At 27.6% G+C, this 72,089-nt stretch overlaps 4 protein-coding genes across 7 annotated transcripts in view; 3 read left to right on the forward strand and 1 right to left on the reverse strand.

Annotated features, from left to right (window-relative positions):
* The first annotated feature begins 798 nt into the window (after positions 1 to 798).
* LOC132939344 (carbonic anhydrase 2-like) lies at positions 799 to 36,579 on the forward strand. The gene is made up of 6 exons (XM_061006448.1): positions 799 to 1,210; positions 22,466 to 22,534; positions 25,534 to 25,698; positions 32,709 to 32,847; positions 33,546 to 33,879; positions 35,024 to 36,579. Exons 1-6 carry the CDS (start codon positions 1,171 to 1,173, stop codon positions 35,243 to 35,245), a joined length of 969 nt encoding a protein of 322 aa, XP_060862431.1. The 5' UTR covers positions 799 to 1,170; the 3' UTR covers positions 35,246 to 36,579.
* Positions 9,697 to 30,959, reverse strand: LOC132939345 (uncharacterized). The gene is made up of 6 exons (XM_061006449.1): positions 30,239 to 30,959; positions 29,866 to 29,909; positions 29,666 to 29,732; positions 29,313 to 29,443; positions 29,033 to 29,172; positions 9,697 to 9,823 (listed from the first exon to the last, which is right to left on the reverse strand). The coding sequence occupies exons 1-5, from the start codon at positions 30,459 to 30,461 to the stop codon at positions 29,074 to 29,076; spliced, it is 564 nt and encodes a 187-aa protein (XP_060862432.1). The 5' UTR covers positions 30,462 to 30,959; the 3' UTR covers positions 9,697 to 9,823; positions 29,033 to 29,073.
* A 9,649-nt stretch (positions 36,580 to 46,228) lies between the features above and the next one.
* LOC132939612 (ribokinase-like) lies at positions 46,229 to 51,595 on the forward strand. 3 transcript variants are annotated; one of them, XM_061006874.1, is made up of 7 exons: positions 46,229 to 46,670; positions 46,815 to 46,888; positions 48,803 to 48,935; positions 49,025 to 49,148; positions 49,417 to 49,590; positions 50,891 to 51,180; positions 51,255 to 51,595. In XM_061006874.1, the coding sequence occupies exons 2-7, from the start codon at positions 46,842 to 46,844 to the stop codon at positions 51,429 to 51,431; spliced, it is 945 nt and encodes a 314-aa protein (XP_060862857.1). In that variant the 5' UTR covers positions 46,229 to 46,670; positions 46,815 to 46,841; the 3' UTR covers positions 51,432 to 51,595. The 3 variants fall into 3 exon arrangements, with proteins under 3 accessions (XP_060862857.1, XP_060862859.1, XP_060862858.1); XM_061006876.1 differs by having other exon boundaries at positions 49,417 to 49,584; XM_061006875.1 differs by having other exon boundaries at positions 46,229 to 46,655.
* Positions 51,596 to 57,976: 6,381 nt separating this feature from the next.
* Positions 57,977 to 72,089, forward strand: part of LOC132938353 (eukaryotic translation initiation factor 4B) — a 15,012-nt gene continuing 899 nt past the window's right edge. Inside the window, exons 1-11 of one of the 2 annotated variants that reach the window (XM_061005135.1) lie at positions 57,977 to 58,238; positions 62,512 to 62,622; positions 63,303 to 63,484; positions 67,537 to 67,647; positions 67,905 to 68,067; positions 68,512 to 68,997; positions 69,208 to 69,487; positions 70,756 to 70,995; positions 71,067 to 71,398; positions 71,468 to 71,528; positions 71,587 to 71,620. In XM_061005135.1, coding sequence (XP_060861118.1) covers positions 58,232 to 58,238; positions 62,512 to 62,622; positions 63,303 to 63,484; positions 67,537 to 67,647; positions 67,905 to 68,067; positions 68,512 to 68,997; positions 69,208 to 69,487; positions 70,756 to 70,995; positions 71,067 to 71,398; positions 71,468 to 71,528; positions 71,587 to 71,620 — 2,007 coding nt within the window. In that variant the 5' untranslated portion in view covers positions 57,977 to 58,231. Of the gene's footprint in view, positions 58,239 to 62,511; positions 62,623 to 63,302; positions 63,485 to 66,338; positions 66,535 to 67,536; positions 67,648 to 67,904; positions 68,068 to 68,511; positions 68,998 to 69,207; positions 69,488 to 70,755; positions 70,996 to 71,066; positions 71,399 to 71,467; positions 71,529 to 71,586; positions 71,621 to 72,089 lie in introns of those variants that run through there. The other variant, XM_061005136.1, reaches the window with a different exon arrangement.

The following is a 72,089-nucleotide window of genomic DNA, read 5'->3' on the forward strand; positions in this document are numbered from 1 at the left end:
TCATACGAAATTCGTAATTTTTTTATTATTATTAAAATATGTACCTACTATAATGAATTATAATTTTATTTGCTAGTTATATATAACATAATTGTAATATATTATAGTAATCACAATTATTAGGTATGTATTAAATAGTTTATTTGTGAATTTTTTTAATTTTTGGAAATAACATTTTATAATATACTAGCATGACTATAAAACAATAGGTACATTAATATAAATTTTGTAGTAATGTCAATAATTTGAAATGTTTGTATTTATATAGACGCAAGACGCTGTACTAATTTCGTTGGCCACAGCCCACAACTAAGATTTAGAATTTTTCTTGTAACATATGTAACACATAATTAAAGTTGTCTATGTGAAATGAAATGTGCGTGATGAGGTGACATTGATATAAAAAAATTCTGGTGCATGCCTGGTGGGTAAATGTCGCATATAAGTAGTTAGTTATCGAGTATAATATGCGTGCAAAAAAACCGGATTCGTCAGACGGCGTTGGCGGCGACGAGGATGGTAATAATAATTACTAATTAATAATTACAATAACAATGCTCGAAAATACAATAATTATTTAACGCACTGTATTATTTTATGTATATTGGTTACTGTACAGATAACAATAATTATACTTATAAGATATTATAATTTATATTATAGTATTAGGTATTATTATAATAATTATTATTATTGCAATAACGGAGCAACGAGCGCGCGCGCGCCACCGACTCGGACGACCGCCGCCAGGGGGCGCGTGCACGCGAAGACTTGCTCCAGTGCAACGACACGAGTTGGGCTCCCCGGCTCCCGGACTACTTCACACTTCACACTTCACAGACAATCGGCGTCTGCGTTAGCTGCAATACGTCCGTACCGCGTGGTCCGCGTATTATAATATCCGTCACACATAGCATACAATTAATATATTATTATAATATTACAATATCAGTACACAAATACACGACAACGACAATTATATTATCGTCGTTGCACGTCAAGTCGCGCCGAAAAATCAAACAGAACAACCGAAATATAGGAACAATACTGCACCGTGACTTCACAAATCCACCGCATATCGTGTTGTGAAGACAGTATTGTTGTGGTTTTTTAAATCTCCCGAGTCCGATCGTCATAACACGCTCTTCGGCCAGCGACGAGAACATAACAATGCTCGTGGAACTCGCAGCTGCAGTGCTTTGGACCGTCGGTAAGTGAAATGCATAGCATCCTTTACCTTATAACGTGCTGTGTTATATTATTGTAACGCGGACACGACGACCGCGTATACCGCTGCGGTAATCTGCCGGTCGCGGGGCTATACCGCGATTTGAGAAAGTATATATTATTAGCCTAAACATCTGAAATCGTGGGGTGTAGGAACGATATAATATTATTATTTATTATTGGTCATCGTTCGTCGTTACTCGTTACAGCGGCGCGAGAGCGTAAAATAATAACGAGTGTTGTAGTGACTAATGAGCAATAAAATATACGAACGTCTCTCTACGACCTATTCGCCTCAACCCTTTGACGTCGTGTCCTATATTATAATATATTATTGTATTATCGTAAAAACGACGAGCCACCATATAATGTAGCGCGTATACGACAATAAACGTAATAAATAATAATAATAATAATAAAATACTTGTTGCACGCCATGTACACATAGGTATGAGCGGGGTCACCAACTAGGCGGCAGATGCGGCGAGTCCCCCCCGATCTCGCTGGAATTCCGTTTGCGGCGGACATGTGTGGTGTGTGTGTGTTTTTTTTGTCCGCAGACGAATCCCGATATGTTATATATTCTCGTATGGGCGAGTAATGACAGACCGCAAAATATATATAATAATAATAATAATAACAATGTCGACCAGCTATTAAATAATATCGTATAATATAATATTATAGTGGTGGGTATCTCCTATATCGTCCTCGCGGATTCTGAGAAAAAATAACCCCAGTAATTTTCATTTTTTAATTTGCGTCACGTTTGATTACAATGATATACCCACACAATATTATAAATATATAATAATAATAGAATCGCGTATTCTTGTGCCACTGTATAACTGCGATATTTGTGGGTACCTAAAATGGCACGCGGCCGTTTCGTAAAAGCATAACGCTTTATAGACACTTGGGTGCCTGCACGGCTGTATTACACCAAAATTAGGGACATATGTATCGAAATGTTACGCACGACAATATCGTTTTAACTTGTAATATTATCGTCACGTCACGGACTCGACAGACGGACGGTTGTCGTAAATAATTACGTTACTCTAATTATTTTTTGTTCCCGTGTCGCGATGTATATAATATTATATTATACGCGTGTATAATTGTATATTATAAGGCATTAGTTTGAGGTGTACAATATTTCGAAAGAAAATCTATTTTTTATGTAACATAATTTCACCGAATTTTGAAAATAATAGGTATTATAGGTACCGGTATGACTATAATTAAGGTCACTTAATATCTAAAATATATATTATATTTGTTATAACGTTAAACATCACATTCTGTGGGTATTGTAATCCTATATTTCAATAATATTGGTGTCTATAGTAATAATATTATTTTTTAATTTAAAAAATACGTTACAGACAAATCGTATTGTGTTACTGTGTTAGGTTCAATGTTGTTGGTAATAATTATAAATAACCACTTTTGTCCATCAAATAACCATCATTAATCTCGTTCTCTAAAGTCTAAGTAAACTAAGTTTTGTCATGAATATAATATAATAGTAATATTTAATATACCTCCATACTTAAAGTGTCGACAGTCGAAGAATTCGTATTTTGGGAAATTAGTAATAATGATTAATTAAAAAAAACTAAATTAAAAAAATACTACAATTTTGCTCACATTACGCGGTATAATATATTAATATATCACCTAATAGTCAATAATATATTATTATATTATATAAATATCAGAAATTTGAAAATATGGTAATAAGGTACCTACACTTTTAAAAGTTAATAATTATGAAAATCAGAATTTGAATAAATATACTAACAAGGGGAAAATGTGGGTGATAATGGTTGAAAATTAATCACCCTGTATATATATATATATACCACGTCTTAATTGTTTAAAAGTTTGGCCCTATGGCTTTTCATTATAGCCACCGGCCACAATATGTGCAGCTATACCTATATACAATGGACGCGCGTATTTTATACATTGTCGGTATAATATATCATTATTTAACATACTTTATGACGTTTCGATTGCTTGAAAACCATATAATTCAAACACTGAGTTTCAATGTTAAAATTAAAATTTAAGGGTTGTCGTTTTTCTATTTGAAAACTTAAAGTGCACATGTGAGGTCAATGCTTTAAACAAAACTCCGAGGATTAGGTACGGCAAATACCTAAACATATAATATATAACTATTCATATTATGCAGACGACTGTATTAAAAAATATTCGATCTCTGAATTCTCTGAAGCTATTATTCAGTAATTTTATTAATACAACTAATTTACTTTTCACCAGGGCTTGGCATAGAAAAAAAATTCCGTTTTATGATGTTATTCAGAATTAAAACGTTACACAAGTTTTGCGTTTATCGTTATTTAGAATTAAAACGTTGTACAAGTTTTGCGTCTATCGTTATTATTTAGAATAGTGTTAATACCTATAAAATGTGTTAATAATAACTAACGCGGACAGGTCATGACCCGGATACGGAATATAATATTATAATCAATTGTCCGTACCTACGCATGAAATAAATATTTCTACCAAACCAATATAACTTTTATATAAATGGATTTTAAATTATTTCATTTTGCGTCCAATGAAATTCTATAAATTACGTTTTGTGCTATTTTTCGTTTAATGACATTCTATCATTTACGTTTTGCGTTATGTTTTGTTTAATGATGTATAATATATTTTGTTTTTCGGTATTTAATTATTTTTGATTATCGCTTTCCGTTATAATTACGTTTACAAATTTCAATAGATTTTTGACAAATATAACGTTTATAATCATAACGTTTGCAAGCCCTGCTCTTCGCAAAACAAATAAATAATCGTTATAGTCATAACTTCCTTTGAGTTTTGATCGTATCAGAACTATCAATATCAAATTCGAACTTTCAATATAAATTAAAAATTAATTCACGAATACACTTGAATTGCATATAAAAATCCCTCAACAATTTTCGTTTACATTTTTTATAATTTTTATTTTTTTCCGGAGATGTCCAATTAATTGTTGTAATTATACATTTTAATAATAATATTATCATTTCTACGTAACCACCTATATACCTATACATATATAGGTAACTAATATGTGTTTTATTTTTATATTTTTTACTAAAAACACCGATAAAATCTAAATATTTAATTTTCCGCCAAATTTCCATCAATGAAAAAAACAATAAGTATAAAATATAAAGACGATGAAATCTATTATTAAATACAAGGTAGGTACAAAATCGTTATTCAGACCACCCGGCGATGCACACATCATACGGTTCTTTAATATTATGGTGTCGTAGTAGAATCTTTTGTAAATAGCTCAATCGTTATAATAATATCTCTATATACATATAAAATATGTGTATTTACATAAAAAATTTAATTTAAATAAATTGGCGTTAAAACCTTAACCTAGTAACGGCAAACGCATCGTTACTACTCATTAAATTCTCAAATTATGTTTACTGAAAAATTACAGCGGTAAATTGGAAAGCAAATCTATAAAACGAATGTTCGTGCAACGGCGTAATATTTGCGAATCATACCTACCTATCTACTGTTTTGTTTTTGCCAATATTTCAATAAATTAAAAACTAAAATATTCGTAATCAGGAAACCAAAATCGTGCGAATCCGGTTACCAGCTGCAGGTAGAAAAAAATCGGTTTTACAAATTCAGAAATTCTGTTGTTTTCCGCCGCGCAGCATTGTGCTCGTCTGTATTGAGCCGTCGTTCATTAATTTCGTTTAGCATGTCGAAAAAAAAGTGCACGGACAAAACACAACAAAACGGATTCATATCATTATTATTATTCCATTTATTCCCACCTATTATTACTAAATAATATCTGCGCGCCGTGCAAGTTATAATATAATATTATAATATATCGTGCACTGCGCCACTGTGGCGGCGGATGTGTTTCGCAACGCGTATTCTGTGTCGGTATAATATTATACACTATAGGTCGGCATAGCGTGTATAGCTCGTAATAATAATATTATTATTATTATTATTGTATAATTTTAAACGCAATCGGAGAGAAAAGGTCTAATAACAAAACACGTTTTATACGTCTTGGCGTGCGCCGCGTTTCTTTCGCCGCGCGGCCCCGGTCCGAGCGAATACGAAATTTGCTCAATTTCCCCGAGATCTTTCACTCGCCCGGGCGGCCGTGTACCACCTGCAATTGCACACTACCTTCTACACAATATTTTTATATTACCATAGGTATACGTAGTACCGTGTGGTGTACATATTATTATATCGTGTAGGCATAGATAAGTATATAATATATAGGTAGGTACCTATGTACTGCAGACGACCTATGCAACTAAACAGACGGCGGCGGTGCACATTATACAAACGGTCCGTGACGTTACGATATGTAATAATAATAATAATAATAATAATAATTGTGTTTGCGTACATATTATATTATATATTATATTGGCACGAGGACAACACAATATTATACATATATTGTGCTCGTACCGCACGCGCCAAATTATAAACGATGTAAGCGCCGCGCCGGTATAGTCGTTGCAAAGCGCGCCAATTCGCTCGGAATACCCGCGACAGATAATAATTATTATTATTATGTTGTGTATCTCAAAATATATTTTAATAATATCAATAATAGTAATTAATGGTTGTAATGGGATAAAAGAGACTTTGCGGACATTATCGTCTGGGCGTATTATTACCAGCAGCTATAAAATATTATTACCTATGCATTATTAGGCGCCGTCGCGGACTGCGGCGACCGGTTGTTGGATCGTTTCCGGCAGGTGGTTAAAATGTTATATTAATCTATCGTATTTATAATTATTATTGTTTTACAATCGTAACGCAAGAAATTAATACAATACATAAATATAATGTCGAGATTTTATTAAGCGCTTGTTTTAACACATCAGATATTAGTATATATATATACTATATAGGTATATTATAGCGTGTGGTTATACTATGGTCCGTGTAGACGCCATTTACATTATTATTGGGATGTATATTGTTGTGATATGTATATTATATACCTATTAAATATTTATGGTAAACTAAAATAAGGTATGCGAAATATGGCAAACGCCGGAGCTGTCTCTGACGCGTGTTAAAGTGTTGAGGTTAACTAGTGTACTATTACGTTTTTTTCTTAATTTCTTCCGCTTGATTCCAAACTACCATGTACTGTTTTCAAAAATGTTGACTTGTGAAAGAACTAAACGTGTTTTTTATCCTTCACACTATTAGCTGGTATATTAATATAATTTATGCAATATAATCAATTCCCATTTTTCATTTTAATGGCTGCGGAAACAATAATAATATAATATATTAACATTTAACAGCGACTGTTTAATAATACATCTCACGTGTTACACATAAATGCATTTGCAGCCAGTCATTGATTCGAATTGTATCTAAATCTAAATACTAAAACCTATAAATAACTCATTGATTTAAGTCGATCACCAAAATCTCGCAGTTTATAAACGTAAATCGATGGTTTAAAAAAATTATAGTATTGATAGCGCGTAAAACCAAGGGGGAATACTCTTCACGCAAGAGACTGTCCCTCAAAATTAATTTAACTCTAACCAATATACATTTACTTTTTATGGAACAATTTTTTTTCTTACTTAAAACAACCATCGCACTGTCCACGGCCCACGATCAATACAAAGTTCAGCTGTAAAAATGTAAAGACGTAAAAAATGTCATTATTGTCAACATACCTATCGTTGGTAATTATTACCTTAATCGATGTCCAAAGAGTAAACTCATGAATGATGTGTAGTATATTATATGTAAGTAACATCATTGATTATAAATACTATTATTTCGTGTTTCTGGTGTTTGGTATAAGTGCATGTGTATTAATTTTATTATTACTAATTTAAATGAAATCACAATAAAACAACAGTAATGTTATGTACTTACTTATATTTTACTTATAAAACGTTGTTATTACTTATATGGTTGTATAGGTGTCTATAATAATAATATGTACCATACTAAGTACTAACGTCTGATATAATAATATATATAATTTATCTACTTATAATTGTATTTTAATTATGTCTAAATAATCAATGAGTTTAAATCATACCTGAGTGACTGGGTAAATTAATTGTCAAGATGAATGGTATATATCTTCGTATATTATTTGATTATTCAATATTATTTAATAATACTTAAGCCTATATAGTTAGAAAATTGAATCTTTTTTAAATTTATTTTACTATCGTTCCATTTCGCAACATGACGTTATAGATGTATTAAGAGTATACAAAAAAACAATAATATTTAACTATAATTTCAATGATCGAAAGTTTTTTTATTATTTAAATACAATTTAAACGACAATCGTATATTTATTATTTTACTTGTATAAAATGAATGCTCGTCTTAAATAACGAGAAAAAATAAGTTGGATGTGTTAATACTGAATGCTATAACGTGTCGCTTACATTTCTCTTTACTTGGTCCTTACGTTCTGCTGAATGGCAAGTTTCCATTGAATGTTGCCAATGTTTTAGGCTTTTTATACTTACTCTAAAAAAATATAACACAACAGCGCCTTAAATAACGTTCACGTATTGTTTTTTTTTATTCGACCCCACTAAATTTAAGAAGTGTACCTAATACCTATACTATATATGTATCCCTTATAATAAATTATTTATTTGTGTGTCGTATAAAAACACTTACGTCTTTATCGACACCTGACGTGTATTCATATTGCCTATACTTTGCGCCTGCCTTCTTAAATTAAATATAAATATTTTTAATGACCAGGACTTTTTTATGCTAATTAATTGCATTTACGTGTTGTTTTTGGTGATATTTTGTAACTGATGAATTTAGTTCGGCCAAAGTTTGATTTACACTACTTTTTAGTTTTTATTACATATTACATATTTGATAAATCTTCAGCATAATAATATAATATAAGGTTATATTATATTTTCTTCAAAATATATTCTCGTAAAATATGTTGAGTGATTCAGCAAGCATACGTACCCACCCACAATTTTTAATTTGATAATAAATTAATTGAAATTCTAACTTGAAATTCTTAAGTACCTACCTATACTTATAAGGACCATATTTTTAATTTTTCATAATTTTATCCATTAATTAAATACATCAATAGAATTCAGGTACCTATACAGGTACTTAAAAATTCCAAAAACCAAATTTTGATATAAATTAATTATTAAAGAAATCAATAGGGGGACCATGCTTGGTGAATCACCTTGTGTATATAGTAGATATTATATATTATAGTACATATATAATATAATCTATTCATTATCTTATGGTTTGTAAATGGTGATTATAGGTAATACGCTTAATAATTTAATTTCTATTGCTGAATACTAATTATTTATATAATATAATGATTACCTACCTATCAGTGTAAAAAAAATATTGATAAAAATATTATGAACTGTTTTTGAATGGGATCATTGAGATTTGAGATGAACAATACTAGAAAATTGAAATCGTATAATTATATGAATAAGAATAACAACGAATATAATCTTGAACAAGGTTAATTTGAATTCGTATTTTTTTTATTAATTATTAATATTTTAAATTTATGCGTAAAAACATTAATATTTTACATATTCTTGTAATTTTTTTAATTTTTTAGTGCGTGTCTTGACACATTTTAGAGTTATATAAAAAAAATGTATTACCAATATTTTATGCATAATAGGGCATGCATATTTTTCAGTGAATTTTATGCACAGCCTATCTGATAATGACACAGAATAATTTAGATTGACAACTTAACTATTTATACTTATACGTACAACATATAGGTAGGTACTATGATTTAAATAAAAGAATAAGCTAATTACGTAAAATATTTTTACATATTATCTGTATGTTATGAACACATTATTATTATAACTATCTATATATAGGAATCAAATTTATACGTGTTTTGCATGTTTTTATACAAAATAAAAATTATGTATAGGTTTATTACTAGATTTCTATGTAGGAAATTAATTTCTAATAAAATCCCTTCACATATAAATCTTTGAGCATTGTTTTCTTACCCTAAATATCTAGAAATTTAAACATTTACGTGAATAATTTAATGAAAAGATGATGGTCTTATTACAGTTTTCCTAAAAAATTACTTACTGGGTTAATGCATTAAAAACTTTTAATTAAATTTATGTGTTATTTTAATCATCTAATTTTCAGTATGCTTTTTGTTCGACAGTAAAATATAATAGTATCTACTTATATAGTGGTTAGATTTGTTCAATGCTAAATTCTTAAACCATTTATTGGTTATTTTATTGTCATAATATTACAAATGTATTCTGAACGAAATATTTTAAGCTATTTTACATGTTGTAACAAGTGAATAGAATGAAAATAAACATTGTTAACATTATCTCAAAAATGTATTTAAAAATGTTGACATTGACAAAAATAAGAGAATAATGAATGATGATTAATGATTATGTAAATAGCGCTTTTATTGACACAATGCATAGTAATATAAATTGCAATGAATACATGCTGTGATCCATGACCTTAATGACAAGTTTGGTGAAATCTGAAAATAATATGTTCATATAATATTACAATGTTATAATTAAATAAATATTAAATATTATAAATTATTTTATTTTAATAAAATGTGTAACTATTCAATGGTTCATAATATAAAAAAATAGATACATCCAAAAATAGATCCCTACATAATTGCCCACTATAAAAATATTTGCTTTGCATTAAAAATGAAAATAAATAATACAAATTTCAATTTAATTTAAGAAACTATTTTATATGTTTAGGTACCTAACGTTAAACATGTCATCATATTTAGTTGTTAATAAATTATAGTGATAACTATGAATAAATAATAAAATTGATAAAAAAGCATGTATTTTATAAATACAATAAATAATTAATAATTATTCAACAAATAGGTACCTACCTAACTATTTTTTTAAGCATTAATAAAAATTAACATGGTTACCTTTGAACTATTTAGGTATAATATATTATATATATATTTGGTTATTTACATATTATATTTTAGTTTGAATAATTTTTTTACTGGATTGTATATTAATTGTTAAGACTACGTATTTATTTTTATTTTTTCATTGTAATTAATCAGTTTCTATACTATATGATATGTATTGTTTATTACTACCAAGTACATTAATTCAACTATAAATAACAATTTTAATTTATTTCATAGTTGAATAATTGAATATAAATATTAAATACCTATTAGGTACTTTTAATAAAATGTAACGTAAACTTAAGAATTATCTGTTCAAAATTAAATAGGTTATTTTATTATAGTATAAATAATTGTCATTCGTGAAATTAGATTGTTTAGTAATTCCAATAAAATAACGTTTAATCGTATTAATTAATAATAATATAATCTAATAACTTTATTGTGGTAAAAATATTTATATACGTGTCCGAGAATGTTGTACAATGTTGTACCTGCCTTTAAAAGAATTGGTTCGATATTTTTTCAAAATTGTTAGATTTAATACTAAAAGTGTATGTTTAAAAAAAAATAATACGTATATATTATATTATATGCAATTAAAGACTACTAGACGTGTTAGTTTGTTTAACTGTTAAGCCTATATTAAAAATTCCACAACAATATTATACCTATATATGGATTTATCAATTATCAATTGCAGTCTGCAGATAAAGAAAAAACATTTTTTTTTTTTAGTTTTTAATAGTATAGTTTTTAAAAATTGCGTTTAATACAGCCTTCATCCTAACAATGATTTTAAATTCCGCTAAACCATTTGCAGATACTCAATCAAGAACTAACTTAGCTAATATTTTGAACAAACGGAGAAAGTCTTAAATGGTTTTCTAATTTCTACCTATCTAAACAATGGGAAAAAAATAATGTCGATAAATAATGTATTCTGTACTGCAAAAATCCGTTATTATAGTGTACCACGAGGTATTGTATTTTAAAATATAAATATAGGATAAGCGTACATCTATGTGATGAGTGATGACAGATGACTGTATAATATTGTATAGGTACTGTATAATGATATTAAAATCCATCGCACCATTTGGTATTTCTGATTTCCACGTAAATAGTTACCTAGTTCATAGATAAATGTTAATATTTTCGTTTCATTTATGGGTGATCAACAATCCACAGCTTGGTATGCAATTCGTTGTATTTTTCCACATGACAAAATTGTAAGATATTCGTTATTTTATCCATGGTTAAAAAATAAAAACATGAGTAGACCTTATAGGCACTACAATAATCCGGCTCTGTGAATTAAAATCCGAGGTTGAGGGCTCGTATAATATAGTGACTTGACTGAACAATTGATGATACACGCATGCAATTTTCTTTTTACATTTTTATATCGTGCGCTGGTTGTGAATCATTGTGATGGTCACTTTCGAGCGCCCCCTATCTCGGTTCTCCGCGTGTAATTTTAGTAATACAGCTATTAGTAATACCATTGTTGGTCTATGAGTATAATACTATAATATAATTGTATAACTATATAAGGTCTACATGGTCTATGATAGGCAATAAGTAATAATCATTATTCGCATTTAACTTTGATAACAGAATATTATAACATTTATTATTTATTAGAAAATACTGTTCATAATAATTGTTTCAATTAACTTAAATATACCTATACAGGTACCTGTTTTATTTTTTTATATTATAGATTCAATATTCATTCAAAGATATATATCCAATGCAAATCATATTATAGCGTGGTGTTGATTGTTATACTAGCTAGGGTTTTAATTTAAATAAATATTTAAAAAATATAAATATACGTAGTCGCCTATACTTTTTAATTTTCCTCACGTAAAAAAGTATGCACGCCGTACGCGTGATAAAAATACTGGGACGAATGGTTGTTATTGTGTTAAGTACTACCTAGGTACCGGTCACACTTCGTTTACTTCAGCCACCGGTGCTTTATCATTATTTTAAATTTAAAAGCAATGATAAATTATTATAATCAGGAAACGACTTTGAGTGAAAGTTCGATGATTGCAGTACTATCTACTATACTTTTAATATTTTTTATTTAGACGTTGTTAAGTGTTAACATTTTAATTGATCGTAAAAATAATACAATCATTGTTTTTTACATAACTTGATACGATGGAATATTTTTGTTGCATTTGTACATATTTTGCAATTATTTAAACCAAAATATTGTAAATATATTTAAAAGTAATGGTAATGAAAATATCATTCAAATCTTACAAGGAAACGTATCATTGTTTTCTAGTCAAATTTGTAAACATTTTAGTAAGAGTGGTCCAATTAACGATGGTGAGGCTTTCATAATTCACGATGCATCGATTCATGTATACAAATATAGGAATAGGAAAAAAACCGTATGTAACTACACAGTTTGTTAATCATTTTTCGGGAATAATAGTGCTCAAAATGTTTCTTGTAGTAAATGTTATGAAATATTTAGAACAGAAATGTCAAATATGGCACTGCAATAGTATCGAGGTAGTTTTTTTTTAAAAATTGCGATTTATGGTATACATTTTTAAAAAATATCTTAACAATCTCTGGGTATTTTTAGTTGATACTAAAATACTTATGCTTTTGAAACTTTCTCAATTCAGTAAAATATCCCATTAATTTGTACAATATATAAACATATTATAAGAACCTTACCATTTTCTCATCGGTTTCCCATTCTCATAAGCAAGTTTATTATATCCGTGGATAAGAAACATCCAGTTCTTGCAATATGAATATTTTTAAGACACACAAGTCGTGAATTGTTGAATAAATTAGTTTCTATACTCTGATTAGTTAAATTATACACTACCTATATATTATAATGTAAAGTCTTTAAAAATTACAAATTGTTCATTAATAACTGTGTACCACATGAAGTTCATATAATTGCGAACATTTATTTTTTCTTTGCACGTGTGCGTATATAACATAAAACATTTAATAAAAGATTTTTTAAAAGATTTATTTTCAAAAGTACAGAACTGCAGTTTTAATAATATACTGAGTATAATATGTCGAGTACCTATATATGTTCGGAATACAAATAATTATTTTTTATTAAAAAAGCTATGTACAAATAATGAATATATGTAATCCAAAAAAAATTCAATTTGTAAAGGTATATCTAGTAGGTATCTAGTATATTATATATTATAGGTTTTAACTAAGTATAAAATTGAACAATAATAATGAATACTACCTAATTAGTGTTTTACTTGTCATTACTTTTTAGTTAATTTATATCTGTAAGTACGCGCACTTCAAAGAAATTATCTGATACACATATTAAGCAAACTAACATGTCAACTATCAATCATTATTTATAAAATATTTAACAATATTATCAATAGTTGGTAGACTTTCATTTCGGTATGGGTTGGCCAAGTAGCAACCAGCAACGTCTGAACAAAAGTAGAGTTAAATGTATTGTCATGTGGCTTATTTTTTTTTTATATTATATATAAAAATCAGACTAAAATCTGTTGACTATCCAATCCTCATTCCTGCTCACTATAACCAGTCCTACCACACACACCCAAATTCCAAGGTAAATTGCTATTAAAATATTCATCAGCGTGTTTATAGAAAGAAACGCTATATTTTCGTTGTTCATTTATAACACCTATACTCGAGGATTACATTTTTATATTTTTATAAACGAAATGAAATGCGAAATCCATAATTTCGCGAAACGTGCCTTAAAGGAGACGGAAGATAACTACCGACAAGCTCTAATAAGTTTATGGCAAAAACTACATCCCTCTCCAAAGCGATTATCGTGTCTATAATATATACCGCAGGGTAAAAGGAGAATGTGCTGTTGTCATATTATTATGTTATATTCCATTCCGAAACCGTAAAAACTGGAACACACTAACCCAGTATGCTTATGTTAATGCCTAAACTATACGTCATCGTAAATAGTTTTACGATGTACAATTCAGTGCATAATACATTTCAGAATTGCTTTCTTTGTTGTCGCAAGAAAACATCACACCGTCGTATAGGTAGCCTGACAATTATTGGACTTCCATTGTGACGCTGTTAAATATTATCAATCACAATGGGCTGGATTTTCATCTCACAATAAACCCATTCGAATGCGTATTGGAGTAAGTAGGATTTTTGGATACATCAAAGACCAATTCACATTCTGCTATTACCTACATCGGTTGGTGTGACGACAGCAGTACACGCGTCTGTACATTATTCTATACTATACGATGTTTGGTGTGCGATGACCTCTAATTTTTATTGCAATTAATTGAAAATATTCTTGATGGCGAGGCCTTGTGCTTCTATTTGATACCGCGTGTTTTTACGTATAAATTTGATGTTTATCACGAAAAATTATAATAAAAAGAATACGATATCGATCTAGAGCGGCTTCCGCGTATAATGTATTATATTGTACGTATAGGGAAAAATAATAATACGCCATTTATGAAATATTATTATTATTTAATTTATTCAACTCGACATTAATGGTATTAAAAAAAAAAAGAGTAAAGATTGTATAAATATCTACAAAGTTGATAAGTATAATATTAATTTTAAACACTTAAGTCGTACTTAGTACAAAAGTACTATTTGTATTTTGTATAAATTATGTATTTTATCTCTCACGTTTAAAATCTATTGTTAAATCAAATTCAAATTATCCTTCTTCGTTCCTGGAGTCGAGTATAGTGTAGGTATATATTAACTAATTATACCTATACATACTATACATACTATACATACATACTATAACTTATTACTATTATTATATTTAAAGTTAATTTTAAATTTTCCATACATTGTATTAACATTGAATAGTTGAATAATAAGAATAGTCTATTTTAGTACCTACATTAAATATATTTTCTAAACTATAGTAACATATTATTTTAAATACCTATGATGTATATAATATTTTAATTATCTTTTCTATAAATCAAAATTTTAGTACTCGAATAAAACATAAAATATGTAATATTTATGTAGGTATACAATCTTGATTTAAATTTACAATCGTTAGCTATAAAAATTGAACATTTTATACATTTTTAACTACAAAATAATTTACGAATATTCGTGATTTTGATGAAGTTTTCAATATTTGAACTTAAATGCTTCTAAAAAAAATCGCGCCTATGTATCATTAATATTCTTGAACTGCTAACATTACAACTTATGAGGAACCTAGCATTAAAAGTTAAAGATTTTTGATCTAACGAAAAATTCTTCATCGCTATTTCTAAAAAAAAACTAAAAAAAATGTAAAATTTGAATTTTCAATATTCTAAAAGTAGCTCAAAAAGAGTCAAAATATTTTGAAAATATTATCATGTAAATAAAATGATAAAATAAATATTTGCTGAACATGTCAAGTATCTACGGTTATTTATTTTTGGATCACAACAAAATCGTTCGATGAGAGATCGTTAGTTTATTGATGAATATCCAATGTCGTAATAATTTGAATTTCTATAACGCTCATAAAAAATTAATTTAAATGTATGCTCAATTTTTTAATAAAAAACTTATAAGGAATCTCGTAATAAAATTTCAAATCTTAGATATAAAATCTAAATTTTTATGAATTTCTAACTCAAAACAATAAGAATTTTTCGTGATTTCAAAGTTTTGTTAAAATTCCAACTTCTGCAGACGCTCATAAAAATGATTGTTAATTTATGCTCAATTTTTTTTTTAACTACACTAATAAATAATAATACAACTTATGTGGAACCTTGAAATACAATTTTAAATTTTTGTCCTAGCAAACATTTATTTATCGACAATAATTGAAAAAAAATTCTTAAATTTCTCATGCCTAAAAAGCATAAATATTTCAAAAAAGTCAAAATATTTTGAACATTTTATCATGTATGAAAAATGGTCATTTAAACATTTGGTAAACATTTGAAGTTCCTAGGAATACGATTATTCGTTTTTGAGTTACATAACAAAAGAAAAACCAATTTGTCGAAAACTGATTTTGTTTAATATTTAAATATTTAAATGCCTCTGTATCAAATTTGTATAGCATAAATTGAGTCCAAAGTTTTTTTAAAATTTCATTAGGCTTAGAAAATGATAATTTAAGAAACAGTGGATTGTTCCAAGTTTCATACGATCAATTCTTTTTGAATTTACAACAAAAAAGCTAAAATCGTGTTTGGTGAGAAATGATTTTTAGCATTCAATTTAGTCAACATTTAAAATATTCAGTCGCTTATAAAAAATATTTGTGGGATTACGTTTAACTTTTTTTCTTTATTACGGCAATAACAACTTATAAGGAACCTTGCAGTATTGAATTTTCAAGCTTTTTGACAATGTAAACAAATTGTATTAACATTATCTATATTTTAAAATTATTCAATTATTAGTCAAATGTCATTAAAAATTAAAAATAACTCAAAATATTTTTAAAATTATACCATGTATTATGTATAACAAAAACTATAAAATATAAACATTTAATGAAAATTTCAATTATCTAAGGTAGTAAAGTATATTTTGAATTTCCGTCAAACGGCCAATTTGGGTCAGTTTTGAAATTATATTGTAAATAACTTTAAGATTAATTAATCTAGAGGTATTGTCAATATAACATTCTTTTTTAGATAAGGTTTGATTTATTAATTTCTGTTGCATTTGAACTATAGAAATTATTCCTTCTATATTGTTTTGTATTTTTCTGCATGACCCATGTTGTACTGAATTTCGACAACATGAGGCACTCACGTTTTTCTTATGAAAAACCTATTTTATAATTTACTTAAACCAGCTTGGGGCACTATTTAAAATTTTTAAAAAATACTATACAATTTTCTGAATTTAACAAATATTTTTGTACATAGTGAATATATATTAACATTAAAAAAAAATAAAAACTTTCTTGTTTACCAATTAAATAAGTAGGTATTAAAATATGTAAATAATATTAAAAAACCAGGGTTGAATAACAGTGGCTCGAGTTGGACTAAATAAGTAAAACGTAATTAACAGAAATGTATGCAGGATTATAATAGTTTATAATATAGAGTAGTACATTTAACACACGTCCAAATATATTTTTAGATTCTGAGTGGAACGATGAATGTATTGATTTTACAATGATGTGTTTTTTTTATTTTTTTATTTATTTTTTATTTTTGTGTCTGTGTACACGATTATCAGTCGAAATAATGCTTTGACTTTCAACTTCAGAATCTTGTTCGATGGGAAAGTAAACCTAGTTGGTACTTTTGGGATGTCAAAATTTAAAATTCCCAATAATTTTCAAAAACACCGGGAGAAACAACATAAAAATTAAGGAAGAACGGGTATTTTTACGCAAAAATGGTTTCTGACAAAATCGATTTTGGTTTTTGGTGTACCTAACTCTAAAACAAATTAACGTATATACATATAAATTTTCATTGGTTGTTTATATTTGCATTTTCTATACACGATAAATTTTAGAAATATTTTTATTTGTTTTGAACTGTTTAGAAACATTTTCTGGTTTCCAATTTTATTAGTCTTTTTTTCTATGAATGTCAATAAAACTTTATTTGCTGGGTAAAAAAGCTTGAAAATTTAATACAAGGCTCCTACTATATTTATACAATGAAATTTTAAAAATATTAAAAATCCTTAGTCACAGTTTTTATTTATAAGTATTTAAAGTTAAAATATTAACAAAATACGGAAAAATCACGAAAATTAGCAAATTTTTTTTTAGTTGAGAATTCATAAAAATTTTTCTTTTTAAAACTAAAATTTAAAAATGTAATACGAGAATTCTCATAAGTTTGTCTACCTTTATCAAAAAAAAAATGTCAACAAGCAAATCAAATTAAAATTTTATGAGCGTTTGAAATTCATATTTTTAAAATATTGGATATTCCTCGATTTCTCATGTAGTGATTTTGTTACCTATTTTATTGTTATTCAAAAACTAATAACTGTAGATACATGAAAATTATACTGAATGTTTATATTAGCATTTTCTATACACGATAAAATGTTGAAAATATTTTGACTCAATTTGGGCTGTTTGCAGACATTGTCAGTTTTCAATTTTTTCAGTTTTTTTTCCCATAAATATCAATAACTGTTGAGTAAAAACCCGTAAAAATTTAATGCAAGGCTCCTAGTATATTGTTACAATAGCAGTTGAAAAATATTAAAAATACTTGGCACAATTTTTTTGTAAGCATTTAAAGTTCAAATTTTGACAAAATTTATCAAATCTTTAATTTAATAATTATTTTGTAGTTAAAAATGTATAATATGTTCAACTTTTATAATTGAGGATTTAAAATTTAAAACAAGGTTCCACCTAAATAGGTAAATATATGAATTACTTTATTCGCAATAATATCATCAAATATACTTAGTAATATACTAATATCATAGGTTGACTGACCGTTTTCGCTCAGAATCGTTTTTCTCATACAATGATATAATATCATTGAATTCAAATTTAACACCATCCATTACAGTGACCCACTTGTAATCTACTGAACAGCAGAGCGACATCCACTTTTTACTATCAAGTTTTATGTAAAACGTCTAATTTAATGAGTATTAGTGTAAGTTTTTGGACTTTTTCAAAATGGTAAGGGCCGTACGACGGTACAACAAAAATATTTTGAATAGTACCTACTGGAAATAGTCAATGCTGACCTTCTATTAGTATCAACTACTATAGATCCAATTTTCTATCAGTAACCACCCTCAAAGTGAAGATCAACCCATTTTTACTACTACTTATATAACTTATACACATAGACTTAGATACAAAAAACACTCATCCTTGTTAAATCAATACAATGGCTCAGAATCTAAAATTAAAATTTTAATTAATTAAATAAATTTCATTTACATTTTAATAACTATTAATCATTGTCATGTGAATATTGTGAGTTTTACAATTAATTAATACATCCTTGGTTAAGTATGACGTATATATTTTACTCAATTAATATTAAAATATACTAAAATGTTTAATTTAGATAAACTCGGACAATTAGTAATACGCCATTGAGTATATATTGTACAATACATACTATACATACACTAAATAACCTACATATACTCAATGGAACCTAATACTAAATTATAGTTAAAAAATTGATTTATATTAAATTATGTAGTTATTAATTTTTAATCAAGTAGGTACTTATAGCTATGATCTCAAATTAACCCATATAATGGTTTATTATAATGGGATATTTACTTTATACATCAATAACTGTATGTGTGAAATATAAAATAAATTTTTTTTCAATTTATTTTGGTACAAAAGTGCAAACTCTAATGGATTTTTATAACAGCATTTGATTTAGTATATTTCTTAAATCAGATGTAAAAACTGAAAGAATTATTCGTATAGTATCGATAACCCAGAGGTGTACTACCTAGCTAATACCTCCTCCCCTCCCCTTCCCTCGCGTGTGTGTATATTATGTGTGTTTAGTTGATGATTCATTAAATGGATCATTAAATCGTTTATTAGTGTGTAATTAGTGTCAATGACAACAATAATATATTGTACCACTCATGCACCTCCAGTTGATTTAACGCAGTCATTTGACACAGAACAATTAGATTGGAAGTAGTTAGTACCTACCTAATAATTAATCACTATAGATATTTCATCCGTTAACAGTTTGTTCCGGAACAAAATATAATATAACTACATTCGCCAGATTCATATATGAATTTTTTTCATTTTTATGGATGTTTTAGCTAAGATAACTATAGTTATAAATTAAATACATTTTATAATATGTGGATTTGTTATATTTTTATAATTAAACAATTTAATCTCGTTATTATTTGTCTTGTTTAAACTTTAAACAGTTATATAGGTTTATAACCATAAATTGTCGTTATTAAAATATGTCAATATTCTAAAATGTGTTAATATTTTTTGTAAACCATCGGTGTTTATAATTTGTATTAGGTAACACCTAGTTTATAATTAATATTTATTTATTTATCATAGTAAAAAAATGTATAACAAATAATATAGTCTTCATTTTTTTTAAATTTAACTTTAACGATGATAATATACTAGTTATAATAATGTTTATTGATGTTATATGTATTCTGTCATCATGACTAATGTAATTATTTATCAAACTATAGTATATAAGATCAACTATAAGTCTATAACGTCCAAACGGTATATTTCTTTTAGTTAAGAAAGCGTGTGTCAAATCAAATCACACACCGGAATTTCACCCAATCGTAAATCGCAATTTTAGCATTTTTCTCAAATTTACGATCAAATGTTAGAACTATTGTAAAAATCCTCATGAAATAGTAACTCTTACTGATTAGAGTTTATCCTGACAACTTCCTGTACAGTACCTACCTATACCGACGACAATATTATATAATGTCATAGATTTTATGCAGGTCGTAAAAACGCACGTGTACTCACTAACAACGTCGCAAGAGTTTGTCTCCGTAAAATTAATACATTATACGCCATTATATGTAGTAAGTGTCTAAGTACCTATCCTTTAACTATCAATCATTGTTGTTTTCTCGATCTAAGATTGCGACATAGTGCTGCCCTTGGGCCTTGGCTAACCTCATTGTCCCACTAACTCGTTGTACATGACTTTACACGTTTTTTCATTCAAATTCAACCCCGCGATGTTTGCCCATCGTACGTGCATGTGTATTATACGCACATATTGCGATCGATCAATAAATACAATAACAGCTATATAGCTATGTCATTTAAAAAGCGACACAGGGTCATTTTGGAAAATCAAAATTACTCGCTCAGACTACAATCTTTTTATCGCGTTTTTTTTTACTCGCGCGGCGTCTAATGTCTATATATGATAATATGCAATAAATATTTTACAAATATAATTTATTAACGAGCACAACGCCAACAATTACTATAAAATTATATATATATATATATATATATATATATGTATATATAATATAATAATATTCACTACGACCACTCGTCAACATATTGTATTATCATCAGACGCCACTAATAAACATTACCATAATAAATTATTAAATTGGTTCAATACAATTTAAAATTTAAATATGGACAATTCAACACTCTCGTGCGCTAAACCATTATACATCTACGTTTGCCTTCCTATCCTGCAGTTACAATTATAAAGAAGTGTTGTGTGCGAATTTAGTTATTTACTACCAACTTTCAAACGTAAGTGATGCCAAGGTGGTATATCAAAAATCACATTGTAAATATTTTTTGAAAGTTTTGATGATCGAGTAATTCTCACTTACGATACTCAAACACGTTTACGTGTAATAGGTACCTACAAAGTATATAATAATTAAAATATATTTTTGAAAGTATTTAATATTAAGATAGATACTTTTAATTACATTTTAACGCGAGTCTTGAAATTATAGGATAATATTATGTCAAATTGTTGAACGAACACTATGAAATATTATAATGATTTTATTAATATATACAAGTTTATAATGTGAAAGTCGTATTGAAAAATTATAAAGGTAGGTCATGTCGTACGCAAATTATTTGTAAGTAAATAAGAATATTTCAATTTTTAATAGAATGAACTTGTATATATAGATAACATATACACATAATGTAATTTCTAGGTAGGCCTATCGTAGAGCCCAGTGGCGATATATTTTTCAGGTGTAGCAAGAAATAATTTTACCCACCCACCCACCCCCTCACATTCTCAAAATTATATTATTTTATACATTTTATCATATTTTAATTAATAATATTAGTAAATATTAAGGTACAAACCAATATAATCTGTGATTAATAATGAACATATTTCAAGTTAATTATTTTATGTTATTATACCCACCCACCCCTTATTTTCAAGGTGTAGCGACCGCCACTGGTAGAGCATAATATATTTTTAAAACCATTTAAAAACTTACAAGATTATCTATGTTTTTATAACTTAAAATATTGAAATAAATCCTAGTGGAAAGTGGATAAATATTTTACTCTCAAATATGTGTGCCTACATGAAAACACATGTTATATATTATATATATAAATTATAGTTTTCTAAATACTACTGGTATTTTACGTTAATGTAGTTTTGTCAGTAAAAATCGTTACACAAATCCGTTATAAAAGGAAATATTATATACCTATATTATAAAGATTTATAACGACTGTTTTTATTACAGGTCTAGCATGTGGATCACCAAGTCACGGAGAAAACGAACAATCATTTGGTTACGACTCTGGAGAGCTTGGTAAGGATAATAATTCATAATGTAATTAATAACAATTATCGTGTGTGGTTAGATTTCTGAGCTTTAAAATTCTAAGGTCAAGGTAAAACTTTTTAACTGATGACCGAGTCTTTTATAATATAATATATAAGTGCAATTATAAACTAATAAAATCCGGATGAATTATTTTATAATATTATCGATTACAGCATTGTTTATACGAAAAAATAGTTCACAAGTACAGAGTCGAATAATACCTACCTATATATAATATTATTTATAAAATCGATCTGATTAATGGCAAGATGAAAGTAGCTATAGCTTAACTAAAAATTAATTAAAACGCAAAAAGTAAAATACATCGTAGTTTGTTCGTTATAAAGTAATATAGCATGTACATTGTACATGTTCTTACGTAATTTGTGGAAGAATAAATTTGCTTGGAATAAATACCACACGGATTATGTATCACTTTAATTATGTAGGTAGGTACTTCATAAATGAGCCCTGGTTGAATTCCATACTGTCAACCAAACGTCGCAAGTTTTCCCGATTACGGTATGCGTTAATATTACGTTTATAAGTTAAAAGTATATACCTATCAAATTTTAATTCATACAATTCTACGCTCTCTTAAAGACTATATTATTTGTTTATTTCTAAGACATTTTATTTAAGAAATGTGAAATGGATACCTAATTCAATCACACATAGCCATGAGTTATTATTTATTTATTACACGCATTAGAACATAAAATATCAACCTAACATAATTGAGTTAATTAACAAAAAAATATGTTCCATTAGGTATGCAAATCTTTAGGTAGGTACCTATTTAGATTTTAGGCTGCTATAAAAACAACAATACGCCAGTACCTAATATTATTAAATATATAACTAATATAAGAATTATAAACAATTAATAAGTCAAGTTATTCATTCTTCGTCGTTTCCAAAAATATGAGTGGGTCGTATTTTACTGTTTTTGAGTTTTTTTAAATATTAGTAGGTAGGTACCTAGGATTTCCTAAACATGGTTCATTATCAATAGGTTTTTTATGCTCATATAACTGCTGCCTCTAATAGTATAAACAAAAGTAAGTGCTACACTGATATATATAAATCGATGACATAGAAAATATGAGCAGATATTTGTAAAACTGATACATTCCTTGCTACTGTATAGATCAGAATCTAAAATATATATGTGCTGTATACGTTACATCGTAATTTGAACTTAAAATTTATTAGAGGACAGTCGACAGAGGTACGATGACAGAAGCTGATATGTCACGTTTAAGTATTATATATTGATATGTTTTAATAAAACATTATACAAATATACGCATTACACAATACGGTAGGTATAACGTATACAGTACCTGGTAGCTCGTTATAATGTCTAAAGATGCATTCATAATAACAATTTATAACCTGCAGACTTGCAATTTTTTTTTTTAGTTTGACTAAATGTAGCCCAGTGCTATCGAAATTTATATCATATTACCTACCACGATTTAAAATATGAAATTTTAAAGTGCTTATTTTTGTAATATGTTATTCTATAGTATAAGAGGAAGAAGTGCGAAGAATATGTAAGTTTTTGAATGGAGACTCTATTTTTATAATTGTTGTTGTTTGAGGGTGGGGGATACCATTTTTTGCTTGTTTTCGTTCTTATAAGTTTTTAAGCACTTATTATGATTATTTTAGGAGCTTTATTTCGATCCCTTATTATAACCATTTGCAGAAAAATTCTAATCGTTTTGAAAATTGTGCAAAAAGTTTCATGGCTTGTTTCATGTCATACTTTAAAAATAAAGTTTTACATTTAAAAACTTATACCTAATAGTTTTGCAAACTTTATATTCCATTAAAATGTTAGTAACTATATGCATGATATACATATAGTAAATAGAGTGCAGAATTTGAATCACATTTACATCCACTTAAAAAGAAGTGTTTTTAGGAAATATTAGTAGTAATTTTATGGTACATAGTTTATTGTTTTTAAATATTTTATATTTTAGTCGATAATATCCCACAAATGTTTAAAAGATTGATCAAAGATTAAAATTTAATTTACTATGGATTTTTCGGACCTTACATTTTACAACCACTAATTTTGGTAACACCAACATATTCATAAGTATGAATACACTTTGTAATGTACCAATGACCACAATTTCGTTAGGTAATTTGATATGCACGAATACACAAAATAATAGTTATAATTAAGTTTACAACTTGACCATGGCAAGAGAGAATCATATTTTTAGCCTGTAGGTATACTTAGAAGGTACCCTAAATATTAAACTAGTTTCATAAAATAATTAGGTATAATATGTAATACCAATAGAATAAACAAAGTATAAAATAATTAAAATACCATCATTTAATATTATTTTAACTTTAATATTATTTGCTGTATTTAAACTTGATTTTTAAATATAGATAAATTTAATTTTAACATAAAACCGTGTTATTGGAAGCATTGATGTATCCATAGAATTTTTATATAAAACTCATACAATTAATGCATTAGGTGTCTGTATTATCAAATAATAAATATTTAAAAATAATTAATAATTGATAGTCATAATTTTTTAAGTACCTAGGTACTTAAGTTAGGTTAAAAAGCATTTCTTATTAATATAATAATAACCATACAAAACATGTAACATATAATCAACTCTAATAGCAATATTAAAATATTTTTAAAGAATACCACAATGATCATATAGGTACGTGGAAAAAAAATTTAAGACAATATTTAATATATTTGTTAGTAGTGGTATAGATTATATTATAACTTGTTGAGTGGTGGAAAATACATACCTAGGTAAATTAAATATACCTAATGATATCTAGACATTTTAATATAATATTGTAAAATATTAAAACAATTTTAAGTTTGATAATGTTTTTTTTATTAAAAGCTTTAAATAACAATAATAAATGAAATTTTTTAGCAACCGGGTTAGTCAAAATTACATAAATAATAAACATTTTTATTTTAGATCCTTCGCATTGGGCAAATGAGTATAAAACATGTTCAGGAAAATATCAATCGCCAATCGACATCGAGGAGAATCTTGTGACAAAAGTAAATCTACCACTTTTACATTTTCACAATATTGACACACTTCCCACAACAACAACCATAACAAATAATGGACATACAGGTAACGTTGATTTATTTATTATCTACTTATTTATTTATTTTTAAAAGACAAATTAATTATAAAATATCAAATTGTTCAACAATTGTCAAAGTATAAACAATGAAATACTATTGCATGTGTATATGACGCTTAAACATTTATAGTTGGCATATCAGAACAACACAATACCTAGATTTAAATAATATTATACTAAGTTACTCAAGTTCCACAATATTCAATAGATAGTGAAAACATTCTACCCTTTTCTAAACCGTTGGCTTAAATAATACATATGTGCAGTAATTTTTCCAAATATGTCATAATGGAGATAAGGTTATAATACTTAAACAATTTCCATAACAAAACAATATGTACGTTTTTCTAACAAAATTGTTATAAATGTATATCTATCACATACAATACTAATACGCTTTATTAAGAAAATAACTTAACTTATCATATTACTATAGGTAGAGGTCAGTAACAATTATCAATTGTTTAGTTTAATTATTAAATTATTATAGATATTCATTAATATATTTTTTTTCTTAATCAATAAATAAATTATAAAACCACTAACCAATTTATGTAAAACATTATGTAGGTCCATGCCTACAAAAGTGTATACAATGGGTAGAAGTGTAGTGAATTTTAAAGGTGTAATGGAAGTTTATACAACTATATATCGGCAGATTACCGTGTGCCATATTATTATTTTGTACACAGTTGTGAATTGTGACCAAATAAATTGAATATCAATAAAATCGATAAAACCGTTTATGATAACTGATTTAGATTTATAAGTAATGCAAAATAGATATATATATATATATATTATATGTAATAAATAAGACTACCTAATGTATGTACAGATGTTAAATGTTTGATGGGTCGAACACAAGCTCTGGAAAAAGAACAACTATAAGTACTACTGTAGTAATTTAATATACCTAAATCAATATGTTAAATAATACACAAATAATATTATACAACATGTGAGTCAGTTAATTTATTAATTGCTTACCAATTGGTAGAGAAACATACATTTAAGTATTTCTCAGCATACTATGCTTTGCTAAATGCATTTAAAATATATTTGAAACATATTCTAACTTGAAATAGTATTTTATAAAACCATAGAAAAAATTAAAACACAAAACAAAATAATTACAACTATCTATATAGAACATTGGCCATATTATAATAGGTTACCTATGAAAAACATGAATTGGAACCTATTACCTGTATGGCGGTTACATCTCTACTTTTGTAAAATATCATATTTTACATATAAACTACCTAGGTGCCTATAATATACTCAATTTTAGTCATATTTATTAAAAACCTAGTTGGATTATTATACCATATTGTCAAAAATACTTATGATTATACAATGAAACTAAGGAATTGTCATTAACAGACTATGAATAGGACATTCTCTTAACTATATCTTACAAACAGAGATTATAGTCATTAATCTTAGTCACTTGTGATGTTCGAATTTCAATGAACACACACTGGGAACGACTTGGATAAGAAGATAAATAGTAAAGACCCTACTATTGCTACTATTCTTGAAGCATACAAGACTCTATTCAAATTTCCTAACCAACATTAAGAATGATTCCAGTTGAGGAACACGCATATATACAGATATTTTAAAATAGAAAACATAATTTACAAATAAGAAATGGAAATACAGTTATTATATTATGTTACTATGGGTAAAATAACTAATGGTCAATGGTAATTCATTAGTAGTATACTGATGTACAATAGAAGAAAAATCCAAAGTATAATAATTTCCTACTTAAAATTGATCAACAATAAAAATACATACCTACTTGTAATTCTATAATCACTTGTTGGATAATTTATTTATTATTATTTAAGTATATTTTTATCAGGTGATTTTAATCCTAACTTACTAACTTAGTGTAAAGGATATACCTACCTAAGTATTAAACAGTAGTAGGTAATAATTATAAATATATATATTATATTATTATAGGTATTACTGGTACCTATTAGATACATGTATTTATTATAATATAGGTAGTCAAGGTCTAATGTTACAGCATACAGGGAATATATATTGTATAGGTACTATATGTCAAGGAATAAATAACAAACTCTTTTTGTAAATTATGTACCTACAATAAAACTTGTAATTGTATTATAATGATTAATATAAGTGTTTCAATGATTTTTGTATACTTAATGATAGAGTAAATATAAAACTTAATAAAGAAATTAATCACTGCATTAACTATTTCAAACTTAATGACATACATAAATACGGAATTATCTTATATGGCTAATCTTAAAATAATCCCATAAATATACTACCATTATTTTAATTTGTTCTCTTTACTTTCCCACTTTGAACTGTTAAACTACTGTTTAATGGTTACAATAATTCATTGTATTCTGACCACATTTGCACTGGACTAGAATATTATATAAAAGTATTATGGCATGCAGTGCACTTCCTATGTGTATTATGTAGGTACCTATGTTCTCTCCATTGGTACTCTAGATAATTTATATAATTTTCACGCTTGAATCTAATATTAATATTATCTACCTTATTAGATAGCATTCACCTAATTAGTAATTATCCATACCTATATATTATACATTTATACGTAGAGCAAACATTAATTAAAATATTACATTTTATCTCTACAATACGTACCTAACCTAACCCAACCTACCTACACTACATATATAAAAATAAATTTACAATTTGTATGTAGGTTATAGAACTTTTAACTAAATGTAAAAAGACAAATATTATACTATAAAAAAATTATTATAGTAGGAACACACTATAACAGAGGTCATCAAATGGAGACGACAAAAAAAAAAGTAAAAACCATTAATATTATATATGTATACTATATTATATAGTGTTGTAATTTATAACTTGTTCATTGGGTTTTACCGAAGTCTGCAATTTTTATGGCCCATCAACAATTTCAAGATTCCTAATCTGGCTCTTCAAAATAATTAATTGTTGACCCCTGCACTATGGTATAGAGTTCATTACGAATCTCTCAGATAATCATAAATGTTATCTTGTACCATCAATGATTGTATCTAAACTCTATAAGGTTCAAAGTTTAGACCAACAATTACCCACTACATGGTTGCTTACTGCTTAATATGTAATTTTTCCAGTCCACAAATTCCATTTTCCAACAAGAATCTCAAAATAAATCATGCATATACAATTCAAAACGATGCTTAAAACAAATATAATATATTTATACTTAATTAAAATAGATAAATTGATTTACACGTGAAATATTGGTAGTAAAAATATCGATATCAAAAATAATTATATATTTACCAATGTATTATCTTCTTAATTATGTGACGAGCATTTTAAATTTAATTTTCAATGTTGAAAGATATCATTTCTTTAAGATGTATATTTTTGGCTTTCAGCAAATCATATTCTTTTATATAACAATCTAGTTCCTGTTTCTCCTAATGAAAATAAAATATTGTGTTGAAATGTAACTATTTATTTAGGTTAGGTATCTCTACCTATCTAATAATATATTATATACATATTATGTATATGTATTCTTATTAGATTCTGAGAGGAGCGATAATTATATTTTTACCTTAGATATATTATATGTGGCATTAAATTCTTTTATTTGACTCTTCAATTCAAGCAATCTATTTTCTTTTTGTATCAGTAACTCAAAATTTTTATTATATAATTCTGATAATACTTTTTTCATATTCAATACTAGGAAAAAATATAATGTTATTAATAATTTTAAGAGAAACATTATTATTATTCTCTATATTATACTAATATAGAAGGAATTAAAAAAAGACATTTTGCTTAGTATTTTCACCTGTAGGTTAGGCAAGTACCAATGACAAAAAAAAAATTAAATATTTATAATAATATACCTAATCCATGACTTTTTATTTATTTTTCTCGTGATATGAATATCATACTCACCTAATTTCGCATTTCCTGCAGTTGATTTTATTTCAACTTTTTTTTCCAATTCCAATACAGCAATAGCCTTTTTTAATATAATTAAAATAAAATAAATTTTATAATTTAGTCGTTAAAATTTAAAACAATACATTTTTACTATTTATATAGGTATCAAAAAAAAAGATGTACCCTTTTCTATGATAAATTAATAAAATTACCTTTTTAATATTTAATAATGATTTCTCCACTTCATCAATAGCACCTATATAATTTATAAAACGTTTATGATAAAAATAATTACGAAAAAGAAATTCTTCTAGGTATTATAATATTGTTATAATAAAATTTACCAACTTGTCTAATTGCAATTTAAAAAAATAATGATCTTAGAGATTTGAAATGTTTAAGTTTTTATTGTAAGTGTACCTAAAGTTAAGATCCCTGATCCATATCAAAAACCAATTTTCATTTAAATAAAATTGTGCGTATAAACAATAAAAGTTTTCATTATATTGATATTAAAATATATATTAAATATTTATACTTAAATTATAATATCATGTTATATTACTTAAACTGTATTCAACTTACTATTAACATTTGAAATCAATGTGGGGAAGTTGCTTGATTTATGGATCATATCTTTTAACATTTTTACATATTCTTGTAACTTGTTTACTTGTTCTTCAGAAGTACTAATTTTTGATTTTAACTCTAATACACACTTCATTTTTTCAATAATATTCTGCATTTTCTGGTATATTACCTGCAAATTTAAAAAACAAACATCAATATAATACCTCACATAATACATTATGTCATTGGTACTTAAAGCCCGAAATTCTATGCATTTAAATGTTGTTGAAGATGATACATAAGGTAAACTATGCAATTATACGCATTATATTATTATACTGACAAAAAAATAATTTTAAAAAAACCACTCTTTTTGACACTAAAAAGGGTACTAAACTATTACACATTTTATAAGAAACAAAGAAATACTCAGATAGGTAATTAAAATAATTAAAATTAAGTACATTTTTAACAGATTTAAATATAAAAAAGCGGGTAAGTGGATGACGCTCTGCTGTACAGTAGGTTACAAGTGGGTCAATGTATAATGGATTGTATTAAACTTGAATTAAATTATATAATATCATTGTATAAGAAAAATGATTCTGAGCAGAGACGGTTTGTCTGTCTGGATTTTTTATATTGTTATTTATTATAGCCTGCAGGCTGCAAGTAAGTTATATTAATATTATTTTTTATTCGTTGCTATGGTGTTAGATAAAGCGTTAGAAATTAAAACCCCATTTTTAGCAGTTTTTTGTAATTTGTCGGTAATTTTTCCCGTGGCATTAAATAATTATTGAGAAAATCAAAAAATGACCTCTCTAAAGTGCCATTTTGATCCAATTTGCAATAATATAAGCTACTGTAAGTTGAAATTGAAGCACTCCTTCTGGTAGAAATTTTGTATACAGAATAAAAAAAATAAACACCTTTGTAAAACCACTAGATTCTTCGCTCCGCTCAGAATCTAAAAATGAAATATTATAGATTTTCTAAAATAAAATTAAAATTAAAAAAACTAAAATCCAGTGTGAATATTGTAGATCATTTAAAATAACACATTTAAAACTCAGAACTCTTTTTTCGGTCATATAGTGTAGCATACATGACAATATTTCAACATAATACCTCTGAGAAACAATGTCAACAATTTTTACTCAGTATAAATAATTTTTACAGTAAAATTGATTAACCATAAATTTAATTTGTAAATTTATTAAATAGGTGTACATTAAATATGCATGTTATATACGATTATGAAATAATGTGCAACAATCTTCCAAATATGCAAAATATGCATAATAAAATTTGGTATTTGAATTCAGTGTGATATATTATGTCGACATTTCAAACTCCTGCATACACTAATCACTAGTGCACTACGTACTAACATTCACATGCATATAATTCCTTTTTATAGTAACTAATAAATAAATTGTAATAATATGTAAGCGTTCATTATAATCATTGATTTAAATTAATTTAACATACAGATTCAGATTTAGCGAATATTTCTTCTACCCAAGTGTCGTCAATATCTCTTGGTGTGACCATTATTTTTTTTTAAAACAATTATATTTAATTAAATACTAAGACAACTTTAAACTCCTCTTAAAATAAAATTTAAGAATAAATACTGAACGATATTAAATTTACGATTAAATTATTATAATAAAAATAGTTAAATCATTGATAATTGTTTAAAATTTTTATAAAATAATGGCTACGCTACCAATACCATAGATTTAAACCTCTTTTCATGGGTACGATATTTTTACCATAGATGATATTTACAATTCAACAGAGCATACAAACACACATTATCAGGGAGAATCAAAGATTTATACAAATTCTATTATTTTTATTTAGGCGGTTTAAATTATAAGAGTAAAATACTTCAGTTATTATTTTATATGTCATAATAATATAATTAGATCCAGATTTTTTTTTACCTTACATAAAAAGAGCTATTGACAGTTGATTATTGACTAGGTATACTTATTAACCCATGATACAAAAAATGACATAACAATTATAATTTTATTCAATCATATTTTCCAAGATGTATCCTGGAGAAACTTTAAAATGTAACCCAATGCTTCAAATAATTACTTTATAATATTTACTTCAATAATTCTATACTTGTATCGTATTAATTTATTTATAGTTTCATAGGTGTTAAACTAAATAATTATACCTACTCATCAGTCATCATTCAACATAATATTGACAATGGAACATTTTTGAATTTATAATAATAGTTATTTCTTAGGGCTAATTAGGTACCTATAACATGTAGGTACTATATAGGTAACTTATTTGCTACCTATTGAAAATATATCCTAAATAAAATTATATGTATAATATTATGTTTAATAGAATATAGGAACATACCGTTTTACCTATACCTAGTTAATAATTTATATAAAAGTTAAACTTTAGTTGGTATACAACAATATTTATTTTAAATGTATATTTACAGTGGTATTACAATTGAATTATACTTCACCAGTAATGATTAGTGGAGGACCACTGACTCCAACCTACAGATTTACTCAACTACATTTCCATTGGGGTGTTAATGACTCGTTGGGCAGTGAAGACCTCATTAACAACCATAGGTATGTATGTAGTTGTACACTTAAATACAATCAAATATTGAATATGTTATCAATATGCTTTGTATATTCACATCGACTATATAATATTGATCTACTATTAATGTAATTGTCATTATAATAAAATTATGTAGGTAGGTAATTAACAATTATTAACAACATATTATTAAGAAATGTACAAACATATAAATTAATAATTAAAATCAATAATAAATTTACATTTTTTTGTGATAGTTTTAATTTCTAAACTACATATTCAACGTAATACGATTCAAATAAATAAAATTAAACATTATTAAATGTTGTAATAATTTAATAAAGCATTTGATAACATTTTTATACAGAAGACTATGCTGTTTTATAAATTTTCCATTGACAACAACTGGTTCCATATAAGTCGGAATAGCGAGGTTTACCTACATATTATATTATTTTGTCATTTATTATTAAAATTTAAAACTTAATTAATCTAGAAATATATTGATGTGAAACTTTTATGCAAGACCAAGATACAATATTTAAAACAAAACAGGATATATTTTTTTTATGAAAATAGTCCTTATGGTACCTATAATTGATGTATTACTAATTGATGCATGAATGTTTAATATAATATATTATTATTATACTAATAATTCAAATATCAAACTAGGTATTAAATACAATTTTTAAATGTTTATTATTTTGTGGTTTTTATATAGTTATCCGATGGAATTGCATATGGTATTTTCAAACACAGATTACGATGATGAAAAAATAGCCTTAACAAAAAATGATGGATTGGTTGTTTTAGCCATGTTCTTTGAAATAACCCAAGAAGACAATCCTGTATACTCAGAAATCGTCAACACCTTGGGTCAAATAAATATGCCTGATCAAACATCAAATTTACAAGTTGGATTTACTATTAGATCCATGTTACCTGAATCGACTGAACTCTATTTCACATACAAGGGTTCCTTAACTACACCGCCTTGCTTGGAAGTCGTTACATGGATAGATTTCAAACATCCGATTCAACTATCTCATAACCAAGTACTATAAATACCTAATTATTACTAAATTAATATTCTCAACTCTAGATTAGTATTTAGTCTGTAAATCAGGCATGTCCAACTCAAAATACTTATTATCTGGGCCAAATATTTTGAATTGTTTACTATTACTACAATTACTAATAGCATAATCATAAAAATTATATACATTTTATTTATTGTACTGCACATAATTTTAATGCACTTTAAAGATTTTTCATTAATTTGGAAAGAGTCTAAGTTAAATCAATAGTATATGATGACAGTTAAAATTAGTTAACAGTTTGGTAATAATCTAAGTTGAGGGTGGACCTAATGTCCTAATTGATGAAATCCAAGATCTTTAAGAGGACGTGATACCCATATGTGTTGTCTTACAAGTGCGTAACATAGCAAATTTTACGCTCGGCAGAACAAGTGTAGCTTCCGTAAGTTTAAAAATTAGAGCGAATTGACCTCTTACAAAATCTAAAGATAAGACTATCATCTATGCAATCTCATGGCCTTTTTATTATATTTTTATTTTAACGCAAGTTATGAGTATTTTAAAATTGTAAATTGTTTGTATAGGTATCTTAAAATAGTAAAATACTCATACTTATTTGAAATTAAAATATATTAAAAAACCCATGAGGTTGCCTAGATAATAATCTTACCTTTAGATTTTATAAGAGGTCAATTCGCTCTAATTTTTAAACTAACGGAGCTACATGTGTTTTACCGAGCGTAAAATTTGTTATGTTACGCACTTGTATGACAGAGACAACACATGTGGGTATCATGTCCTCTTAATAGGGTGAATGAATAGAAAACGTATTGATAGCTTCTTAAAAATTGTGATTGAAGAAATAAAGAAATGGATAGGGAATGGCTTCTAGATAAATACAAATTATATTTAAAATTGCATTTAATAGGTAGGTACTTAGTACAAATATAATTAAACATTAATAACTATAAATTACATTGTAAGAGTATATTATGTATAAATTATAATCGGTAGTTATATTCTATCCAAGTATAAAATATTGTTAGAAATTGGTTTTCATTCACTTTCAACTACTACATACGTCCACATTTTGCTAATATTATACCGTAAGCCATAAGGTATCACATCACATTTTTAATTAATTTATGTTGTTTTGCAGGTTCAAGCTTTTCGTATGTTGCGTTCAAAACATGGACAACTAACACACAATTCTAGGCCTGTACAAGAGTTGTCGGGGAGACCTGTGTGGTATAACGTAGGCGGCTTTGCGGCTTTGAATACGCCAACTATTCAAAAAAATACTGCTGCATCATTTGGTTTTGCCATTTCCAAAATTTTTATATTATTGTGTTGCAAACTCGCTACATTGACTCTATTCTGATTCTTCTAATGTATTCAAAACCAACTTCAACCATCAACAGAGTTTTGTTAAATTATTATGGTCCATGAAAAGGATAATTACACTATATATTAATCAATATGTATATGTATATACATAAAACAAAAGTTGTATAACTATATTTATGTGATAGATCTCAACAGTTTATTAGTCTTACACGTTTTGTGTGTTTTACTTCTATTTAATGAAACATTTTTTTGTATTTTAGTATTTTACTATTATTTTTCGTAAAAATTATGTACTAAGATTTTTTTCTTACCCATAATTTTATTATTTTACCATTTATTTTTTATTCTAACAATTTTAAATGCCTATATTTAATTCTTGTGAGTTATTTGATTTGAATAACTATCATTGAAAAATATTCTAAAAACAATTGTATCGTTACAGAACAATAGTTTTCACTTTTATAAGCAAATGATACACTTCATTTGTATTCAATAAAAATCACGGCAGTATTTTGTAATTTTGTCGATCATTGTATAACCATACTAAATATATCTAGAATAGAGGGTATTTTTAAATAATGGTCTCGCATTATGATATATTTTTGAACGGCCTAATTTAATGATAATGTAAATTAAATACTGTTACACAAAAACCCTACTGATACAACAAATATAATTATCATTATTTATTTTATTTTTACGATAAATCCAACAAGACAAATTTATTATATAAAACATAAAATAATGTTCAAGTAATAATTCTCAGGAGGTTTTTTTTATGGGGCTAAACTCAATTTACCCTTAAAGCAATATGTACATATCATTTAAAGAATTACCTAATTATGTAATTTATTTATATACATAACAATTTATTATTGTTCTGTATTGATTAAAAACAAGATTACAACATTTTTCATTTTGTAATATTTTATAAAAGTTTATATTTAATCAGAATTTTATAATTGTTTAATACTAAATACTGATACATACTACTATGGTAAAATATAAATTAATTATTCTATAAAAGCAAAAAAGTATTATACAATTAAAAATTGCCTCGCCAAGATAGAATTGTGGAGCTAATTAATATATTATAAGAAATAAATTAGCTTTAGATAAGTTTAAATTAATGATATTTGTATTTATATACCTAATTTAAGAAAATATGTTTGCTATATTATAAAATACAAAAAATGTATTTAACATTTAATATTTTTTAGTACATATAGGTATTATAAGATACTGTTATACGACAACTAATTTTAATTATAACTATAGTTTTATCTTAAATTGTATAAGTATTACAATTAATTATTTATTTTTATTTAATGATATATATTGCCATAAATAATAAAAAATGTAAAATGTACGCATAATATTACAATGATTGTGTACCTATTTATAAATATAAAAAATAAATTAATATGTATGATAATTTATAAATACGTAACTATATGAAAAAAATGTCAATACCTATATTTGCTATGTTAGTAGATCCTGAAATAGGTGTTCTGAAGGGTGGTTATGGTGGGGGAGGGGTGGTAGAGGGGATAGATCCCCCCATGGCTTCTTTTTTAGCGCTTAATTTCCTCTCCCCCTCACCCTCAAATGAAGAATCCTGAGATCCCCACTGGATCCTGATTCCTGAACATGTCTTTCGATACTTGCAGGCTGCAAATAACTTAAAAATAACAGATTAACCATTTATACATAAAGTGTGAAGTTTAGTTTTGGAGTGGGTACCTAATTAATATACCTAGTACCTACTATATTAGTATATTATATTAGGTACGAGACCTAGTGTTCAATTTCTTATCTAACAGTGCAACATGAAACTTAGAAAAAATTATAAATAGATAGTTAAACTTTCTATCTATTAAGCCTATTCATTCATAGAAGGTAGATAAAATAACCTACAAACTAAAGTCTAGCTAGTATAGTAATTTTGAATAATAGTGACAATAATGGACTACTCTTTGACCAACTCTGTCCATCCAGTACCTTTCATAATGTAAATAGTAAATATTTTCTAAATAACAAGCAAAGGTAATCAAACCATATAGTTCAGAATTCCAATAACATTCATTAAAAAAAAAACCGAGGAAATGAATCTGCAATATAATAGTAAGTAGCAGTTACGGGTTACGTAGGGTTAGTGGCCGTATTTTTTTTTGGAGGGGGCTAATTAGTTATAGGTACATACTGAAAAAAAACCAAAGTGTTAATAGAATTAGATAATTAGCATTATCACAAAATATAATATACAATCCAAGGTGTATTGATAAGGTGTCGTCACTCTGGACCCCATACACTCGACTTGATTGAAAATATTACCATAGTTCTATAGACACCAGACCGCGCTTCCTGTCCTATGAAGGCCTATTTTTTCATACTGTTAAATGCAAAATGCCTTAAAACTATGAATTAAAATGTTATTTTTTTGGAGTTAGCATCTAATATATATTATAATTTATAATAATTGGAGCCTGTAATTTTAATTTACATTCACATTCTTGTTTTAAATATTTTTTATCAAGTAGACATCATTTATGAAATATTATGATGTATAATATTTAGTCACTTCTTGGGATATTTGCAACCTAATTGAAACCTTTAAATTAAATTTAAACTATTATGATTCTGCTTCTAATTTTAATAGTAGTCTGGTAGAGTGGAGTATTATTTTCTAGTGCTCATAAAAAACTCTAAAAACATGTTTAAAATATTCTGCATGTTGTATTATATGATTAGGTATATTATTTATATTATAATATTATTCAATAATAGTTATCTTATAAACTTTAAACTAATTTTGAAAAATTGTTTAGTTTTTTTGGTGTTTTCTTGTTTTTAGCAACTTGCTAATTTTTTTCTTTTGCAAGTGAATGTCATTCTTGTTTTGACATAATGCGTTATGATATATTTGGTTAATATTTGACTGTGTATTGAGCAACCAACCTTTGTCAAAAATGCTGTTTATATTTTTCTTCATTAACTATAAATTATGTTAGAAAAATAAACAGTGAAAAATGTTTATGAAGTTTTTTAATTGAAATGCAACATTACAAACTTGATCGTTTACCGGGACCACTAGTTATATATATTTAGATATTTTACAGTATAATCTAGTACAGTGCTTCTCAGTTTTTTTTTTGTCAATAAGAGGCTCCTTAAATTTAATGTAAAACTGTCAAGGCTCCCTTAATCAAAATTATTAATTAAATTGTTTTTTCTAGATTAGGTAAATAATAAAATTACATGTACTATTTCACACAGATAAATTATTAAAATGTATAGTAAATTAATGTTTTAATATACTTTTGAAAAATATTAATAATAGTATTAAAATTTAAGAATTTAAACTTTTTCCATAAACTCTTAAAGTCTAAAGAAAACAAGCACTGATCTAGGATGACCATATAAATCTATCAACCATTTAGCATATAGATATGTTTCTATCCCCAGGATCTCTATTAATAATATATAGGTAATAGCATTGATTTTATAATATACTATAAATACTATGAATATATTATAAAATCAATGGTGATAGGTACAACCGAGTAATAAATGCTTATAAAAAGATATTCAAAATATATGCATTTTGGTAACACATAGGTAATATGAATACTAGTATTAACCTCAATATTAACATATTATGAATTGTACTTAAAATCCATGTATTAATAAATAAATAATTAATAATTATTATTTGTTAATTGTAACACTTTGAAAGCATTATGTATGATAATTTAGTGAATTAATTCTCACATTTTTCATATATTTTTTTTTAATAGGAAATTTAAAAATGACAATATTTAATAATATTAATAATTGTTTTTGGTTAAAAGAAAGTATTTAAATACATGCATATAAGTAATTTAGAACATAGAAGTCATTATGCAATGAAAAATTTTGAATTTTATTCCTTAAATCATAATATATTTTCAATTTTCTATAGCTTTGGTTTCATTTATCGGCCTCTTTAGGACATACAGCGCTCCCGGTGGTGACGACTATCTGTAGTAAAATTTTCAATCAAGTTTTCAAACAAGTGACGACAATACACCTTGATACAATCTATATAGATATCTGTGAATCTATATGCTGTGTTATTATTAATCATAAAAATTCTATTTAAATTAATTATAGGTACTTTCAAATATTATACAATTAATAAATTATATATTTATTTTATCCAATTTCAAATATGGGCAAGTTGGTCACTTTTTTCAACTTGTTAAAGTTAAGTTACTTTAATAACATTCATTGACTATCTTCATATACGTAAATAGCAATGTGTAGATAACATTCAGTGCGTAGATAGCATACGACACCGCTACCAAAGTAACTAAGTTAGAATATATTAAGTTAGTTACTAAAATTTACCAAATTTCTAACTTAGTTAGATAGAAGTTAGTTTTGTGAAAATAGTAACTTAAGTTCGAGTAGAAATAAGAAATAAGTTTTTTTTAGTTTAAAAAACAATTTTTACAAATATAATGCATTATATAAATGTATTATTAAGTAGGTGGGTAATAACTTTTTAACAAGGTGTATTGATCAATAAGAGTATTATAGTACTATCTTAAATCGTGTTTCTAACTTTACTTAATTTATTCATATATTTTAATCTAAACTATAATAATATTGATAATACAACAGCAAAATGCTGATATTAGGTATATTATAATATTATATTCATATTTTTATTTTTTATAATATACCTATTTATTACTTTAGATTCATTTTTATTGTATCTTTTATTTTACTTACCTGGTTGTTGCACTGTACCCTTTATTTACTTTCACACCACATCACCACATCACCCATTTTTCTTTACAAACATCCGAAGTTCAAATTTAGACAAAATATACCTATTTAAACGATGAATAATGATTCTAGTTATTTTGTTGTAAATCAAAAATATTATTCGTGGAAACTTGAAACTTATAATTTTTAACATAGGTATATTATTATTTATTATATTTTATAGGTATATACAGCAGTCACTCGATAATTCGAAATTCATGGGACCGAGTTAAACATTTGATTCATAGAGGTTTTCGATTTACCGAGTGTGCGAATAATCGAGTGAAAACAAATTAATTCGAATTAAAGATAGGTGAAAAAATGTATGTGTATATAACATTTATTTATTATACATACATATTAAAGTTTAGATTAGGTAGGTAAGGTACGATAACATTTATAAACTACGATACTATTTAACCACCATCGTTATTAGTTTCATTACGAGTACGTTAAATACATTGTACATAATCTTTATACGTACATACATAATATGAACTTACATATAATCGCGTTTAAGGAAATTCGAATTATAGAGGTTCGTAGAAAAATATTCTAATTGTAGAGTGTGTCCCACTGACAGACATTTCGAATTATCGAGGGGACCATGCCGGTACATGTATTTTCTTCTAATTATAGAGGTTTTCTCAGAGGACTCAGCGTTTAGTTCGATTTATGGAGTTTTTCGAATTATCGAGTGACTACTGTATAAGGACACACAATTACATTTTCAAATTCAATATTCCCGGAAAAAAATAATTCAACCTACCTACCGTATAAAACAAACCGTATATTAGGTAGGTAATAAAGGTACTAATATTGCCGCCATCCCCCACCCGGGCATGACAGATACCTACGGGTGCCCAATCAAAAATTCTGCCAAACCCAACACACACGTGTTCCTTCCCCTACCAACACTAACAACCCACAAACAAACCACTAGCTAATGGCCTCAGTTGCCGGGCTCAAGATCAATAAAAAAAAAAAAAAAAAGGTACTAATAAAACTAATAATAAATGAATTACTTTAATAGCATTCTAAATACTCGTACGAGTGTACGACGTATAGTCGTAACAGTCGTACATATCATAAAATACTTGGTAGTACCTATACGCTGACAGAGCATCTTCGCTTTGATTCTCACAATCGTTTTTCGTATGGCTATGGGTGAGTTAGTTAACGGCATCGGAGACCGGTGAATTCCGGTCCGATAACCTTTAATAGGCGAATGTGAGTTGCGGCCAGAGTTCACCGGACTTCATGTTATCTTAGTATTTGGGCACAATTTACTGCTATATAAAAAAAAAATAGCTGCAAATTGCAATGTACCTTACTTACAGGCCACCATATAATGCATTATAATAAAATCATACCTAATTTTACATTTAACTTTTAAGTACCTATAGTTACACTAATTAAATAATACTTGTTGTACTGAACGTCTATTTTATGCCCTTCAAAAATGTCTGATTGATTAGAACAATGGGTACAGTAAGTAACCTACCTATATATATTAGACCTAGTATCATATGAATTGCGGAATAAAAATCCCCCGACGAACGACCCCGGTAAACAAATCCCCGACCAAAAAAAAAAAAAACCCAGACTATAATATTTACTCACAACCACATGCAATTGGTTGAACAAATATTTTTTAAACGTTAATTAGTATCTAAAATAATTACCACATTATTAATATTTAATTACAAATACGTATATTATATTATATTATTCGAAAAATTAGCTATAAATAATTTTCTAAAATTTTAAACTACAAAATTATAATTTCCAAATTTATGTCGTTAAGGTGAATGACACATAATAATTTATATCATCGTAATTTTAAACAAAATATTATTTATATTCTATTATTACTATATATCATTTTTTTGAATGGTATAATATACCTAGTATTATATAATATAATATACGTATTTGTAATTAAATATTAATAATGTGGTAATAATGGATACTAATTAACGTTTAAAAAATATTTGTTCAAGCATTTGCATGTGGTTGTAAGTAATATTGAAGTCTGGGGATTTTTTTTCCAGAGATATTTTTCCTAGGGATTTTTATTCCGATTACCGTATAATATATACAGTGTGTTTCACACAAATAGTAACACGAAATATTTCCGTTCAGTGACCTTGGATTGAATTGGGGATTTTTCGAGGAGCTAGGGAATACTAAAATACACATTTTGTGATCATTTTCGAATTTTTAATTCTTTTATTGTGCGCATGCGCAATAAAACTAACATTTTTTTGAACGGTAACACTTATTTTCAACGCCAGATTTCAATAGAACTATTTTTTTTAAGCAACTTTGATAAACAAACTTTTTTCCTATCTCAAAAATTGACTGAATTACAGCCATCCCAAGTTAAACAAAAAAAATTGTTGTTAAATTTTCAATGTTCTGTATTTTGTCATTTTATTATTATTTTTGGTTGAAAGCAAGATAAATGGAAGGGCATGCGTTTATAGGTTATTTAAATAAAGTTAAACATTTTATTTTTATAATTAAGTTTAAATTATTTTTAAACATATTGCAAATAATCCAAATCTCATTAAAAACTAATATCATATCCAATTTTTCACTATAACTAGCCATTTTTATATTATAAATAAGCGGAATTATTAAAAAAAACCAAGAAAAATCAGAATTCAATGAAAATGTATCCAATACGAACGTAATTCACGGTTTGAATAATCAAATTATAATTATAAATTTATAACTTTCAGTGAAATAACTTAATAACCAAAAATAGGTAGGTACTAGATATACCCATTTAATAAGATAAACGAAGGTAGGTAGTAGTGAACTACATAGTGTTATCCACTAGTCAGCCAATAAAGACACGTTATAAATACAATTATTTTGTGCTATCTGGTTCTCAATACAATAAAAATTATTTTGAAATAATTAATCACCACCAATTAACCTTCAGCATTTAAAACAAAAATCACCGAAGCATGCACAAGACTGACCAAGGAACAAATAACAGCAGCTTCTCAAGACGAAGTCAAGCGCCGCTTACAATCATGTTTACTTAAGAACGGGGAAAACTTTGAACAATTTATAAGGTGATTTGTATTATTTGTAATAATATGTTTAAAAAGGTGGGTAAGTGGATGTCACTCTGCTGTACAGTAGGTTACAAGTGGATCACTGTAATGGATGGTGTTAAATTTGAATTCAATGATATAATATCATTGTATGAGAAAAACGATTCCTAGCGAAAACCGTCAGTCAGCCTATGATATTACCAAGTATATTTGATGATATTATTGTGAATAAAGTAATTTATATAATTATATATAACCTATTTACGTGGAGCCTAAAAAACTTGTGTTCAATTTACAATCTTTAACTATAAAAGTCGAACATTTTATAAATTTTTAACTACAAAATAATTATTAAATTATAAATTTGATAAATGTTGTCAAAATTCGATCTTTAAATGTTTATAAAAAAAATTGTGCCTATGTATTTTTAATATTTTTCAACTGATATTGTATTAATATATCAGGAGCCTTGTATTAAATTTTTACACTTTTTGGCCCAACAGATAAAACTTTATTGATATTTATTGAAAAAAAAACTAAAAAAATTGAAAACTGAAAATGTTCGTAAACAGCTCAAAAAGATTCAAAATATTTTCAAAATTGTATGGTGTATAGAAAATGCTAATATAAACATTCAGTGAAATTTTCAAGTATCTTAATTCGTTCGTTTTTGAATTACAACAAAATAAGGAAATCGCTACATGAGAAATCGAGTGAATATCCAATGTTCAAACGCTCATAAAAATTTAATTTGACTTTCATATAGACATTTTTTTTTTTGATAAAGGTAGACAAACTTATGAGGAATCTTGTATTACATTTTAAAACATTAGATTTAAAAAGAAAAATTTTTACGAATTTTTAACTTAAAATAATTTGCTAATTTTCATGATTTTTCCATATTTTGTCAATTTATGAACTTTGAATGCTTAGAAAAAAAAAACTGTGACTAAGGATTTTTAATATTTTTCATCTGCCTTTGAAACAATATACTAGGAGCCTTCTATTAAATTTTCAAGCTTTTTTAGCCAACAAATAAAATTTTATTGATATCTTTAGAAAAAAAAACTAAAAAAAAATGGAAAATGAAAATATCCATAAACAGTTCAAAATAAATCAAAATATTTTGAAAATGTTATAGTGTATAGAAAATGCAAATATAAACAACCAGTGACAATTTCAAGTATCTACGGTCATTTGTTTTAAAGTTACACCAAAAACCAAATTCAATTTGTGAAAAATCAATTTTGTGTAAAAATTCCCGTTTTTCCTTAATTTTTCTTTTGTTTATCTTGTCGCTTGTGAAAACTATTGGGAAATTTTTACTTTTGACCCCCCAAAGTACCAACTAGATTTACTTTCCTATCAGAAAAGGTACTGTTGAAGAAAATCTTAAACTTAATTATAAAAATAAAATGTTTAAATTTATTCAAATAACCTATAAACGCATGCCCTTCCATTTATCTTGCTTCCAACCAAAAATAATAATAAAATGACAAAATACAGAACATTGAAAATTTAACAACATTTTTTTTTGTTTCAACTTGGGATGGCAGTAATTCAGTTAATTTTTGAGATAGGAAAAAAGTTTGTGTATCAAAGTTGCTTTAAAAAAATAGTTCTATCGAAATCTGGCGTTGAAAATAGGTGTTTCCATTTTAAAAAATGTAAGTTTTATTGTACAAGCGCACAATAAAAGAATTAAAAATTCGAAAATGTTCAAAAAATGTGTATTTTAGTATTCCCTAGCTCCTCGAAAAATCCCCAATTCAATCCAAGGTCACTGAACTGAAATATTTCGTGTTACCATTTGAGTGAAACATACTGTATATAGGTACCAAACTAAATTATTGTTTATTAGTGTGTAGTATAACAGCTGGCAATAGGTAGTCTACTACGTAGTAAGTGGGTAGGTTGTGGGTACTCACAAAAAGTATTAATTTATTAGTAATACAAATAGACGAATATATATAGGTATACTAAATGCGGTAATTCCTCCCCCCCGCCGACTGTTTTCGGTCTAGTAGGACATCCCCCCCCCAATATATATTTGATGCGGAAATTTTCCCCCTATTTTTTTTTAAAGTCAATTATTGATTAATAATATTTAATTTAATAATATAATATTATTTATTATGACATTTTTTTTTAAAAATAAAATATATAAAATAGTTTTTATTTTCATCAATATAATAGATTATAAATATATATGTTTGATCAACTGAACTACTTACTTGAAACAATACAAATTTAAAAATAAATAAGTACGCATAAAGTAAAATATAATTAATAATTAATAAAAATGGTTAAAAATTCTGACATATAAATGATACATTTTATAAAAAACATTTGAATTCTGATTCTTTTGTTATTTATTAACTTATATTTTTTAGCCTTTGTTCATATTTATTATTTATTAAAACGGTACCAGTTTGAATATTAAACAATTTAATAATTGCTCGTGAATTTGATTAAAGTAGTTCAGTTGATCAAAAATATACATCTATAATTTATTATAGGTATTTATGAAAATATTAGACAATAGGCATAAATATAATATTTATATTAAACATGGTAAACTATAAAAAAAAATGGGTATCGTAAATAATATTGTATATCGGTAAAGTAACGTTAATTATATATTTTATAGCCATGAGAGATTTCGATTCTTGCTAATTTTTTAAAAATAATTTATTCAAGTAGTGTTATTTTTGGCTAACACACCGTCCGTTTACGCTCAGAATCGTTTTTCGTAAGTAAACACATCCATTACAATGACAAAGGTACTTACTCGACAAGTGACGACTATAATATACTGTACTGCTAAGTGCAGAGCGGTACCCACATAGAAAAGAGATTAAAGTGGGTACCCATTACCCACTTCCACTAGCAAAAACACTAACATTACCGTATATTATTATATAATATATAAATATCTAAGGTGAAGCGGTGAGTTGGAAAGCGCTCGTGGTATCAATCACAGAGTGCACGCCGGCGCCAAGGTTTTCAGATTATCTCAGACCCGCCGTAGATAATACTATCTTTTTTTATGGTACTATCTATAATGGCCATGATGCAGCGGCATGGTCATGTGGACCTAGGGAGCTGCAGTTGGGGCTAGAATAGTAGTAACTGAGATGTACAATACATTTATTAGGGCCTTTCTTACGATGTCCGGTTAAAGTTAACCGGCACTTAACCGGCCGAATTCTGCCGGTAATAAAATCTGTTATCAGTTGATTAGCGTTAACCGATACTTCACTGGACTTTGTAAGAACGGCCCTAACTTTTATAGTAGTCAGATTAGTAGAATTTATAAAATAATACGTTTCACTTTATTCACTTAAATAACTTATATAATAATAATAACTTATATAATATTATACTATGATACTATGATTATCATTTTATCACCTAATCATAATATACGGCTCGACCTAACTATTAACTTATTAGTATACAGAATAGATTTATAGATTAAATGTTAGTACAATAGTACCTACTATATACCTAACTAGTAACTAGTAATTTTTTGTAACTTCATTCTTCAGCAAGCTGTTGGTAAATATCAATTAGGTAATTATTATCGTACAAAAGTATAAATAATTTTGATCTTATTCTCAAAATACTTATACCAGAACTCATAAATAGAATTAAACCACTATTTGCTTATACCTACCTACATTTAATTCAGTTTTCTATAATTTTGAATTTTAATAGATTATAGGTAATTTTATAGCAAATAAAATGTCGAAGATTGTTGCTATTGGTTCATGTTGTACTGATATGTTCTTGTAAGTATCTATTATAGTTATACATGTATATTTTCAAATTATTTTGTAACTACCGCCTACCGCATAGTTATTAATTACTAGTAAATAATTTATCAAATAATTGTAATGTATGTAGATAACAATAATCTAATGGATATAATAATAGATCGGTTTAAAAAGTATTTTATGTAAGTATTTATTAATATTAGATCATTAATAAAGTTATAGTTATTAACTGTTATTTCTTTTGTGGAATGTAAAATGATAATTGATACAAATAGCAGTAATTACTATACTCTGTTCAGCAAGAGAAACCTCCAGTCCTGCGCATCCCCCCGTATCACTTGGTATCTAAACCAGTTCCTCTATGGCAGGGTGTTGCGTTGGAGAACCAGTTTTGGTCGGTGCGCGGAGCGTTCTCTTGCTGAACAGAGTATAAGTATCATGTTGGTGGCATATACAAGAGTAGGACGTGGAGTCCCCCCATTGGCTTTTTATTACCATAGTAAAAAGTTTTGAGAGGGTGGGGTACTTTCCAATTTTCCCCTCCCATTTAGCTGTCTTTTTCTTTTTTTGATTTTTTGCGGGGGGCCCCCTTTCAGAATCTGGATCATGTCTACGCCACTACATCATATACTATGTAGTAACCGGTAGTAACCTATCTGTATTAACTATAGTGTTTTAAAATATTTTTCATACGTACAATTTTAGAATCTCAACTTTATATGTAGTTTCTTGTAGCAAATTGGATCTAGTTGGTACTTTTAGGAGGTAAATATAGAAAATACTTAGAAGGTACTTATCAAAATAATCAGGGAAAAAAATGAGTGAACATTTTTTTGCTTGGTAAAAAGCTTGAAAATTTAGTATGAGGTTCCCCTTTAGTTATCATTGAAGCACTTCCAAAAAAAAAAATGATACACCTGCACAATTTTTTTTTTTTTAAATCATAAGTCCAAATTTGGACGAAGAATAACAATTTTAATTATTTTGATGCCAATTCAAAATCACACCAACCCTCAGGTTAAGAAGCTACTCTCCATCTCCATCCCTGGAAACCCCCCTAGAAGACTCAAGCGACAATAGCCTCAAGATCTTATAAATTAAACACATAAAAAAAAAAAAAATCCTAAATAATTAGTAAATTCACGCCTAAGTGCCTTCGCTGGTTGGTTCTTCCCTCAAGATACTCAAGCTACTAAGTATATTATAATTTTAACAAAAACATCATTTAATATGCTTATTGTACTTTTTTTTATGTACAGATTGTATAAACTCTAGATTAAAAATAAAAAAAAAAAATTATTTTGATGCAATTCAAAAATATTATTCTTGGAAACTTGAAAATTGTATGTATATTATTATATTTTATATACACTGGTGTTTTGAAAACATTTAGTTTTGAGCTATTGCCTATTTATATCACAAACCCATTCATACAACACTACGGTAAGGCGGTATTGATTCAATAATTATTAACAATAATCAATTTTTGATATTGACTCAAAAGTTAATAGCAATAATAAATCATATAAATATTTAGTACTATAGTAAATAATAATTAAACATTAATAATATAATAAATGTAATGTTTCTGGCAAAAACTAAATCAATCTACCATTATACTCTTAATAAAATAATTCACTTTAATATAAATATCAATTATTGATAATATTTTAATTAAATTTACTAATGGCACTATAAAAATAATTCAATAGGTATTAAAATGTTGTACCTATTTCACTTATTTTCACATAACATGATCTAAATTATATTCAAAACAACAAAATTAGCATACTATAAAAGAATAAAAGAATATCTAAATCACGGATTAAGATATATCTTAGTCCGTGATCTAAATATAATAACATTAGTTCATCACAACATAAAATGATTAACTATTTTTATTTTTATAAACATTTTATTTGTTCACAGTTATACATCAAAATTGCCTAATCCTGGACAGACAATACATGGAAAAAAATTTACTTTAGACTTTGGTGGTAAGGGAGCAAATCAATGTATTGCTGCACAGAAACTTGGAGCTGATACTGTATTTATTGGTTGTGTAAGATGTCATAATACATTAACACATCCTGCATTATATTATTTAATTTATTTAATTTCAATCGCAGTTTTTATATTTGTATGTTATAGGTTGGATCAGACATTTTTGGTAGAGATATTATAAGTAATTTTAAACGATGGGGAGTAGACACTCAATTTATATCAAAAAAATCAGTTGATACAGGAGTAGCACAGATAAATGTTACTGATAACGGTAAAAAAATTAAATGTTTATTACATGAACATTAAAATACTTTAATGTTCATGATAGTTATCTGATAATACAGTAAAACTTCCGTTAACGGTCACCTCTACATAATGGTCAATTTTTTTGGTTCCGTCGAGTGTTATCCTACCATTGTAGGACGGGCACCTCTAAATAGCGGTCATTATTTACAGTCCTTTCGGTGACCATTATATGGAAGTTCTACTATATAATAATTACTATCAATAAAATTCATTATAATTTATTTATATTTCAGGAGAAAATTATATCATTATAGTAGCTGGAGCTAACAGCACATTACAAAAAGAGGATGTGGATAAAGCATATGATTTATTACTCAAGGAGACTAGTGTTGTACTATTTCAATTTGAAACACCACTGGAAACAACAGAGTACATACTAAATAAGCTTTCTACTGCAAACAGTAAATGTAAATCATACTTAAGTACATATCAATATTTTATAATTTAGATATTACAACAAATAATCAGTTGTTGAAAATATGTTTAGTGAAAGTTTGTATGTTTTACAGCCCCTATTTGATCACAAAATTTAGCAGAACACATATTTGAAAATTGGGATATTTGATCATCTTATATATATACATATAATATACATTATATTTGTATTCATTTTTGGAAGGTCTTAAATATGCTTATTAGTTTGTAGGTACTATATTTATACTGTATTGGTAAAACAAGCCAACGATACGCGCTCTGGTGGCATAATCCTCAACTCGCATATTCGGAATGTATAGATATAATTTTATATTGGTTATTTTACTTTTTATTATAAATTAATTTTGTTATCGAAACTTTATACGCGTTTATAGCTAACTATACATTGTACAATGTATACTAATATTATCAAATACATTTAAATACACTTCACTTAAGACAAAATGTATGCGAAATATAAATATAATCTCCCGACTTGACATAGGGGGAAACCTAACCATCAGTATGCTAGGCGTCGACAGCGCTCCCAGTGTTAATTTGTTTTGCCAATATAAATGATTTCAAGTTCTTCCCAAATTAAATTTACATGTGTATTAGTAAGTTTTTGGTTCAGAAAATAATATTGAAATTAATAGTATAAAAACAAATAGTTTTAAATATATTTAAAAATAATGTTCACAAAATATCAAAATTAAATTTAAATAATAACATACATAATCATAGTCTAGTTATTGTAAGAATTAAAATATAAAATAGTATTATTAATAATAACCATACATAGTATTAATAGCACCACTTTATTACATAGCATAGTCGTATAAAGTATAGGCATCTGATGTCTTTTATTATTATTTTTAAAAATTTAAACTATTTATTAGGAAAATATTATGATAAATTATTATCTTTTAAATATATATTTTAACCCTAATCTGTACGATAAATGTAGAATATATTATCTATTGACTATTTTCATTTAACCCACCATTTTAATTACTTATACTTTGAATTACTTATACTTTATTTATATGATCAACATAATTTGTACTATGTAAATATATTATGCATTCTCATATTTTTAATTTTAATTTTTCAATTTATTTTACAATTCCAGTTTGCTGTAGTCTATACATTTTAAACTGTTGTAGTATTAACATAAAATATATAAATTAAGTTCTTATTTACTAATAATAACTAATAAATATTAGGACTTTGTTCAATTATAGAATTAATTTTAATATCAAAGAATTTAACTATTCTAATTATTTCTTTTAGGTTGTAAAATTGTAAATGGTGCTCCAGCTTATACAAATTCTTATCAGAATATACTTAAATTAGCTGATATATTTTGTGTTAACGAATCCGAGGCAGAAATTTTTACAAATTGTATAAAGAAAATTAATAGCATTGAATCAGCCAATGAGGTTTTATCATTACTTTTAAAACAAGGATGCAAAATTGTAATAATTACATTAGGATCTCTAGGTGCCGTATTTGCATCTAAAGATAAACGAGAACCCCAGTGGGTTAAAGTGCCAAAAGTAGAAAATCCTATTGATACCACTGTAAGTAATGCTAATAAAGTACAATTTTTTTAATTATTAAATTCTATTGTAACATTTTTTGTATTTTATTTCAGGGCGCTGGTGATGCGTTTTTGGGATCTCTGGCTTATTTTATTGTTCATACACCAAATTTGAGTTTATATGAACAAATTAGAAGAGCATGTATTATAGCTACTAGGACAGTTCAATTTCAAGGAACTCAGAAAAGTTATCCTTTAAAACATGATTTACCTGAAGAACTTTTTAATTAAAAATATATACATGAAATAAATATATAGTAGTACTTAATTATAATTTATATTTTATACATTTTTAAAATTATGTTATTTGTTATAACTTTTAAGTCTTAAATGATAATGTTATTTTATCAACGCATTATAAATTATCCCAATAAAATACATAATATTATTGTCAATATATGTCTATATTATTAGTTTAAAACAAAATTAAACCATAATATTACCTACTATGTGTAATACCTAATAGATAGTAAGACATTTTTACTCAGGGTACTGAAGTTGTAGGTATTGATAGCATATTATTTAAAGATACAATATTACTTTTTCATTCATTACCTGCCTACTGTTTTTCTCACTTTAAATCATTCTCATATTACATCATTAACTATTCAATTCTTGAACATCAATTTTAATCTCAATAATTTCATAAAAATATGAATATAACAAGTAATAATTCATTAGACGACTTTGTAAGTACAATACTACAATGTACATATAGATATACTTGTAGTCTATTAGTATTCTCGTTTCTGAATATAATATTAAGTGTTGACTTATCAAAATTGAAAATAATATATGTATAACACAATGGTTCTCAACCTTTGTGTATTGTGTGTTGGCAACCGAAGACATTTACCCATTTTAGATTCTGAGTGGAACGATGAATGTATTGATTTTACAATGATGTGTGTGTGTTTTTTTTAAATATATTTTTTTATTTTTGTGTCTGTCATTACGGTTTGGGGCAGTTAAACTGCTTCGATTTTCTTCAACTGTATCTTGTTTGATCGAAAAATGAATCTAGTTGATGCATTTGGGAAGTCATAATTTAAAATTCCCAATAGTTTTCAAAAATGCCAGAAAAAATAACATCAAAGTTAAGGAAAAGGGGAACTTTTACGCAAAAGTGGTTTTTGACAAAATTGAAATTGGTTTTTGGTGTAACTCTAAAACAAATGATCGTATATACATATAAATTTTCATTGGTTGTTTATATTTGCATTTTCTATACACGATAAATTTTAGAAATATTTTTATTTGTTTTGAACTGTTTAGAAACATTTTATGGTTTCCAATTTTATTAGTCTTTTCTTCTATGAATGTCAATAAAACTTTATTTGCTGAATAAAAAAGCTTGAACATTTAATTCAAGGCTCCTACTATATTGATACAATGACATTTTAAAAATATTAAAAATCCTTAGTCACAGTTTTTATTTATAAGCATTTAAAGTTCAAATATTGACAAAATACTGAAAAATCACGAAAATTAGCAAATTATTTTGAGTTGAGAATTCATGAAAAATTTTCTTTTTAAATCTAAGATTTGAAAATGTAATACAAGAATTCTCATAAGTTTGTCTACCTACCTTTATCAAAAAAAAAATATCAACAAGCAAATCAAATTAAATTTTTATGAGCGTTTGAAATTCATATTTTTAAAATATTGGATATTTACTCGATTTCTCATGTAGCGATTTTGTTATTTTATTGATATTGAAAAACTAATAACTGTAGATACATGAACATTTTACTGAATGTTTATATTAGTATTTTCTATACACGATAACATTTTGAAAATATCTTGACTCGATTTGGGCTGTTTGCGGACATGGTCAGTTTTTAGTTTTTTTTTTCATAAATATCAATAAAATTTTATTTGTTGGGTAAAAAAACGTGAAAATTTAATGCAAGACTCCTGATATATTGTTACAATAGCAGTTAAAAAATATTAAAAATACATATGCATAATTTTTTTTATAAGCATTTAAAGTTCAAATTTTGACAAAATTTATCAAATTTAAAATGTAATAATTATTTTGTAGTTAAAAATGTATAAAATGTTCAACTTTTATAGCTAAGGATTGAAAATTTAAAACAAAGCTCCACGTAAATAGGTTGTAAATAAATTACTTTATTCACATTAATATCATCAAATATACTTGGCAATATCATAGGCTGACTGACCGTTTTCGCCCAGAATCGTTTTTCTTATATAATTGTGATATATCATTGAATTAAAATTTTACAGCATCCATTATAATGACCCACTTGTAATCTACTGTACAGCAGAGCCAGAGCGACATCTACTTACTTATTTTTTTTTTCATCTGACCTTTTTGAAAATAATATTTATTTCAATGTAAGCATTTAAAGTTTGATTTTTGACAAAATCTATTAAATTTAAAATTTTTATATCTATTTTAAGATAAAAATGTATAAAATGTTCAACTTTTATAGCTAAGGATTGAAAATTTAAAACAAAGTTCCACGTAAATAGGTTATAATATATAGATTTCTTTATTCACAATAATATAATCAAATATAGGTACTTAGTAATATCATAGGCAGACCGTCTTCGTCATCCATTATAGTGACCTACTTGTAACCTACTGTACAGCAGAGCGACACCCACTTGCCCACTTTTTTTTTTGCCTTTTATGACTTTTACTTATAAATGCCTTTATTGTGTTTAATTTTCAAATAATTTGATAGTTTTGTTCACGATATTATACCTACATATTAACGGTACAAATCGATAAGATTTTCTGAAGTCTGTGCATTGTCGTCTGTCAATTTTTTTTTAATGGGTTTTATTATCGGTGATCGGTATTTATTGATTTTGTTCAATATAAGTATATCGAGTATATGGTATGGTCAGTAATTTAACGTTTATAAAAGTACCCATACTACATATCTATAGATTAAAATATATTCATAATGCGTAGATACTAGATTCATAATTGTTCGCTAGGCCGTCCCGATAACTTCCATGGACGTAGAAAGATCATTTTCTATGTACAAAAATATTTTTGGCCCAAACTGTCAAGATTTTACTGAAGGCAGTTTATTTAAGTACATGGTAGTTAATTTGTTTTAATACAAATTACTAGCTAGTTAAATATACAATAGGTATACAATAACTATTTAATGTTTTAGTAGGTACATTTTTTTTAAAATTGCTTGTTTATATAAATAAAATGCTATTTTTTGCCCTTTTTGACATTTTAAATGCTTTTTTTATTGAGTATATTCAATATTGCCTTTAAATCCGAACCCTATTGATGACTGGTGAATGATGATCATCGTTGTCAAGTATTTTATAATATAGTTATACGTGATTAAATATTATTTTTACATCATCCCAGAAAACTTCTAATAACTAATAATATCTATAGTCTTCTTACGTATTAAATGGACCGCCACGCTTCTTTTTTAATTATCGGTCTAACAAATCCGGTACTCAGGTTTTAATTCCATTTTTATAGTTTTGACATGTCTCCATATTTCGTACCTAACAAAAAACTCTGAATGATTGACGGTTTCATCACAGACTATAGTCTGTGGTTTTATGATGATAATCATTAATCTATATCTTTTAAGGTACTTTATATTATGCTCGCCATTGATCTGAATTTAGCTATAATTTTGTACAACTGTTAAAATATGTTATTCATCGTAATGACTCAAATGTACTTTCCCGCAATAAAATTAAATAAAATAATAATAACTGCGGTATGTATACTACAGTACTATATAATACGCATACAGTTATTTGGTAAGTATAGGTAGCATTTTACGGTATGTAGCAATGTAGCATACTATAATAGATGAGTACCATTTATTCTTACCTACTCATATTACTTATATTAATAACAAGTCCTAATATTAATTACATTTTATTATTTCATTACAAATCAACTTTTAAATTTTTGGTGACCCATTCAAAATTATATTCCTGACCTGAAATTGGGTCGCATGGTTGAGAAACGCTGGTATAGCATATTATTATGATTTATTAAATAACACATAACTAGCTGTGTAATCCGAATTCCCCCTGAAAAAATAAAAAAGATGTAATATAAAATATGTACCTACGTCGCTATATAAATGTAACTTCCTATCTCGGTTTTAGTGTTCAAGTGTACCTTAGTTCACTGGCAAATCGGCGTCGGTGTAAACCTAACTTTGTGAAATAATTCGACCAAAATGGGTGTCCGTCCATGTTGGATTGGATACAGCACTACTTTGTATGTATTCGAACACCAATTATCTTAGCTTTCCTAGTACCTATCTCATATTCTCATAGAACAATCTCTGACATTTTTGTCAAAATCGGTCAACCCGATCAAGTATATAAGGTTATATGGTATATAGTATGTATGGTTTTTGGCGTAACTCTAAAAAAAATTACCGTAGATACATGCAATTTATACCGAATGTGTAATGTGTATATTAGCATTTTCTATTCACCATAACATTTTCAAAATATTTTAACTTATTTTGAGCTGTTGCCTGTTAACGGAGATTTTCAGTTTCCATTTTTTTCAGTTTTTCATTCTATAAATATCAATAAAATTTGTTAGGTAAAAAGCTTGAAAATTTAATAGAAGGCTGAAAGGACGGATGAAAAATATGTTATTTTGTTGTAATTCATAAACGAATTTCTGTAGATACATGAAAATTTCACTGAATGTTTATATTTTAATTTTCTATACACCATAAAATGTTGACTCTTTTTGAGCTGTTAACGGAGATTGTCTCCGGACAGCATTTTGTTATGATAATATTATTATAGTATTATAAAAACGTTATACTAATATTATTCGTTATTACAATGTTATAATAATTATTGTTAATCATAAAATTGCTGTCTGGGTCAGTTTTTTTGTTTTATTTTTCTATAATTGTCAATAAAATTTTTTTTGTTTGGTAAAAATGCGTGAAAATTTAATACAAGGCCTGATATATTGTTCCAACAGCAGTTAAAAAATATTAAAAATACATACGCACAATTTTTTCTATAAGTATTTAAAGTTCGAATTTTGACAAAATTTATCAAATTTAAAATTTAGTAATTATTTTGTAGTTGAAAATGTATAAAATGTTCAACTTTTATATCTTAAGGATTAAAAATTTAAAACAAAGCTCCACGTAAATATGTTGTATATAAATTACTTTATTCACAATAACATCATTGTATATACAACATACTTAGTAATATTATATATGCTGACTGAGCGTCTTCGCTCAGAATCGTTTATCTTATACAATGATATTACCTATATCATTGAATTCAAATTTAACACCATCCATTATAGTGACCCACTTGTAACCTACTGTACAGCAGAGTGACACCCACTTAACCACCTTTTTCTAATTGTACAGTGGTTTTTCCTATTTGAATGTACTTTAAGGATTCATTCATTTGTATAATCTATCTTTAATTTTACCAACTATTTAAAAAATATATAAAATAAAGTAAAATATTAAATATTAAAATGTTTCTTCAAAAATATGTTTACAGTCCTAATCTCATCAGTTTATTAAAAGTAGCAATCAAACTATTAGAACTAATAGAAGTGTACAAAATGACAAAATTACTTAATTAATCCTGGCGGTTCTCAGAAATATCAATGCAAATAATATACAGTTCATAAATCATAATAGGAACATTTTTGTAAATAACTTTTTACAAATAACTTTAATTTTAATAAAATAACTAAACTAAGTTACAATTATTTATAAAAAGAAATAACTAAGTTATTTTCTACATTCTATTTTTATTTTAACTAGTTCAGTTAAAAGTTATCAAAAAAGTAACTTTTAATTTAACTTTTAACTTTTTAACTAGTTACTGCTCAGTTTTGGTTATAACTCATATAGGTACCTTAATATAATAGTATTATACGGGTTAATTCATAATTGCATAAGTTATAAATTATAATAGTTTAAGGTCTATGATATAACTAAGTATTATTTAGTAAGAAATACTAAGTATTATTACTCATGAATTTAAAAAAAAAAATCATTTTTAAACCATTAGAACAAAAAGATTTATTGTTTATTGTTGTTTTTTGTCATGAACTAAACCATCGACCTATTACATTTTGTATTATCTTATAATTATAATTATAATATAAATAGACTATAATGGCTATCATTTTAATTATAGCCGAATCATAGACCTATAAATAGGTATATGAATATGGACTATGACTTATGAGCCGATAAAATAGTGATAATAGAACTTCCAAGGTGTACTGGCGCTACTCTTGCGTTCTTCTAAAACCGTGAACTTGATAGTCAGTATTCGTGGTTTAAAATTGATCTAAGGGGGGAAAGTGGGCAGGCCGGGGGCTATATCATTCTCAAGGATTTTTATCTTTTTAGTCCTAGTTTCGGTTGAGTAAAAATATGTCAATGCCCAATGGTTATAAATTATAATATTTATAAATGGTAAATATTAAGTAATATAAATATTATATTATTGAATGTCACTGGAAAAAAATTGTCTTGAAATAAAAATGAAAATAAAAAATTTTGAAAATGGTATGTGGATTACCACTGCGGTACCCGAAATGGTAACGTCATTTTTGAACCGTCGTTTGGCGACCAAAGAGTTTCGTAGAGAAATACCGAACCTCTTTGGTCACCGCGAACACGTTTTACATAACAAGCAATGATTTGGTGCCGTGGGTTCTCATTGCTCAACGCTCGACGGCAGTCGGCAGGACAGGAACCCCCCACCTTCGGGCCACCCCCACTAACATCCGTCCCGATAGTTTCACCGAGCCTGTGCGTCACATACACACCGACGTCCGCACTTCGTAACCGCCTCGTTCATTTTCATCTCACACGGCGTCGGCGGTGTATTGCCATAGCCGTTCGAACGGGAAAACTCGGTAAGAACGCGTCCTCACGAGTTCGTATCGTTTTGCGGAAGCAGACGGCGCTGTCCAACCAGGGAGTCTACCATTCGTCAACCGTTCCGTACACTACACGTCGTCCGCACAACCGGAGCCAACAATCATGTCGAGTGAGTATCTCTTGTTCTTCTCCGTGTCTCCGGTCATTTTTATCATCTCGTCCTTTGCCTGTTGACGGCGATTGACTACACAAGATGTCCGTCAGTCGCCCGCACGTCCACCACACGACGACGGGTTTTTCGTTCCGAAAGGCGGTGGCGGCGGCGGCATTGACGGCGCTTCACGGTCGTCGCGCGTTTAAGGTCTGAGCCTCGTGCTGCGGCCGTGACCACGTTTTGTCCGGGAACCGTCACCAGACCGGCCGCCGCTCGGCCACGGGGGGTTCCGTCGTCCTCGTGTGTGATAGCTAAAATATTATTTCAACTATTCGTCGTCGACCGTGTCTTGACGATTGAAATCGTCCCGTTCACGTGTTTTACACGCATCGTACGATATTTTTTTTTATCACGTCCGATGATAACGGGTCAATGGCTTCCGCGCGAGCGGCGATCCGGGAATTTCGCGCCCGCCCGACACGTCTGGTGCGTTTCGCGTCTCTTCTGCGCCGGTCAACAAGGGAGTGCCCCCCCCCCCCTCCAGGGCGCCCCTGTTACAGTCGTGACCAGTGGCCGCCGGTCAATGTCGCGCGCGCGCGACGTAAATAGTAAATTGATATTGTAGGTATATTATCGCAATGCGGTGACGGAATATGTCGTCGTGGTGGGGGCCCAGCGACCGTTACCAGTAGCTCTCGATCCCCTTACCCCGCCCCTTCTCTCGTACGTCTGTCTAGGCGGTCTTTTTTTTTTGTTGTCTGTCAATACCTTTTTTTTGTCATTATTCTCTATTGTGTGGTACTCTGTTTTGTCTCTGAAGTCAGAACGATACTTCCTAGTTACAACGGTGTAGGACCAGTCGATTTATCTGTTTTTTTTTAAAGATTTATTACAGGTGTTCACTGGTTTGTTTCCCACATATAGGAATGCTTCGACCATTTGTTGTACTCTGTTCGGTCCTGTCATTTAATTTTAACTTTGGCCATTTTTTTGTCGTTATTTTAAATTAATAAATTGGTCTTGTATAGGATATTTTGTTTGTATGTTATACAAATCGAATAATCCATAATCCTAGTTTACATAGGATCAGCACTCGATTGAGACAGTAAACTCGACGAACCTTAACACAAAGTACAATCTTTGGTCAGTGCATGGACAAGCGGATAAAAACAGCTATTATTTGCTGGTCGGAGTGGCTACCTCCATCATTATACTCTTTCTGATATACTGTGTGAACCCAAGCTGTCAGCTGAGTGTCGAGTACTTGATAATACATCATATTATTTTGGTGAAGGCAGATGCCAGACACTCGTTCCAGTGAATGTAATGCTAGTATATACTCTTCTCTATCAATATTGGTGATTGACTGATCAGTCAAAAACTAGTTCTGTGATTCAGTGCTTGTCCTGTAAACCTAAGGCCTAAGAATAAATATGTCTAACTTAGACATGAGTTTTTTCACCTTTTCTTAATTTTTTATATATTTTGACCTACTTAGACATTTATTATCCTAAAATCTTTGTTTTCTTGACATACCTACCTATATCAGATGTCCATTTCCTTGAATTCTATAGTATCTATGCTTCGGATAATTAATTAAAATTTTTAAATATTTAGGTACTTAAGAGTCATGTTACATGATCCTTACATTAGTAAAGTGTTTAACATGTAAACCATAATACTTATTTATCTGCTAACTCATTTATAAAAAAGTCAGTCATGAAATTATTGAATAGTAAATATTTAATAATATTATGGATGATTGTTAATGAATTCCTAGTACATTTGTTATTTGTTTTGTTATCTAGTATTTGACAATTACTATTCGTTAGTGACCAATTTGTTATTTAAAATCTATTACCTACCTATTTTATTATTGACATTAGACATGGCTTCATAACTGTAAGGGGTTTAGTTGTCACTCTGGCTTTTTCACGATCCTGGACCATTTCCCTCCTAGTTTGTAGCTTCCGGTCTGTCTTTTCGTATGCCATCCATCTATCAATTCTTTGGTATCCTCCCCTCTGGTTGCTATTCAATAGTTGCTCTTTTGTCATTTATCTTATCTCTGTGTTCTTTTTTCTTTGCTACCAGTTCAACAGTATCATATATGGATCTGCATATTTTTCTTAGCACTTTGTTCTCAAAGGTCCTTAGTTTTTGTTTATCTCGTGCTGTTGTGGGCAATACTTCGCATCCGTAAATAATTATACTGTACTAATGGGTGCACCTATATACCTCTAGATAAGAGTTTTGATTTCAATTTTAAAGTATTTAAGTAGTGCAAAGTATGCCCTTTAATCTTTATTAATGTCATTACCTATTTCAACCCTTCAATCGTTATTCCCGGAAATTGTTGCACCTAGATATTTAAAATGCTGTGTATTCTCATAAATGTAGGTAATTAGTTTTATCACTAGTCCGATTTTTTTCTGGTCTGTAAGCGTCGTGGTATGTAAGTAATAATCTTCTCCAAGTATATTCAGAACGTCTGCAAATCATAGTTTTCACCAATATTGACCTCTCAATTATTTTATTATACACTACATATCATTTTTCCCTAGTGCCATGTTGAATAGTAGGTAGTAATGAGAGTGCATCGCACTGTTCATGGCATTCATAGCTTTGAATTCTGATAAACCATTGTCCACCCTCACTTTATAACGTGATCCATTCATTACATTCTTGCATTTACCTATGTATAACCTACATTTACAATAAAACCATAGTAGTATTTATAACTTAGGTATTATAACTAGGGCTTGCAACTCTCATGCTTTTAATATTTTAGTTGATTTTATATAATATTATTGTTTAAGGATTAAACATTAAGAGGGAGCTACGTATTTGTTCTATCTGTTTTACAAGTGTGTCATATAGCCAATTTATACTCAGCCGATCATGTATAACTCCGTAAGTTTAAAAATTATAGTGAATCAATCTATTACAAAATTTCATTGTAAGAATGTTATCTGTGTTTGTATGTGGATTTTTTATGATAGTAATATATTTTAGTAAGTTTTGCGTATATCATATAACGTGAATTAAAAATAATCATAACTTACTTATAAACTGAATTATTATAAAAAACCCACATACAAACGCAGATAATGTTCTTACCATCAAGTTTCATAATAGGTCGATTCACTCTAATTTTTAAACTAACTGAGTTAAGCAGATGTCTGATCTGCAGATGCATGCTGAGCGTACATTTGCTATGTTACGCACTTGTAAGACCAAAACTTCAAATATCTATGTAGCATCCTCTTAAAAAAAAACATCTTCCTAAAAGCACCATATTGTACTTTTATTGTCATTTTGGCCGTCAAATGGAAGAAAATTAAATTTTACTTTCTTTAGTGAGGGATCAGTTCATTTTGATTAATCCATCAATCCGGAATGTTACATCCATTTCATTATTTTTCTAACCAGAACAAGATAGATGGTTTATTTATTTAGACATTTGAAACTTCTTGATCTATAATAAGTTATTAATAGTACCATCTTCCTAAAAGCACCAAATTGTTCTACAATTGTCATTTTGGCCGTCAAATGGAAGTAAATTAAATTTTACTTTCTTTAGTGAGGGATCAGTCCATTTTGATTAATCCATCAATCCGGAATGTTACATCCATTTCATTATTTTTCTAACTAGAACAAGCTGAATAGTTTATTTATTTAGAAATTTAAAACTTCTTGATCTATAGTATAAGTTATTAATAACACCATCTTCCTAAAAGCACCAAATTGTTCTACAATTGTCATTTTGGCCGTCAAATGGAAGTAAATTAAATTTTACTTTCTTTAGTGAGGGATCAGTCCATTTTGATTAATCCATCAATCCGGAATGTTACATTTCTTCAATTATTTCAATATAGGTACTCAGGGTTTATGATTTATTTTGGAATTAAAAACTACTTGATTTAAGTTATTAATAGGTACTTAATTAGCATCTTCCTAAAAGCACCAAATTGCACTTGTATTGTCATTTTGGCCGTCAAATGGAAGTAAATTAAAATATGACTTTCTTTAGTGAGGGACTAATATTTTTTGATAAGTCCATCAATCCGGAATGTTACATTTATATTTTGGTTGTCTATTAATTGTGATTTTTTATTTTATGCCATTATAATATTAAATTGTAATGATTGTTATAAATAATATTCTCTATCATTATTATCAAGAAATTATTAATACCTAGTATAAATCATAAAACTGCATACATTATAATTTAGTTAAATGTACTTAGCTATTAATTATAATTATTTTTATCGAAATTTTATTGCAGACAAAAAGAATAAAAAGCAGAAGTGGATATCAATAGAAACAGAAGTTATTTCAATTGCTAGTGGAACATGCTGGGCAGATGAAGCAGAAAAAGAACATAATGGAAAACATGGTACAGCTCTTTCTTCATTGTACAGTTTAAGATTTGTTAATACATAATTGTTTCAAAACATGCCTTATGATGAAAGTTTAAGAGCTTATCTTCATTTATTTGGTTGTTTAAGCTTCTTAATGAGAGTAACATCAGTCAACAAGAATCTTGCTTCAGGGGTTCACACACTGAGTACTTTGTTACTTTATAACCCCGGGAAGGTCTGAGGCAAAATCGCTTACCCTCCAGCCGGGGGCCTTCTTAAAAAAGTTGGGCAGGAGAACCAGAAATTGGTCCAGTTCTAGGATTTTTGGGTCTGAGATGCCTCTGGTTGAGACTATAATCTTAGTTACTGTTGGAACCTCCTGTGATTCGCATTTTTAGTTCAATTTGCAAGGTTCTAGCTTATGCTAGTGTAACTCAATTCAGACTAATCTCTTGTTGACTGTCTATCTCTAAATCTGAGGGCTTTTTATGTATGACTTATAGCATTTTATTATACTTGGTGAAACTTTTGAATAATTTCCCTTGAGTGTTTCAGTTATTGTGACTATTCATAAATAACATTGTTTAATTTTACTAAGAAATATTAATAATATTTAATTGAAAGAGATAAAAATGCTTTTTTTGTTAACAAATTTGTTTAGATTAATTTTAACATTTGTGTAAATAAAATCATATTTGAAATAATATTTTTTTAGGATTTGCTGGCTTTGGATTTGAACCTAAGCCATTAAACCTTCCCAAGGCCCCAAGAGCAGCATGTGAATCTATTATAGATGAAAGCACTGTGCCTCAAGAAGGTCCATTCTTGGTTCATATGTCAAATTTGCAGTTTGAAATAGATGAAGATGATATCACAAATTATTTTAAAGGACTCAAGGTATATAATAATTAAATTCCTACCATAACATAAATATTTTATATTTCTGGTAAAACGATTATTATCTGGTAAATCTATGATCTCATCCTGATTCTCAATTCAAAATGAGATGACTACCAGGCAGTTAACTTGTACGCTATGGAAAGTGGCTTTGTTAGGGTTCTTTGGGAAGCGGTTGATGTCATCTGAGTGTAGTGTTCTCCTATTCAATTGAAAAGAACAACATTTGTACCGTTTAACAGCTTTAGTAATCATAAATTGTTAAGTTTAGTTCCTAAATCTAAAAAGTTAACACGTTGAACGCTGACGTCAATTTGGCATGCGCACGCCACTGGCCGACATGTTTTTACCTGTGGGCGACCGTCTCCAATTGTAAAATCAGTAGATTTACAGAATTGTCAATACGATTATGAATGTCCGATAGAAATTTCAAATGTGTTCAGTTATAGCCACCAAAAAAAACTCAGTACAAAATATAGGTTACTTTGTTCAACGTGTTAAGAAATGTTTTTATTACATGATTCGATTATTTTTTGCTTGTACTCTGTGCCACGAGAAACAATTACATTGTTCCCACCAAAACGTGTGATGCCGTGCATTTCCCCACTCAACGACAAAGGCTCATTAATGTTTGGTACGTTGGGCAACACTCGACTCTAAAATTTTAACCTACACTGTCAAGCCACAAAATTGGATAGTAATTGTGCCTCAGGCTGCTGGTCGCTGCTGTCAGTCTGCATGCACATAATGGTCATGTTCTTTCCTGACACATAGTATAATGAATTGCACAGAGTTGATGATCTTATTGCTATCAATAAATATTTGCAGAAACTGTGCTATATTAAATTTTAATTTAGACACCATCTTTTTACTGCTATTGAATGCTATAAATGGCTGCTAAGTAAAATACAGTTCCTACAATCAATATTTTTATAAAATAATCTACTGTTTTATATTTTATGCTGAACCTTCATTAAAAAAAACATGCATAGAGTTGATAATCTTATTGCTATCGATAAGTATTTTGCAGAAACTATGCTAAATCAAATTTTCTTTAGACACTATTTTACTGTTAATGAATGCTTAAAATGGTCGCAAAGTAAAAGACAGCTGCTCCTAGAATAATTATTAATTTTTAATAAGCTACTGTTATAAGGTATATTGATTTATATGTGATTTATATATGGGTTTATGGATTTTAAATAAAGCTGTATTAATTTAAAAAAAAAAATGCATTGAGTTGATAATCTTATTGCCGTCAATAAGAATTTTGCAGAAACTATGCTAGATCAAATTTTCTTTAGACACTATTTTACTGTTAATAAATACTTAAAATGGTCGCAAAGTAAAAGACAAGTATTAATATTTGAATGTAGAATATGCTACTTAAAATCTTTCTAAAGTAAACTTATAACACTTTCTATGATTCTATATGACTTATTTTGAGTCTATTTTAAATTTTTTGAATATTCAACTAAGTTAGATATGATAAATAATTTATGTAGGTGGTTAAATATTAATAGATGTACTTTTTCGTTAATCTTGTCCTGTCCTGTTTGAAAATTGAACTTACCAATAATTAATTTTGATAATTTTTAAATTTAGATTAAAAGTTTGTTAACAAACTTAATACCCTTGTCTCATGATAATGCTACTAATGCATATTATGGTTAACTAAACATTCAAATGCTTATCAATTTTTAATTATTGGCCTTAAATACATCAAATGTTTATAATAAATCTAGAAAATAAGCTCAAATCATTTAAATCATTTTTAGATTCTGAGAGGAGTGATTTTACAATGATAATATATATAGTATTGTCAATAAAAAAAATATTTGATAATATAATGGTTTAATAATTATTATAATTTATAATGTAATGTATAATAAAGCCGTAATTTAGTAATTATAGTAACATAAATAAATATCTTTAGAAATAGAGACTGACCCTGTGACCTCAATCACAAGATACACTAAAACCTACGGATAGCATAATGTGTTCCCCTAGTTTTTTTTTTTAATTTTTAAGTAGGAATTTGCTGAAATAATTTAAATAATCTTAAAATACAAGTTATACTTTTCCCGATTATTAAGATATTGGGTAACATCAATTACTTACTCTTTTATAATGTATGCTCAACTTAATCATGATGAATCTAAGGCGAATATTAGCATGTGGAGTTCCTTTCACATGTTTGTGTTAGTTGAACCAATGTTATGTATATAATTCAAAAATTCTGATGCTTATTTAATGAAATGATTTTAGAACACAACAAACGTTGTTCTTAAGGTAATTTGCATTAGGGTCTTATGTCAAAAAGTACTACGATTTCTGAGAAAAGCATTGTTATTAAAGTTAACACATTATAACATACTTTTCTACAAAACCAAGAAGAAATGCCCATCTTGAAAAACTTCCTTCCAGTTTATTAACAAGTCTCGTGTGGCACCTATCACTTATTTGTCTGATTGTTATTGGAAAATATGAATATATCTATTTTAATTTATCAAAGGGTGACAATTCAAGATTATATGGAGGATGTTCCCTCATTATTTTGAATTTCTAAAGAATTCCTTTATTTATTTTTTCTAAAAATAGTTGTATTTTCATGGAGAAGCATATTAAATTACTTTTTTTGGTTTCACTGGTCATCAATCTTTAATTGTCATTCTTAATTTTTTAATGGTTTCACAGTAGGCACCTGAGTTGATTGTTGTTTAACTTCTAGGCATATTCTGGATCAACAACATCTTGATAATCAAAGAAAATTGTCAACATCAGTTTTCCAGCAGATACAACAACTAAAGCTTTTTTTTCTGTCAGGGGAAGTTGTGAATTTCCACTATCCAAACTTTTTACTACTGTAAGCTTCACATACTCTTGTCCATTAATTTGTACTGGCTTATACTTTGTTTAACCATTCAAATCTAATTACTGCGTTAACTTCAATCTTGAACAAGAAAATAACAGTAGCCATGATCGTCAACCGATAACTGACCTGCTTCACAACTAACATTCAGCAATCAATAATTTGAGAAGATGATGCAGTAAGTGTTGCCAAAAAATTGACTTGGAAAAAATTATGGTAGAATGCAACTTACTTTTGGAACGACCCTCGTATTTATTTTTTTACTTATTTATTTATTTTATAAATCCTTTTAGTCTATGCTTAAAGACTACTTAAATATTTTTTTCAAGTAACTAACCAAGAACGATTACAAAATAACCTGGATGTTTTAAATAAAACTTAGTCACCTTCAAAGCAATCTGAGTAGCATTATTATACTGATGTCATCTTCTTCCACTTAAAAACGCTTCTGATTGGCACTAAGATTTTGTTTGATGTCATAAATCTTAGGGGTGTGAGAGAGTTTTGGAATTATTGGATGAATGAGCATTAATTATTATGATACAGTATTAAAGAATTACTTTTAACTTCTGACCTTAATTGGTTCATATCTCTTGACAAGAAATCTAAGATTCTTCTTTTACTTCTCTAATAGATGTTTGATGGTAGTTATTCCAAACATGATTTCGTTTGTTATAGAGGTTGTGGGTCTGCCAGATTGTTCATTGGTTTAAACAGATATTTGTTTTTTCCTTAAAATACTTAGACCTCTACATAGTCTGTGCCAAAGTGTCATCTGTCTCTAAATGCTTTCTGTTATAAGTTTCACTAGTATGTTCCTTAGTTTATAATCTTTATTGAACACACATACAGATTATCTAGATAATCTTAGATTATGTCTGTAATAATATATTCACTGTATAATCACCAAATGTAGTAAACATTTGGTGTTTATGTCAAAACGCTGTTAAGTTTAAATAAACATTGTTGTTAAGTGGTGAGTTACTATAAAGATCATAAAGTTACTCTATCTCATAATATTATTATGATTTTGCTATCTTTATGGATACAACAAATAATACAGTTAGAATATGTTTTTATATAGTATATAGTATATGAATACTTGTGTGTGTACAACTATAAATAATTTGTTTTTTACTACATTAAACTATAAAAAAATGGCTTCTATGTTTTTAAATAGATAAACAACATAAAATTACCACGCAATGACAATGGTCGTAATAAAGGATTTGGATATGTGGAGTTTGAAGAGCGAAAAGAACTTATTACTGCACTTGGAATGGAAAATTTGGTAAGCTTAAAAATATGTTATCTTTAATGTATATTTATATTGATCATTTAAATCAAAAATATCTTCTAAAAAAGCACCAATATAGAATATTAAATTATTATATCGGTCGTCAACGGAAGTATAGCAATTATACATTCTTTGTGGAAAATTGATTTGAATTGTCAATTTTTCAATCCAGGATGTTACATTTTATTTTAATTAGTAGATTTATCTATTTGTATTTCAAGTAGGTTTAATAAAATATTTACTTTATCTAGATTCGTGGACGTCGTGTACGAGTTGAACTTGCCAGTGGAATGCAAGATTCTAGAAATGCTTTTCAAAGAGGCAGTCGCATGGGTATGGATTTTCCTGGTGGTGATGAACCTGGTGATTGGCGATCGACTAACCGAACCTCAACTACAACTGACGACAGAGGAGGTAATTATACCTATTAGTAGAATTTGTAAGTTAAATAACAATGAACTATTTTTATTGTCCTAACATTACTATCACATTTCACTTATATCATAGGTGATTCATTTTTAATTAAAAATATTTAATCTACTATAAGCACTATTGGGTAACGGTGTTGTTAGTAATTGACCATAATTTTTGCGATCAACAAGAGTTAACCAGTGTCTTAAACAATCTTCCAAGTTTAGCGGTTAAAAAACAAATTTTAGATCATACAAATTATGGTCATGACACCATTTCCATACTATTCTTATGAAATTATAACTAAATAGTACATTTTTTTCTTCTCATACTTAAGATTTTTATTTGTATATGTACATGCACATTTTATATATTTTGATCTACATAACTTCTGAGCCCTAATTTATTCCTTACCACAATAATATAATAAGTTATATTATTTTATAGGATTTACTAGGCGACGAGATGGTGGTGCTTTTGATAAAGACCATGATAGTGAACGAGATAATGGTCCTTGGAGAAGTGCCAGGTGTAATGTTGATGATGATGTGGCACGTAAACCTTTTAGTGGTCGTTTTGATGATTCTGAAAGTGGAAGAAGACCTTTTAGTGACAGGCGAAGTGATGACTCCGAGGGCGGAAGAAGACCTTTTGGTGATCGTCGAGGAGATGATTCTGATGGTGGTAGAAGACCATTTGGTGATCGTCGAGGTGATGACTCTGAGAGCGGTAGAAGACCATTTGGTGATCGTCGAGGAGATGACTCTGATAGTGGTAGAAGACCATTTGGTGATCGTCGTTATGATGATTCTGACAGCGGAAGAAGACCTTTCGGTGAGCGCCGTGATGATGTTGAGGGTGGGCGAAAACCATTTGGTGAATCCAGAAGAGGATTTGGTTTCAATAAACGTGATGATGAATTACCCGAAATTGGTAATTATTAATTATTTTTCAAATGATTTCCACATTTATGAAATTTTCATAAATGAGGTTTGAATTCATTTTTACCTCACCATAATTAAATGTTTTAAACTTTTTTATTTCAAAATATAAAATGAGATACTATCAAATTAAAAATTGTGATTATTCATCGATCTTATGGTTAGGTTAAGCTGTAACTAATATTTAATATTTATTTATTAGCTGGAGATATTACTTCAGCGCCTCAAGAACGTCCAAAGCTCATACTTAAACCAAAGACTGTTGATCCTGATGCACCTAAGACTGAAGCGCCTAGCTATGTAGCTGCACCATCTATATTTGGTGGAGCTAAACCTGTAGACACAGCAGCTAAAGAAAGAGAAATTGAAGAGAAACTTTTAGCCAAAAATGAATCCAAATCTCAATCAGAATTATCTAAACCTCAATCAGAACTATCTGGTGCTTCTTCGGAAACCAGTTTAAATGAGACTTCTGATAATAAGTAAGTTTTTATCTCTTATATTATAAATGAACTCATTTTATATATTTTTTACATCCACCACATAATAGTATGTTTCCATAGACACCAACAATTAAAAAAATATTTTTTATAGTTAATGGAAAAAAGTTTTGTTTAATAATATATTTTTAAACATATTAAAAGCTGCTAGGGTGTAGACCAAGTTGGGTCTTGACTATCCCAGGCAATTGTTGCAGCAGGGGATTGCTGCCTAGGTTTTTTATTCAATTATTAATGGTATAAGTGTTCCTGATATTATTTTTTAAATACTATTTCAGCTCTTGTAAGATTATATTTGATATTTTATTTATTAATGTATTTTATATGAATTTTATTTAAAAAACTAAACGATTATGCTCCAATGCATGGTATGAATTGAGGATAAAAACATTAGAGTTACAATAATTAATGTTTTTAAATTGCTAAAGAAGGCAAGTCGACTTGAATCATTTTTAAAGATCTCAACTAAAAATTGGCTGATTTTTGATAGACCAAAAATAGTACTTTATTTATTATTTGGAATGAGCATTCAGCCAAAATTAAATGAGCAATCATAGTACCAGCTAAATTAGTTCTATTTAGTTGACCTCCAATTTGCTCAATAAATTCAAAAAAATTCATTAAAGAATTAAGTATTGAAGTTTTTAACACCAACATTTTATACTGTATTACCTATACTATTATGAACTATTCAATTTGTTCTATCCAAAATTCTGTTACAAAAACTCACAACTAACTTAACTTTATATAATAATATATAACTAGGCAAATGAATACCTATATTATTTTGTGACATGATTTTCTGGAAAATTGTTGTCAGAAATAATTATAATATGATGGGAACAAATATCTGTAAAATGTGTAGGTAAATTAAATTCATGAAAGTGTATTTCATTTTAAAGGAAAATAATTCTAGGAACTGAAAGTTGAACAAGGCTGATTTTTGATAGACCAGAAATATAGTTTTTATTACCTGGATTGAGCATTTAGCCAAAATTAAAAGAGCAATCATAGTACTAGCTAAATTTAATTCTATTTAGTTGACCTCCAATTTGCACGATAAATTAAAAAAAGGACAATTCACTTGTTTTAAATGTTCTTAATTCTAAAGTTTCAACTGACGGATATAATGTATTAAAAATAATTTAAGTGGAGTTATTAGGAAATCAGCTGTGGAATAATTTAGATTTTAATTTAATCTTGGGTGAACCTATTAAACTAGACCTATCATAATCGTCTTATTTTATAAGGTGTCAAGAAGAAACAGAAGTCAAGCCACCACCTCAGCCTAAATCAGTTGAAACATGGAGGCGCAGGAGCCCACGTCGACAAAGTGATGATGATCGTGTACCTCGGCGAAGAATTTCTCCTGAACGTAACCCTAGATATGAAGAAGCTCCACTTCCACGAGAAAATGCTTGGGAAAAACATTCTCTAATTAAAGAATCCTTGTCTTCTGAAGAAAATGTGTGCAATGGAACCCCGTCAATGTACTTAAAACATTTATATTAACATTCATATATAACAATATTAATATGCTTTAAACGGTTTTCATTTATAGAGTGGAAGATGAAAAACCGAGACCAAACGTTTACATTCCACCTAATCTTCGTAAAAAAACTCCTTTAGGTGAAGAAACTGTAGTCATAGGTACAGAAGAATCTGAACCTATTAGAGAAGAAACTGTCCCTGATTTAGATAAAAATATTCCCGATAGAGCAGCAGATGGGTCAGAAATTATTGAACCCATAGTTGTAGAAGCGCCAATTGATGTTAGAACTGACCCTGATGGGCAATCTAGTGAACCTGATGTAGTGAAAGATCAACCAGTTACCGAAGAAGATACAAATGATTCTGGATTTATTGAATGTGGAAAAAATAGTTCTGATAAATGTAATTATTTATTATTTAAATGTTACTACAAAACAAATAAACTAAAATAAAATATTAACAACATTTTAGATAAATCAAAAAAGAAGCCTAAAGTCATAAAAAAATTACCAGAAATAGAAATTAAAAAGAAGTAAGTTAAACAATTTAAATATAATAAATTTATAACTAATTATTTATATAATTTATAGAGATCCTATTATAACCAAGGAGCTAAAGAAATCTGTAAGTATTATTCTATTAGTACTTAAAATTAAAATCATATAACACAATTTTTGAGCAAAGGAATGAATTAATATTTTTTATGTAGAATGGTAAGGTGTAAGGTACAGCAATATCAATCAATTGGTACTTCTATAATATAATTTCCTAAGTTTCCTAATTCAACTTAATTTGAGTGGATGTTAAAAAAATGTTAATAATGTGTTATTTTAACCACTCAACAACAATTGTTTTTAAACACAATTATTTATTATTACTTCCAAGTTTGATATCACTAAATTTTAAAATACCCCCTTAGTAAAACTCCTAACTTAAATATATAAATTTTTATTAATAATAAATTATTAAGCTATTTAGTTACAATTTTAAGAAGACCCATATTTTTTGTACTTTTGATCTTAAATTATATATTTAAAAAAAAATACTTTTTATTGCTCCATTAGTATGTGGCTTATTTATGGATAAAGGGTTA

The sequence above is a fragment of the Metopolophium dirhodum genome, chromosome 2 (genome assembly GCF_019925205.1).
Source record: "Metopolophium dirhodum isolate CAU chromosome 2, ASM1992520v1, whole genome shotgun sequence".
In the NCBI taxonomy this organism is placed as follows: Eukaryota; Metazoa; Arthropoda; class Insecta; order Hemiptera; family Aphididae; genus Metopolophium; species Metopolophium dirhodum.

What these genes read in the sequence shown, in the direction of transcription:
- LOC132939344 (XM_061006448.1), top strand. Translation starts at nt 1,171, where the DNA reads ATGCTCGTGGAACTCGCAGCTGCAGTGCTTTGGACCGTCG. An exon ending in TGCAGTGCTTTGGACCGTCG is followed by an intron (nt 1,211 to 22,465) that starts GTAAGTGAAATG and finishes TTTTTATTACAG; the next exon opens with GTCTAGCATGTGGATCACCA. An exon ending in GACCTCATTAACAACCATAG is followed by an intron (nt 32,848 to 33,545) that starts GTATGTATGTAG and finishes GTTTTTATATAG; the next exon opens with TTATCCGATGGAATTGCATA.
- LOC132939345 (XM_061006449.1), bottom strand. Translation starts at nt 30,461, where the DNA reads ATGTATTATGTGAGGTATTATATTGATGTTTGTTTTTTAAATTTGCAG. An exon ending in ATTGATTTCAAATGTTAATA is followed by an intron (nt 29,910 to 30,238) that starts GTAAGTTGAATA and finishes TAAATTATATAG; the next exon opens with GTGCTATTGATGAAGTGGAG. An exon ending in TGCAGGAAATGCGAAATTAG is followed by an intron (nt 29,444 to 29,665) that starts GTGAGTATGATA and finishes ATTTTTTCCTAG; the next exon opens with TATTGAATATGAAAAAAGTA.
- LOC132939612 (XM_061006874.1), top strand. Translation starts at nt 46,842, where the DNA reads ATGTCGAAGATTGTTGCTATTGGTTCATGTTGTACTGATATGTTCTT. An exon ending in ATACTGTATTTATTGGTTGT is followed by an intron (nt 48,936 to 49,024) that starts GTAAGATGTCAT and finishes TGTATGTTATAG; the next exon opens with GTTGGATCAGACATTTTTGG. An exon ending in AAAATCCTATTGATACCACT is followed by an intron (nt 51,181 to 51,254) that starts GTAAGTAATGCT and finishes ATTTTATTTCAG; the next exon opens with GGCGCTGGTGATGCGTTTTT.